The 72089-nt window shown below is 37.1% G+C and overlaps 1 protein-coding gene across 1 annotated transcript; it reads right to left on the minus strand.

Annotated features, from left to right (window-relative positions):
• Positions 1-3215: 3215 nt before the first annotated feature.
• Positions 3216-48084, minus strand: LOC138314506 (oxysterols receptor LXR-alpha-like). The gene is given in 9 exon segments (XM_069254866.1): positions 3216-10335; positions 11053-11278; positions 11709-11864; positions 17743-18071; positions 22310-22450; positions 29985-30037; positions 30130-30218; positions 30220-30368; positions 47934-48084. Coding segments are annotated over 9 exon segments (1524 nt in total). The 5' UTR covers positions 48064-48084; the 3' UTR covers positions 3216-10084.
• Positions 48085-72089: the final 24005 nt, after the last annotated feature.

The following is a 72089-nucleotide window of genomic DNA, read 5'->3' on the forward strand; positions in this document are numbered from 1 at the left end:
ACTAAAATTACCATTACTATAATTCGATTTGTAAATCTTTCTAAACACATGTGACTTAATAAAATGTGGAATAACTACGACTAAATATTTTTTATAACTATGATAACATTAGAACGTGCGAAATTTAGAAGGTATGTTTTTGTTGCTAGTATAATGTCAAAAACCTTAATCTACCTGTAATCACTCACTGCCTTTTTTAATAGTCAAAAAGGACGACGTTTTTTGAACAAAAAGCAACATACTTTCAGACTACCTACTTATTTTTCTGGGGTTTACTTACATTTCGCTGATGTCCAATATGCTTCTATTAATTCATTAATATTACGAAATGCACATATGTTTTTTTGTTTTATATTGTTGAATTTATTATTTTATGTTTTTTCATGCTTATGCTTTAGGTTTTAGTCGTTTACCTGATGTGGCCTCTAGCAGAGCTGAAAGTATGACATGGATGAGATACTTGTTAGTATTGTCATTTACTTCCATATATCTTAAAGATGCTCCACCGCCGACAGAGCATAAATGGTATTCTTCATTTGAACAATAATTGTGTTTAATCGTGTTATATGTCTAATTAACACAAAAAAAAAATAAAATAAAATAATTTCTTTGGCTTTGGTGCATGCGCAATCAATACTTCATTCCATATAGGATATAGAGGCACGGAATTTTTTCGGGATGCAAATCATTATTTTTGATATTTTTAACTTGAAGTATAATTAGAACTTTAAACTTTTCAATGGTGGTATTGGTGTAAAGTAAGTAACTTTTGTAACCGAAGAAAAATATCAAATCGTCTGATCCTGTTTTGATAGTGAAAAAACAACATTTGTCAGCGGTGGAGCATCTTTAAATGGACAAGACAGTTGTACTGAGCAATTCTGCTTTTATTTGCAATTTTGTGAATATTTCAAAACAATATTATCTATTCCAATTTTTGTGATGGGTCAAACTTTTATTGATTTATTTCCATTTCAATGAATTACTTCTCATTCATCATTAAATACGAGTGAGTGATTGAGTAAGAATGGTATAACTATGAACCACAGTTAATGTATGATGCAAAGTACATGTATGTGAAGATAGGCTAATTTACATGTACATCAGTGTCTGTAACAATTGTTCTTATTCCCCATTGATTTCACATCCATCGCAATTTATATTTTTGTATATATATTGATGGTAATAAAAGAACGATCAGTTTCTTACAAAATTTAATCCCCGACATAGTACCTATCGTCTGATACTGTACTTATCATGTGTCTTTTTATCAATTCTCCTTTATCCGCATTTACAATAGTTTGATCACTTCAATTTCGAATATCAGTATATTTCAATATCATTTTCTGAGAATTTCGTGTGTGCACACTGTATACCAGTATATTTACTCATTAAAGGTAGTAATTACTATATTTAAGACAATCGCTCGATTTCCATCAAAAAAAGAAAATCACGTGATTAATCTGCGGGATATGTATTTTAGTTTAACCCGTATTTAATTATCAATAAAGTACATAAATACCAATATATTCAAATTAGAAGCACGAATCAAACAACATCTAGCTATATCTGTATTTAGTGCTGTATATAATACTACTAAGGAAACATATTAAACAAATTAAAGTATAATTGTGTTTTCTCAGAAACATTTATATATTTCTGGTCGATATCATTTTCGAAAAAAACCTTCTTTCAGTTGGCTTTTTACATAATTTACATATTCTAATACCCTAAGATCTCGGTGACTATATATATTGCGATTGACTAGTTTCAGACATCAGTAGGTGGTGCCAATATATAGAAATTAATCAGCGCTATTCGATACCAATAGCTAGGTTGTACTACACCGCTGTAGGGTAATTAACATTACTCATTGTTCCGAAAGTAAATCATATCTTTTTGTACATATCTGCCTCACAAACTGATATACGATTTCTCTAAAGTATCAGATGACATAATCCATGCATTTTATGAGAAAAATAGATAGACGGCCCGTTCGATGAGGAGTTCCCATCACAACAAACATGGAATATTGTGTTCCTGGATAACCAACGCCTATATCGCCTCGTAGTTCTATGAACACAGCCAGACGATTGTCATATAATGTATTAATTTTTAAAACAGTTATAGCCTTTCTTTTACATGTTTGCCAAAATTGCATAAATCTATTATTCCAACCTATTGTCCTTAGCTTTAAAGTGTCTTCTAAAAACGGGAGAAATCACACTGATGCTTTATTGATTTTTACATTTGTATGTTACATTTTGTAAAGTTACACCAAACGTGTTGAAAATCATATCTGATTATGACGGTCTTGATGTCTTACTTGTACCAACGTGTAACTCAAAAATTAGGCTTACACAATGAAACATATAGCAAAATAAACTGTGGCTTTAGTCCTTATTTGAGGGAGGGAATCGCAAGCGTATGACGACATAAACCAAAATGGAATGGCGGAATAAAAATAATAACACGTGTATATGATACCACTGAAAATATTTATTACATCTCTTGAGAAAGCACTGTTACATTTCACAGTACCCCCAGACAACTGATAAACACGCTTTACGGCAACATGACGCTACGTGCTTTAATGAAGAGCGAGATAATTATGATTAGTTAATGGTCTTACAGTGAAACAGCAATACAGGCCATCTCTTGGCGTTAAACGGGAGGTATTTTGAGCATCATTCGACGTGTCTGTGTACTGATGGCATGGCCGCTCTGACCAAGACATTTTTTTATCTATTAGTCAAAATTGTGCGAGGAAATGATGGCCGTATACATGTTTTACTGTAAAGTTTGCTAAGGTTACTAAATCCATTGCTTGATCATCATTAGAAACTCATTCCCATGATAATCATATTTAACAAGTCAGTGCAAAAAAACAAAAAAAAAAACAAAAAAACATCAGTTCATATTAGCGTTAGGATGCCAATTCTGTGGCAGCATTATCGACCGACAGACAGAATTTATTTCTTAAACCGTAAAATAATTTTTCGAAATTGTCAAACAATCTGTATTCTACGCCCTAGAGTCAATTGGTTGTTTTAGATTTAGATGCATTAATAAGGAACCATCAGCTCTTAAGTGTTAACCAGTTGTATGGTATTATCTTACTTGACGCTACCATCACTAAAGAGGTCTGTGACAACCAGTTGTATGGTATTATCTTACATTTGTATAATTGCGTCGTTTTACACTCAGCATTATACTGTAAAACTATCTACTGACCGAGAAAGTTAAGAATGCCTGTTCCTGTGTCGTGTAAATTGTAGAACAAGCCTCTGAGATATATGTATCTGGAAAGACATGTGTTTTGTTATGTATTGCAACATGCATGCATGTATTATTATGTTCGGCCAAAATCCATGACAACTCTGCTGTTTGAAGTGTCGAAGTTTACATGTCTACCAGTGTTAATGTAATCTGACGTATAATGAACTACGGTGTTATAAAAATTCCTCGCTTTGTAGTTAGGATATAGGGATAGCAAATCATCGATATCACTGAAATCCTAATCTGAATTAAGATTATAAAGACCTATAGCCTATAATTTATCCTCTTACTTATCAACTTTTTTAAATTAACCTGTGTTGACATTTTGTAACTTTTATATTTATATAAACATTTTAATGTATATTCACGTAGCAGAATAGACAAATGGATATAACAGAAATAATCATCTTTTGTAATTCGGAAAAAACAATCTAGTAATCAATGCGAAACAATGATGACATTTGGTGGTACAAGTGTAACAATAAAGATTGAACAAAACTCGAAGGACAATCACAGAAAACAGCTAGTACAATTCCGGAGCAAGGATCGCATCTCACTGATAACGTGGGCATTAAAACTATGACATAAAAATGCAGAAATTAAGATAATCAAATTTAAAGAATATTGGACCATGTTTTCAACACATATACACACAAATAAACCCAGAATAAGTTCATTCAGAGGTAACTTGGATTATTAGATAATTGGTAATTATTACACTACATATGTCATTGTAGTAGCGTTATGGCTTATCGTCAAGTCTGAAAATAAACTCGCTGATAGTGTGTTCAATTTTTAACGGATTAAACAATTGTGAACTTACAGTTTAACGGATTAAACAATTGTGAACTTACAGACATTTACTCAATTATTATCTCTATTACCCAATTACAAAACAATTAAACTGTGTTCATTCTGTATGTCAAAAGTCATAAAACCGTCAAATAAAACAAACTTTTTACATCATTAATCAGACTTAACATACATGTTATCTGGTTAAAACATATTTTATATTTGTGTATACATAGTGTCTAAAAACCATCAATTCCTTGAATAATGAAACACAGTTTTTTCATCTTTATTTTCAAATAATTAATCAATATCATACGATAATAAAAAGCCTAATGCCCTATTGATAAATCTAAAGATTTTCGTAAATCCTTAGAAAAATATTGATCACATATTATAAAATCGTTGTTGGTAGATTTGTCTCGGTTAAGCACATAACCCGACAACATGTTGGTCAATATCGTCGGTCCCTGAGGTAGATAAGCAAGCAGTACCCTCTCACACAACATTGTGAAAGGCTACGATTGTCTGTGTTCAGAACGCATACCAATACTTATGTATTTGATGATCTTTTGAAATATTTTTTATAGCAGAAAGTAAACTCCTTATTCAAATATACCATGTAAATATTGGATGCAAATGTTGACTCTGTTCTAGTTACTTGTGTTTGCTGTACATATGAAATGTATTATGTGACAAAATTATTGCTGATCTGAAAAACAATGCTTCAATGAGTAGATCAAGGTATGTTTAACGCAGTTCACTATGAACAACATTAACGAAAGCGGTTGGTTCTTTGCAGTCCTATGACACATGACATATATAAGAGAATGCACATCAGTTCTGCTCTTTTCTGGATTAAACTTCATTCCACAGTTATGAAGCCAAACACAGCCAATATTACCACGCTGACAAATCTCACAAAACAATGTTGACAAATAGTTTTCCTAACAGCAAGCATCAACACATTATTTCTTCCTTAGTTACTATAACTTTCTTTTCAGTTTTTTTTTATTATTAAATATTGGCCTTAAATAATACTGGATGTCGATGGATTTGAAAAATCGCATAATAAATTATATCATTTTAGTAAGGCTTTGGCCTCATTGCGAAATCTACGATTCCCTGTGAAACTTGTATATTTTTGGCAGTATGCATTTCTTTATTCAAATGGTCTAAAGATAATTTGATCAATTGCACAACCATTTCTCATTAACATGATTTCCTTTCATTGCCATAAGAAAATGACACAATGCATGTGCCATTTATTCAGTAAATTGTCTAAATACAAGATATAATCTTTCAAACACTAAAATTAAAGATTATATATGATCATCTCTGTATGCTAATCTGTAAATATGATAAAATCGTTTAGTAAACAAAACTGGCTATAAGGATGTTGATTACAAGTAACCGAATTATTTACTTTGTATGTAAATTGTTAGAGGGAATCTGAGATCATAGCAGAAAAGTAACAATTTGCCATCTAAACCTACAGCCAACATTATCCGCGATTACATTCTGAGAAATGAGACCATATACTAGCAAAGTTGTTGATATCCTACATTAATCATGCATCTTACAAAGTTAGCATCACTTTACCAAACGAAATGTTCTTATATCACGACGAAGGTGAAAAATGGAGGAAATGTTAATTTAGTTGTTTAAAAGACAAAGTATAACTTATAGAAAAATAAAATTATGCAAGGAGGAGTAAACAAGACTTACCCGGTATAGTCTGGCCCACACATTTTGAATTAAATAACATGGGGAAAATATTACTTAACACAAAAAATTACTTTTTGGGGTTCTTAAAAATCAAATTCATATTATATTTTCACTAATCTGAAACACAAAGAATACTGAATATCAAATTTATTTATTCAATTAAATTATATTTCATATATTCTGTTTTTGATAATATAAATATATATTTAGAACTTTAAAAATCTTAAATGTTTTAAATGCTTTATTCTCATAGTCTGACTAAATACCAAATGGGATTTAAAAATCACATTTGTCTGATTTATAGACCACAAGCCATCATGTTATCATCAATATACGATCATCATCAATATCCACTTTTATAACAAGCACTTGTTTCAATATCTTACTGTTTCTAGTGAATCATGTTAATGAATTGTCATGGGCTGGACAGACATTTAAATAGCTTTGATGTACTACACTGAATATGGAACACAGTAGATAGTACTGTTAACTATATAAAATATATATATATATATACCCTCTACACAAGAAATGTACAATTTTATATACAAATTTATACACATATATACTCCTTTCCAAGAACTTTTTTGACAATTTTACTTCTTTGTCGAGAATTCTCGCACCATTTTCATGATCATGCAAGCATATTTAAAATCTCCTACCTCTGAAACTCACAAACACATTTATTAATAATACCTTAAAATACCACACACACATACACACCTTATTTCAATGCTACAACACTCTCTTTCATCACGTATATGAGCAATTTTCATGTTGGAAAATTATAATGGAATTAAATTCTAGAAATAACAAAAAAAAAAAAAAGAAGGAAAAAAAAGAGGTATTAAAACATTGAAAATGAGTTAATATTTGAAAATTATTAATATCTTAAAATCATGCTCTTATTTATTGAACAGCATATACATACACACATATATATATATATATTAAAATATGAATTGAGAGTTATGAAATGATTCAATGTCAATAAATCAAACAAATTTTTAATGTATTGAAACAATTTATTTATTGTAACTTGTAAAATATATCATGAATTGATCGTTATACCAGGATAAAAACAAGCAATTCTGTTTACCTAATGTTCATTAAATTACAAACATATCAGCTTAATATTTATTTTGAAGTTTAACTCAATGTGTTAGGCTTAACAATGATTTACTATTTAGTGATATTAGTAAGATTCAAGCAACATTAATAGAAATTCCAAATTTTGGATACGGTACATTAATTTTTATAGCTGATTTCCCATCAGTTATTTTAAAAGATAAATTTGGTTGAATGATGTAAATTTGGTTTTGATTTTTTTTACATCATAATTTAATGGTTTTACTAACACAGTGTACCTGCCTGAATTGTGTAACTGATTTTCTTGTTTATAAATATTTCAATTTGTTTGTAAGATATCAATTTGATAAATTTTAAACCAAATATTTTGCCTTTGAATATAAATCAGTAATAAAGCAAATAAGCATTTAATACAAATGATATTTCCAATACTAAGACAATAGTAATGACAAGCTTTACCTTCTTTCAAATAATATCCTATCAAAACCATTCAAAAACCAAAACATTCAATTTAACATTTTCTTCAAAATTATTCAATATTGTTTTTCAGACAATGAACAGTATCACATTCCCATCATTTAGAGGAATTCTTTCTATGTTACTATCGAACCTTAACTAGGTAGACAATTAGCACTGAATTAAAATCATTGTTATAGCAGCACATACATATATCATATGTGCTGATTTCTTGCCAATAAAATCTAGCATAACATTACATCAATGAATATATCTAACAATTAAAACATAACATTTCCTAAAATAAAGAAAAATATAATAAAAGCCATAGCACTTTACGTTGTAGCCTGAAATCAGACTAACTGGCACTGTTAAATTAAAGGGGTAAAAAACTTCCAAAAAGAGCACATCTGATATTTGTGTTGCATCCAATGTTGATTAATTTCTAGACAGTTGGTTCTACCAACAAAGCGTACAATAAAAGACTTTGTTAAAACTGTACTTAGTACGTCATGAAAGTTTAAAAATACCGTATTAGCGTTTATAAATAACTGTATCAACAGTGATGAAATGTATTCAGTGAAATAAACATATTGATTAAATCACACCCTATGGGTGAATAAATTTAACATAAAATAGCACTATAACAGAATGGGCACAAATTGACAGAGTATGGACAATACGATAAACGCGTGATTAATTCCACATTACAATTTTCATTAATGATCCTAAACAACTGAAGAACATTTCCTTATTTTGTCCTACAAAAAACAATGAAGATTTTAAGAAAACATCATCTATCTTTCTGATAGCCTCATGATTATACTTCTCCACTGTTTTTTGTTTTTTAAAGAATTTCAAAATTTTATTTACCCCATAAAAATTAACTCATGGTCCATTATCAAAATATCTAATTAGCTAATTATTCTTCTGGGATTAATAAGAGAGAAACTTGGATAGAATTGGAATACGAAAACTTTAGCGGCTAAGGTTGATGTTTCTAGGTATGGATTTGAGAAAGTAAAGGAGACTTAGGAGAAGTTGAACATATAATTAAGGGAAGATATACAAATAAAAGTGAATTTTCTAATCCCTTACTGTCAGCAAAAATATTTAGCACATTAGTTTTAGAGAAAAACATGAAGTTCTATGTCAGAGTACTGATACACTTAGTCTAGAATAGATCTAGGTTATCAAATCTCTCTTAACTTTTAGACCCATCATCAGACATTTTTATATTCGCTGTATGTTTTTCTGATGTATGTAACTGATTCTGTTTTAGGACCAAATGTTAATCTTAGTTAGAGCATACATGTAAAATCATGAAAATAACAATTTACGAAAGATCTGATGATTTATATTCTTGTTCTCATATAAGCAGTGAACTAGAAATGTCTTAATTACATTTTGTAAGGACTGTTACCTAATTACCATGTGTCAGATATGATTACTACACGTGTTAATTGGTACCTACATACTTAACAATGTAAACTTTTTTTCTGCTATTTTAATTTCCTTTTACATTGAAACACCAAATAACCCATCTAATAATATCTCTAGTTTTCATCAACTTTCAAAATAACAGAATTACCGCCGGGGCAAAACAAAACCATGTGATCCCATGTATTCCCTGAAAATCATTTACATAAAACAGTTGAAACCATTTACTAACAATTTTGAGAATCTTTCACAATTACTTCCTCAATATGAATGCAAACCAATGGTAGATGTCAGCATCAAAGTCAATTTTCTCTCACAGAAACACTCCTTAAAACCTGTTTATCCAAAACAAAAACAAATAATCTACAGAAATTTAACCAAATTTCATAAAATCTACAGCTGCCAACTTCAAAAATCAAAATGTTTACTATATGATCAAATAATGTCCGAAATGACATTCATGATTTTAATTTTTGTTCCTCTGTTTGTTAATGAACCGAAATCATGTATGATAAAATAAATTTAATTGCAGAAGAGCAAATTTTAAGGGGTGTTTCTATCAATGGCACACAACCTGTTATTAGTGTCTGAGCAAGTACAACAGTCACAAAAAATAATTAAAAAATACACAAGAATAATGTCACCAACAAAATTCTACAAAAACACAGATCAAAGTTACAATGCACCAATACGACTATATCCAATCTATATGAATCTCTGAGTATTCAATTTGTCCTTGCCTTGAAACCGTTTGAGCATGAGAGAATTTAAATCTCTCTTGAAAGGAGTATTCTCCCTTTGAATCACTTCTTTTTATGATGACACTTGCACCATATTTATATGTCCATAGAAGATCCTACAATTAACAAGGTAGACAACTCTACCATATACAAGGTAGACAACTCTACCATATACAAGGTAGATAACTCCAGTAGAATATATTCTCTATAACAACAACCCTGAATTTCCTACCATATAACAATATCACCACCTCATTCACACAGACCACATTGTCAGTTCGGTATATAAGTGGTGTGTTTTCCCAACAGCCTCTCCTAACACTTGTTTTAGTCTGGTCTCGATAACATACTTTATCTCTTTCTGATTTGATTCTTAATTACCTCCCTTGAATGACCAACATCCATGGACGGCCTTAAGTGGGTTATATCCACGGACGGCCCAATGAAGGCGTCAACACCCACACCTGACCCTGAACCAAGGTCAACAAATAACAAGGAGACGTTGTGAAGGAGTCCTTAGTTCCCTTATGGTAACTTTCCATAATCACTATGGTAACCACGTGTCAGCAGGTTTCATTCTGCATATAAATGTCTTTGACAACTGGAGGCATGAGATTCTCCTCTATAGGTAGTACGTTGAGCATTTTGGAATGCTCAAGGCTGATGTTGCGCAGATCGGACAGAAGCATAAGGTACTTGGCTAAGGCACAGCCCCCGCGACATCGCTTCCTGGCTTCATACTCATTTAAGGCATCCACGTAGACCTTCTGAATCTGTTCTACCAAGTCTTTGTTACTTAGGCCCTGTCGGTCCGCTGCACAGTGTTAAACAAAGGAAATTAAACAATGTGAAATTGACAGCAATATCTAAAGCATTGATATAACTAGTTAGTTCTTCCCTCAACTGGGGTCATAAGATTGAGATACTGCCTTAATTTCAAATACAAATGTGACAACTTAATCATAATAACAAACAGTATGATGTTATATGAATTTGGAATCAACTCCATTAAGGTAATTTTACTCAAACAGTAACACTGGGCAATGTAATCCAATTAAAGTTCAAACAAAAGAAACACAGATGATTTGATTAAAAACACAAATAGCTGCATCAGCTCTATAAGTTGGATTTCCTTTGAAGCACCAATAAATAATGATATAAAACTAGCTATTATCATTAGCTTAATACATGTAGCTCCAACAAAAGATTGAATAGGATTCAAATATACAGTTATGGTAGAAAATCTAATTAATAATTGAGATTTGTGAAATTAATTAAAAAAGAAATGTTTTTAATCATCAGATATGATTATTAAAAACACCAATTAATGCAGCCCTTCATAGAATACTAACTTTGCATTTGCTTTTTGAGTCAGGTTTCACAATTGAAAGTTATAGCAAATTAGAAATTAATTCTTACAGCCATAACTGAATTGAAAATATGATAACTGTTTTAATTTCAAATATTGATTAATATCAAAAGACTTTGACCAAGTACAAATTGCTTGAGATGAATGTGTGCAGAAACTTACTTGAGAATATACATATAGCTGTAAAGAGGGCGAACTCAGCATTGTCTGTCTGTATGTCCGTCATATCTCTACACAGTTTGAACACTAAATCTACATATGGCTCCGGCTGACCAACAGCCAAACTGTTCTCTCGTGTCAGTGGCGTCCCGTTGGCCAGCACAATGGACCTTGATACAGGGTCATAACATCGACTGGCGCGGATGGCCATCACCTCACTTGAGGCTGCCTGTAATTCCATCAAGTAGGGAAAATTAGTGTACATCATAGATTTCTATTTGTGAAAAAATGACCTTCAGATATGAAACAATTAAACCATTTTAAGGAAGGTATAAGTTCTTATATAGTCAATGTTTTATATAACCATACAGGACTTTCTAAGAACATGTAGAAGCATGTTAACAGAGAATTTATAGCTCAAACCTGTATTGATCTATTTTCCTTACTTCAATTTTCAAATTAGTAGAGAAATTCAGCAGCAGAAAAAGCAAATTTAATACCAAACCTTTTTTTTAGAAATTCTACATAATACTTCTGATGACTTGTAATACATTTGAGATAATGAGTAATAATGGCCTCGCAACATTTGACGAGGATGACAATGATGTCATAAGTTTTGTCTTAATCCCATTAAGGTGATGTCATAAAACGATAATTACCTTCAGTAGAACAATTTGATCCTCCTTATCAAGTCGTGTGAATCCCGGTAAATTTTTTGCAAATTCCACTATAAGATGAGTAATGAGGACGGTCATTTTTGCGAGACTACCAAGCACGTGTTCCCCAGACTCTTCCCTGACTGTAGGGTCAATATCCTGTAACATATAGCAAGGAAAGATGTGAAAAATATTAATGGAAAACATATAAAATGCATCAGTAATCAAATATCTTTTAAAGTCTGCTAAGACTTCAATTGTGACCAAGATATTTTTGGAATCTAGTAAATGAGAAATGATTAGCAAATAATCGTTGTTTGAACATTTTTCTTTTCTTTTTGTAATTCAATCTGAAAATCAACTGAAATATGCACAACTTGTAGAGAATCTCATTTCAAGTTTTTGTAAGAGTTCTTTCATCACAATATGCAAGTAGTTACAATTAATTCATCTATAACATACATTTTATGATTTTACTGGTGAGTTTTCCTTCTAGGTGTCATAATGAGTTTTTGTTTATGTTTAGGGACTGGCTGAGGATGTAGGTGGGGGAGGGGCAGGGGTGGAGGTAGGGGATGAGTAGGAGGTAGAGAGATATGGCAGGGGAGGAGATTGGTAGGGAAAAGAGTGTGGGAAGGGGAGTATACAGGGAGAGAGAGTAGGGAAGATAAGAGAGGGAGTGGGGGAGATGGGTTGGATAGGGAAGATGTGAGAGGGTAGGGGAGATGGGAGGGGTAGGGGGTAGAGAGATTAGGGAGGGGAGATTAGTAGGGAAAGGGCGTGGGAAGGGGAGTACAGGGAGTGAGAGTAGGGAAGATAAGAGAGGGAGTGGGGAGATGGGTTGGATAGGGAAGATGTGAGAGGGTAGGGAAGATGGGGAGGGGAAGGGAGTAAAGAGATTGGAGAGGGGAGATTGGCAGGAAAGGCCTGTGGGAAGGGGAGTACAGGGAGTGAGAGTAGGGAAGATGTGAGAGAGTGGGGAAGATGGGTTGGATAGGGAAGATGTGAAGAGTTGGGGAGATGGGAGGGGTAGGGGGTAGAGAGATTAGGGAGGGGAGATTAGTAGGGAAAGGGCGTGGGAAGGGGAGTACAGGGAGTGAGAGTAGGGAAGATAAGAGAGGGAGTGGGGGAGATGGGTTGGATAGGGAAGATGTGAGAGGGTAGGGGAGATGTGAGAGGGTGGGGGAGATGTGAGAGGGTAGGGGAGATGTGAGAGGGTAGGGGAGATGTGAGAGGGTAGGGGAGATGTGGAGGGTAGGGGGTAGAGAGATTAGGGAGGGGAGATTGGTAGGGAAAGGGCTGTGGGAAGGGGAGTACAGGGAAGATAAGAGAGAGGGAGTGGGGGAGATGGGTTGGATAGGGAAGATGTGAAGAGTTGGGGAGATGGGAGGGGTAGGGGGGGTAGAGAGAGATTGGGGAGGGGAGATTGGTAGGGAAAGGGTGTGGGAAGGGGAGTACAGGGAAGATAAGAGAGGGAGTGGGGGAGATGGGTTGGATAGGGAAGATGTGAAGAGTGGGAGAGGAAGGGGGAGGGAGGGAGTGGTGGGAGAGTAGGGAAGATAAGAGAGGGAGTAAGAGAGGGAGTGGGGGAGATGGGTTGGATAGGGAAGATGTGAAGAGTTGGGGAGATGGGAGGGGTAGGGGGTAGAGAGATTGGGGAGGGGAGATTAGTAGGGAAAGGGTGTGGGAAGGGGAGTACAGGGAAGATAAGAGAGGGAGTGGGGGAGATGGGTTGGATAGGGAAGATGGGAGGGGAAGGGGGTAGAGAGATTGGAGAGGGGAGATTGGCAGGGGAAGGCATGTGGGAAAGGGAGTACAGGGAGTGAGAGTAGGGAAGATGTGAGAAGTGTAGGGGAGATGTGAGAGGGTAGGGAGATGTAGGGGAGAGGGTAGGGAGATGTGAGAGAGTAGGGGAAGAAAATGTGACAGGGTAGGGGAGATGGGTTATTCTTGACAAGATAAGGATTCTACACACATTGTGTGCCTATTTCTATGCAGATTATGTAGCATGGTACAATATGATCTAACAACCTTACTGCATAACTTTGTAGGTGTGAAAATCAATTGAAATTGAATACGACCACAGAGGGCATGGCATGTATAACACCATAAATGCCAAGATCTGAGATAAGCTGTACAAAAAAGAAGAATATAACTTATTGATTTCACAAGTAAACTCATACATCAACCTGTTATCCCTATTCATTCTGACCTGGAACATCTTTTATTTGTACCCGTTGGAAGAACAATATATCATAGAGGAATTACCTGAACTACTTCAGGAAAAATATATCATTGTGACGCTATATGTTCGGCAAACATGACATTCACATATCCCCTGGTATATTAAACAAATGGGCTAAAAGCTTAAGATTTCAAAGAAACCTGAGATTAGCAATTCAATAAAAAAAAATGTGTCTGAATGTGTTATAAATGAAAAGTATTCTGCTTATAGGCACAATCGACACATGAGAAACAGATTGTCAGCAGAGAACTTATCTAAACTCATCATCTTAGGATAAAGGTAGGGAATGAAATAATAGTAACCTTGGGAATTGGACCAGCTGGTTATAGAAAGTGATTAAAGGGAGTAGTGGCTGTATCAATTAAACAACGGTTGCATACAATAGAAATAGAAGCAATGAAGTGAAAGGAAAATTTCCGAAATCGGACTCGTCATATATAGGCACTACAACTTGTCATATATAGGCAAAATATCTACCAACTCGTCATATATAGGCACTACAACTCGTCATATATAGGCAAAATATCTACCAACTCGTCATATATAGGCACTACAACTCGTCATATATAGGCAAAAATATCTACCAACTCGTCATATATAGGCAAAATAACTACCAACTCGTCATATATAGGCAAACTAACTACCAACATGTCATATATAGGCAAAATATCTACCAACACGTCATATATAGGCAAAATATCTACCGACTCGTCATATATAGGCAAAATATCTACCGACTCTTCATATCTACCAACACGTCATATATAGACAAAATATCTACCAACACGGTCATATATAGGCAAAAATAACTACCAACACGTCATATATAGACAAAATATCTACCAACACATCATATATAGGCAAAATATCTACCAACACGTCATATATAGGCAAAATATCTACCAACACCTCATACATAGGCAAAATATCTACCAACACGTCATATATAGGCAAAATATCTACCAACTCGTCATATATAGGCAAAATAACTACCAACTCGTCATATATAGGCAAACTAACTACCAACATGTCATATATAGGCAAAATATCTACCAACACGTCATATATAGGCAAAATATCTACCGACTCGTCATATATAGGCAAAATATCTACCGACTCTTCATATCTACCAACACGTCATATATAGACAAAATATCTACCAACACGTCATATATAGGCAAAAATAACTACCAACACGTCATATATAGACAAAATATCTACCAACACATCATATATAGGCAAAATATCTACCAACACGTCATATATAGGCAAAATATCTACCAACACCTCATACATAGGCAAAATATCTACCAACTCGTCATATATAGGCAAAATATCTACCAACTCGTCATATATAGGCAAAATAACTACCAACTCGTCATATATAGGCAAACTAACTACCAACATGTCATATATAGGCAAAATATCTACCAACACGTCATATATAGGCAAAATATCTACCGACTCGTCATATATAGGCAAAATATCTACCGACTCTTCATATCTACCAACACGTCATATATAGACAAAATATCTACCAACACGTCATATATAGGCAAAATAACTACCAACACGTCATATATAGACAAAATATCTACCAACATATCATATATAGGCAAAATATCTACCAACACGTCATATATAGGCAAAATATCTACCAACACCTCATACATAGGCAAAATATCTACCAACACGTCATATATAGGCAAAATATCTACCAACTCGTCATATATAGGCTGACTCATTATAGGCAAAATATCTACTGACTCATAAATCATAGGCAAAATATCTACCAAATCGTAGTATATAGGCAAAATAATTCTACTGACTCACAATATATAGGCAAAGTATTTACCGACTCATAAAATATAGGCAAAATATCTATCAACTCATAATATATAGGCAAAATATCTACTGGTGTATGTCTGTTTAGGCATTAAATGTTGACACTTAATGATGATTTGCTAGCTCACTCAAGCCATGCCACTTCAAAATATCTACCAAATCGTAGTATATAGGCAAAATAATTCTACTGACTCACAATATATAGGCAAAGTATTTACCGACTCACAAATTATAGGCAAAATATCTATCAACTCATAATATATAGGCAAAATATTTACTGGTGTATGTCTGTTTAGGCAATAAATGTCGACACTTAATGATGATTTGCTAGCTCACTCAAGCCATACCAATTCAGTAAACCATTGATTACGCCATTATTGTATAGATAAGTAATGTTCTGTATCTATGCCAGTCAAAAAAAAAAAAAAAAAAAAAAAAAAAAAAGACGAGTAGAATAGGTCAAGGAAGCCTTTCTGGTACCGTGTCTTATATGACAGGAAACTCATATACAACGACTTACAATGGTCTGAAAGTATTAAATCATTCACATCTTCATGAAACCTTACTATATGTGATCTAATTATACATTTTCTGTCACTGGTAATACTCAGTAGTCTAACTACGACACTATCTATCTCCATCACAAGGACGATATCAGGTCGTTAGGAATTCAAAGGATTTACCCCTTCAGGAAATATTCCAACTGTTCAATTTCTAAGAACAGATCAGTTCATTATGAAATAACAGGGGTGATCAACTCTTAAGCCTACATATTGTGATATCAGCAGTAATAAACATGAGAGTATATACAAAGGCCATGTATTATACACACAAAGAACTCATAGCTAACAAAATAAATAATTCACACGTTGACACAGAACTCAGAGCCCCATGTGGAGATGTGAGATGTATTTTTTAGATCTATTATCAATTATCATAATTCAACAGAAGCCATTTTGGTGACACATTTGCATTTGTGTTAACAAATATTCTGCTACACTGAATGATTATTTATTACCGACCCAATTAAAACTTAGAACTGTCGTACAAGAGACCAACATATACCCCTCCTCCTGTTTTGTAACAAAGGGGCATAACTCTGTAAAATGTGGCGATACAATTAATAATGTCATTTAGATATATAGATGGATGATAACTTTACTGAGGGACAAACTGGACAGTTCATTCTGACATTATGCCCAGGTCACATGACATACATTCAGGGATCAATGACTTCACTGGATTTAAGTACGTGTACAAACCGCCATCTTTGGTGGTATTCTGCAGTAGAAAGCAGCTTTCCATAAAGTAGCACTTAATTGTCACACTCCGGTAGTATTTTTGCATCTATGACAATTTTTTTTAACAAGATTCAAAATTTGACAATTTGCACACAATTCAAAGATCTGTAGAATATCCTTACAGAACTGTATTATAACAATGGAATGCAGAACTAATCATTTGCTAAATCTAATTGTATTTCTTATTGTAATGCATGGCTCAGTTGAACATATCAAAAGTAGAACTTTTATCCTTTTTATCAATATGATGTTGCCAGGTACTGACCACTGGTTGGTGGTTTTTCTCCGGGTACTTCGGCTTTCCTCCACAAACAAACCTGACACGTCCTTAAATGACCCTGGCTGTTAATAGGACGTTAATTAAAAAAGCTAATCAAACCAAACCAAATCAATATGATGGTATGAACAACTCATATTTAGTATGTGTATGTACAGCATTAAAATTTTTTTTGTCACACATTTTCAGTTTTTTACACTTTGAATTTTGATAATTATTTCCTCTATCTGAAGCAATGATGAAAAAAAATGAACTTCCTGATTCTGGGGTTTATTCTTCATTACACCTTGCTATTTTTTGTGTGTTTATCAATGGACTACATCCAAAAGAATTGTTAATATACTCTTCATTCTTTATACAGTTACTTACAATGGCTGTGTCAATCTTCTCCTCCTCCGGAAACTCGTATTTGTCCTGTAATTTGACAAGTTTCTCAATGAGTTTGGCGGTATCCTCACATACATTCATGATTGGCTGATTGTCCATGATTGTATACGGTGAGGTCCCTGGGGGAGGGCCGACTCGCGGCGTGCTGGGCGGGGACATGTGCTTGTCTAGATCAGTAGCTTTAAAGTTCGGTGACGGACATTCCGCCGGTGGCTTTTCTATGATTGCAGTTTCTTGTTTTTTCTGATATCTTGTCTGTTTTGATTTTCTTCTCGCATCTCTGGCTTTACATTGTTCGTCAGAGAGTAAACCTGAATGGAAAACAATGCATGGTCATTGTCATTGTCTTTGTTAGCATTTATATGAGCTTATATATATTTATTATTTAAAGATGCTCCACCCCTGACAGACTAGAGGATAAAATATACTCATCATTTAAACAATAATTGGTGTTTAATCATGTATATATATGTGTAAATAACACAAGAAATAACTTGAAATATTCATTTTGCTCTGGGTGCATGCGCAATTAGTACTTCATTCCATATAGGACATAGTGTCGCAGAATTTTTTCGGGATGCAATTAATTAATTTTAATTTTTTTATCTTGAAGTTAAATTAGAAGCTCAAACTTTTCAATGGTGGTAATGGTGTAAAGCAAGTAACTTTTGTAACTGAAGAAAAATACTAATTTGTCTTTTCCTGTTTTTGATAGAGAAAAAATACCATTTGTCAGCAATGGAGCATCTTTAAGTAATGTATACTGTAGTCATTTTCCCTATTATTACATATGGACTGTTCCCGAATCACAAGAGTCCAAATGTACATTGATGAGGAAACAAGTATTTATTTCATATTTCCATATACGTTTCATACTATTTCTGTTACTTTTCAGGTCAAAGTTCAATTACAGATTAGACATTGTTTTTCTGGCAAAAGATTATCTGTAAGTCAAGCTTTTCATATAGTTATGGTGATAATTACAGTTTTCTGTACTTTATTTCCAGACAGATGTTTTCAAGAAACATATATTTACCACATAACTGGCCCTTGTAGCTATGTCATACATATTGTAAGGCACATGTGTAATAGCACTATTATGTCACATATAGATTTGACGTCATAATACATATATGACGTCCCGTGATTGTTTCAGTAGACAGAATCATCTTATCCGAGCAGGAGATCTACTGTTTTATATATACAGTCAAACCTGTCTTAACGACCCCCTGTATTAAGCGACTTCTTGTCTTATGCAACCTTAATTATTACTACCAATGATATTTACTATATAAATGACATGTATTCAAAGACCACCTGCCTAACGCGACTAATAACGACCATAAAAATTCATACCATGACGTGTTCATAACATATATCAAGTGACTATTTTGAAACTGGAACCGGAAGTTTTGGAATGAAATCTCGCACAATTTTGAGTAATTTTGTTGTAACACAGTGTTAAAGTCAATCAGACGTTGGATACAATGCATGTCTCTGCAGAGATCGATTAGGCGATGTTTTTACGCCAAAATGATGATTATAAGATCACTATTGTATCCTATATTATATGAAATATACGCCTATAAACTCGTTTTATTGCTGTCTACAGTCATTTATTAAACATACATGATATTTTAATAATAAAAATAACTTGTGTATTGAAATTTCTTCTTTTTTGATGGTTATTTAACTTTTTTTCTTGGTAATGATCCCACAGAAATCTGAAGCCAAATCGAGTCTGGCATTTGTTGTCATTGTAAACAGCTACAGTCTACGCTTCAGTCGGCCGATTTTCCGTGAATTAAAGCATTTTGCGATTGATCATGCTTCTGGTACGTAAATATATTCATCTTTATCATATTTTAAGTTGATATTATTTCTTTTAGATGCTTTTACCAAGATTATTCTGATTTAAAACGTTGATACATTGGCGAGTAAAACATTCAATTTTCACATGTGAATCATGACGTAACTATGCGTCCCAATGGAGCATTTTACGATTAACCATGCATCTGGTGCGTAATTATTTTCATAATTGACCCTGTCTTAAGCCACCACCTGTCTTATGTGACCTTATTTTGAACTTCCATTGGAAGTTCACTTAAAACAGGTTTGACTGTAGACAAAATTTGAAGTTTTGCTTAAATTTCTATTAATAAAAGTTATGTGATAAATAGAATCTTACACTTGTAACTATGTGATATGAAATTTATCAAACTTGTTAAAAAATTTGACATGCCACTTGCCTAAAGGCACGTGGCATATCAAATTATTGAACTCGTTTGATAAATTTCATATCATATAGCTACTAGCTCATATACATCTTGATTTCAAGCAATAAAAAAAGTTAATGATATTTTCTTTTCTGTTCTTTATCTTATCATAATGAAATGATTAAAATCTACGCCCATGTAACGAACGGTATTGGTAAACGCTGCTGTCCTCTAATGACCTTAATAGGACCTTGAGAAAAATTCATCAAACAATCAAATGTATTTGTAATGGTATTTTACATAAATTGATGTTGTGTACGCTTTATCATGGTCTAATGACCTTAATTTGCTATTTAAAAAATGACATTGAAAATAACCAAGTGTTCATCAAAAAGATATTTTACACAAATAAATGTATAGGGCTTGGTTTTATTATGCAAGCCAGCATTGTCAAAATAACTGAAACGTCCATCTATCATATTCAAAACATTTCCATGTTCTGTAAATATTTTTTGTTAAACTCTCAGTTTTATTAATTTATATGGCATTGAAATGCAACGTTTTATTCAGCTAGTAGACAACATCGATGCATTTCTACTAACATTTTTATAATTAATACATTTTTTTATTGATTAACTTATTCAAAAGTGAAAAAATCTTGACAACTTCATATGACGTATATACAGCATCATTTTTTTCCCTTTAATTTTATTTGACAATTTTTATTCATGTTCTGCAAACATTTTCATTTTTTTATGTTTTTCTTTGTTTGTATTATTTGAGTTCTGGCATAAGCGTTAATACTACATTTATAAAGTATATATTTATGTATAGAATCATTTCAAACCCACTAATAATAGGAATAGTTGATTTATTGTTAATTACTCAAATTACAAGTTACTTTACAAAGTTGGTATTTGACACAAAGTTTACATCTTATAAAGCTGAGGATATTTTGAAACCAAAACCAAGAGCAAATATGAAGGAGCCCATCTTTTAAAATAATAGAAAATTATTGGGTGCCTATATAAAATATACCATGGAGCTATGATATTCAGTCACTTCACTTTTTTATATCAAACGTAATTAATAAAATATACACGATTTGACCTTGAAAAGGGTAACATGACCTTGAACGTTTGATGTGTACTGATAAATCCAAATTTCACGACTACATTATGTTGGCCATAATACTTAAAGTACAACCCAACATCAAAGGAAAGAGGAAAAGAGTATGGTAGTAAACTGGTTTCCTTAACTCACGACTCTAGGATATAAGGAGAATTTAAAAGTTCACAACTCTGGAAACAAAGTCCTAAATTAATATCTGAAATATTGAAGTGATATACATTTTCTTAAATGGCATTAAGCACTTAGTCACGTAAGGCGAGTGGGATATGTTTAGCTCAAAAGACTTGTAGACAGATACTGGTGTCGTCTTTAGAGCTACAATTGGTGCCTATTACTGCTAATGGAGCAAAGTAATGGTTATGCAAACCAAAATTAAATCATTTGCATGTATATTATCTTACTTGTTTTATATCTCTTACCTACTAAGCAATAAAACTGAACTGTATAAAATATCAAATTCTCAGCAAAACATTACTTTTATGCACATACACATGAAGGTCTTACATTTCTGAAGAGAATGTATACGGTAAGTCTACAAATTATGAATTTGACGTCTTGTGAGCATTAGGGTAGATATTAAGAATTGTAGTTATGTTTTTTTTGGAAAAAAATATTACACAAATGCTTGAATACACATAAAATAATTGGAAACCAACAAAAAGTATCGAAAATGGGGTCCAAGTAATTTTCGAGGCAGTGTTCTACTACGACACATCTGCACAAATTTGTGCCCAGCCGAAAGGTATAGTAGGCCGGATATGTATATATTCATTCGAGGATATTTAAGAGAAATTAAATTTTAGAACAAATAAATTGTTGGAATATTAACAACCTTTTTCACTCTCTGTAACAGAGATAGAAGACCGATTTCTGAAGGATAGAAATGTACTTAATATAATTAAAACTTAAAATAAAACCTGATCAAGTGAGTTATCTCCCTTTAGACAACTTGAAGGGTATCATATGTCTCAAATGATATATATACCCTTCACAAGTAGTGAAAAGTGGTAATTAAAGTAACATTTGGCTTCATTTCAATGTTTCATTTCATTGATAGTTCTATAAGATTTTATTTTTGCTAAAACTTTATATACATTATTATATACATGTATTCTCTATGTATCAGTCGTCCAGTGACTTAGTACAGCTGTATCATGCTGATCATTAGACAAATTATATGTGTTCTCTTAAGTATGACTTACATTCTTCCTTCATTCCGACTTCGCGACATCTGATGAGTCGGCATGCTTGACACTTTCTCCTCATCCACATGTCCATCTCACAGTTACCACCATATTTACAGTAGTAGTTAGCGGCCCGTGTTATACTTCTACGGAAAAATCCTACAAAATACAAACAATTCTAGTTTGTAAAGTAGTTAGCCGCCCATGTTATACTTCTACGGAAAATCCTACAAAATACAAAAAATTCTAGTTTGTAAAGTAGTTCGCCGCCCGTGTTATACTTCTACGGAAAAATCCTACAAAATACAAACAGTTCTAGTTTGTAGCGTAGTTAGCTGAGCGTGTTATACTTCTACGGAAAAATCCTACAAAATACAAACAATTTTAGTTTGTAAAGTTGTTTGCAGAGTGTGTTATACTTCTACGGAAAAATCCTACAAAACACAATCAAGTATAGTTTGTAACGTAGTTAGCCGAGCGTGTTATACTTCTACGGAAAAATCCTACAAAATACAAACAATTCTAATTTGTAAAGTAGTTAGCCGCCCATGTTATACTTCTACGGAAAAATCCTACAAAATACAAACAGTTCTAGTTTGTAAAGTAGTTAGCCGAGTGTGTTATACTTCTATGGAAAAATCCTACAAAATACAAACAGTTCTAGTTTGTAAAGTAGTTAGCCATGTGTGTTATACTTCTACGGAAAAATCCTACAAAATACAAACAATTCTAGTTTGTAAAGTAGTTCTCCGCCAGTGTTATACTTCTACGGAAAAATCCTACAAAATACAAACAGTTCTAGTTTGTAAAGTAGTTAGCCGAGTGTGTTATACTTCTATGGAAAAATCCTACAAAATACAAACAGTTCTAGTTTGTAAAGTAGTTAGCCGTGTGTGTTATACTTCTACGGAAAAATCCTACAAAATACAAACAATTCTAGTTTGTAACGTAGTTAGCCGAGCGTGTTATACTTCTACGGAAAAATCCTACAAAATACAAACAATTCTAGTTTGTAAAGTTGTTTGCAGAGTGCGTTATACTTCTACGGAAAAATCCTACAAAATACAATCAATTCTAGTTTGTAAAGTTGTTAACCGCCCATGTTATACTTCTACGGAAAAATCCTACAAAATACTAACAATTCTAGTTTGTAAAGTAGTATAGCCGCCGATGTTATACTTCTACGGAAAAATCCTACAAAATACATACAATTCTAGTTTGTAAAGTAGTTAGCCGAGCGTGTTATACGAGGGATGTTCCGAAATTAATGTTACTTGCCGCCCACAGACAGGTTTGAAGTACCTCAGGCTCTTACATGATAATGCGCCAGCACACAAGGCACGCATTGTAACAGAGTTTTTGAAGGCAGAAAAGGTCACTGTCCTCCCCCACCCTGCATATTCACCAGACTTGGCGCCCTGTGACTTTTTCTTGTTCCCCAAACTAAAATTTCACCTGTCTGGAACAAAATATAAATCAAGAAATGCCCTTGGCTCTGCCATTTACCAGTATCTTATGAGTATACCAATTCAAGAGTACGAAAACTGTTTCCAAAAGTGGATCAATCGGTTGAAACGATGCATAAATGCAGAGGGGGAGTACTTCGACGGACTGGGCAAAGTAAAATGATCAGAATTACTTCTATCAAAGAGAAATCACCAAAGTTACAATAATTTTGGAACACCCCTCGTACTTCTACGGAAAAATCCTACAAAATAGAAAAAATTTTAGTTTGTAAAGTAGTTAGCCGTGTGTGTTATACTTCTACAGAAAAATCCTAAAAAATACAAACAATTCTACAACATCATCGGATGAAGTTAAGCATCTGAAAATTCGCGAACAATATGATTAAGATTCATTAATTAGGAGCACTTTATGCCCTAAAATTAAGAGTTACTAAAATGAACAAATTGTATCTAACACAAATTTTGCAGAATACACTTCGGCTGCACACGCTCATTCTATTAAGTTATATTGTATTTACAGAAATGTGAACAACTTGGAAACTTTAAATCTGATAGAAAGCCATCCAGGGAATATACTTTGATAAAAGTCTATAAAAATAATTCTGTATCCTTAATACTCTTTAGATGTAAATGTTCCTATCAGCACCTCATTTTGTTCCACTTTAACTTTTAGCTAGAAGCCATTATTATAGCACAGGGTGCTGTAAGGGATCAAGGTTTCAATAATTTATCTTTACAGTCTTGTTACACCAATAGTACTGAGAGCATTAGTATCATAGTGGTACCCCGTGTGATATTACCTTTAGAGCCCCAACAGCTGAGAGTATTATAGTGGTACCCTGTGTGATATTACCTCTAGAGCCCCCACAGCTGAGAGTATTATAGTGGTACCCTGTGTGATATTACCTTTAGAGCCCCCACAGCTGAGAGTATTATAGTGGTACCCTGTGTGATATTACCTCTAGAGCCCCCACAGCTGAGAGTATTAAAGTGGTACCCTGTGTGTGATATTACCTTTAGAGCCCCCACAGCTGAGAGTATTATAGTGGTACCCTGTGTGATATTACCTTTAGAGCCCCCACAGCTGAGAGTATTATAGTGGTACCCTGTGTGATATTACCTTTAGAGCCCCCACAGCTGAGAGTATTATAGTGGTACCCTGTGTGATATTACCTTTAGAGCCCCCACAGCTGAGAGTATTATAGTGGTACCCTGTGTGATATTACCTCTAGAGCCCCCACAGCTGAGAGTATTATAGTGGTACCCTGTGTGATATTACCTTTAGAGCCCCCACAGCTGAGAGTATTATAGCGGTACCCTGTGTGATATTACCTCTAGAGCCCCCACATGCTGAGAGTATTAAAGTGGTACCCTGTGTGTGATATTACCTTTAGAGCCCCCACAACTGAGAGTATTATAGTGGTACCCTGTGTGATATTACCTTTAGAGCCCCCACAGCTGAGAGTATTATAGTGGTACCCTGTGTGATATTACCTTTAGAGCCCCCACAGCTGAGAGTATTATAGTGGTACCCTGTGTGATATTACCTTTAGAGCCCCCACAGCTGAGAGTATTATAGTGGTACCCTGTGTGATATTACCTTTAGAGCCCCCACAGCTGAGAGTATTATGTCCTGTGTGTATTACCTTAGACCCCCACAGCTGAGAGTATTATATTACCTGTTAGACCTCCCCACAGCTGAGAGTATTATAGTGGTACCCTGTGTGATATTACCTTTAGAGCCCCCACAGCTGAGAGTATTATAGTGGTACCCTGTGTGATATTACCTTTAGAGCCCCCACAGCTGAGAGTATTATAGCAGTACCCTGTGTGATATTACCTCTAGAGCCCCCACAGCTGAGAGTATTATAGTGGTACCCTGTGTGATATTACCTTTAGAGCCCCCACAGCTGAGAGTATTATAGTGGTACCCTGTGTGTGATATTACCTTTAGAGCCCCCACAACTGAGAGTATTATAGTGGTACCCTGTGTGATATTACCTTTAGAGCCCCCACAGCTGAGAGTATTATAGTGGTACCCTGTGTGATATTACCTTTAGAGCCCCCACAGCTGAGAGTATTATAGTGGTACCCTGTGTGATATTACCTTTAGAGCCCCCACAGCTGAGAGTATTATAGTGGTACCCTGTGTGATATTACCTTTAGAGCCCCCACAGCTGAGAGTATTATAGTGGTACCCTGTGTGATATTACCTTTAGAGCCCTCACAGCTGAGAGTATTATAGTGGTACCCTGTGTGTGATTACCTTTACAGCCCTCACAGCTGAGAGTATTATAGTGGTACCCTGTGTGATATTACCTTTAGAGCCCCCACAGCTGAGAGTATTATAGTGGTACCCTGTGTGATATTACCTTTAGAGCCCCCACAGCTGAGAGTATTATAGTGGTACCCTGTGTGATATTACCTTTAGAGCCCCCACAGCTGAGAGTATTATAGTGGTACCCTGTGTGATATTACCTTTAGAGCCCCCACAGCTGAGAGAGAGAGTATTATAGTGGTACCCTGTGTGATATTACCTTTAGAGCCCCCACAGCTGAGAGTATTATAGTGGTACCCTGTGTGATATTACCTTTAGAGCCCCCACAGCTGAGAGTATTATAGTGGTACCCTGTGTGATATTACCTTTAGAGCCCCCACAGCTGAGAGTATTATAGTGGTACCCTGTGTGATATTACCTTTAGAGCCCCCACAGCTGAGAGTATTATAGTGGTACCCTGTGTGATATTACCTTTAGAGCCCCCACAGCTGAGAGTATTATAGTGGTACCCTGTGTGATATTACCTTTAGAGCCCCCACAGCTGAGAGTATTATAGTGGTACCCTGTGTGATATTACCTCTAGAGCCCCCCACAGCTGAGAGTATTATAGTGGTACCCTGTGTGATATTACCTTTAGAGCCCCCACAGCTGAGAGTATTATAGTGGTACCCTGTGTGATATTACCTTTAGAGCCCCCACAGCTGAGAGTATTATAGTGGTACCCTGTGTGATATTACCTTTAGAGCCCCCACAGCTGAGAGTATTATAGTGGTACCCTGTGTGATATTACCTTTAGAGCCCCCACAGCTGAGAGTATTATAGTGGTACCCTGTGTGATATTACCTTTAGAGCCCCCACAGCTGAGAGTATTATAGTGGTACCCTGTGTGATATTACCTTTAGAGCCCCCACAGCTGAGAGTATTATAGTGGTACCCTGTGTGATATTACCTTTAGAGCCCCCACAGCTGAGAGTATTATAGTGGTACCCTGTGTGTGATTACCTTTAGAGCCCTCACAGCTGAGAGTATTATAGTGGTACCCTGTGTGATATTACCTTTAGAGCCCCCCACAGCTGAGAGTATTATAGTGGTACCCTGTGTGATATTACCTTTAGAGCCCCCACAGCTGAGAGTATTATAGTGGTACCCTGTGTGTGATTACCTTTACAACCCTCACAGCTGAGAGTATTATAGTGTGTACCCTGTGATATTACCTTTAGAGCCCCACAGATGGAGAGTAAGATAGTTCTGGTACCCTGTGTGATATTACCTTCTAGAGCCCCCACAGCAGCTTGAGAGTATTATAGTGGTACCCTGTGTGATATTACCTTTAGAGCCCTCACAGCTGAGAGCATTATAGTGGTACCCTGTGTGTGATATTACCTCTAGAGCCCCACAGCTGAGAGTATTTATAGTGGTACCCTGTGTGATATTACCTTTAGAGCCCCCACAGCTGAGAGTATTATAGTGGTACCCTGTGTGATATTACCTTTAGAGCCCCCACAGCTGAGAGTATTATAGTGGTACCCTGTGTGATATTACCTTTAGAGCCCCCACAGCTGAGAGTATTATAGTGGTACCCTGTGTGATATTACCTTTAGAGCCCCCCACAGCTGAGAGTATTATAGTGGTACCCTGTGTGATATTACCTTTAGAGCCCCCACAGCTGAGAGTATTATAGTGGTACCCTGTGTGATATTACCTTTAGAGCCCTCACAGCTGAGAGTATTATAGCAGTACCCTGTGTGATATTACCTTTAGAGCCCCCACAGCTGAGAGTATTATAGTGGTACCCTGTGTGATATTACCTTTAGAGCCCCCACAGCTGAGAGTATTATATCAGTACCCTGTGTGATATTACTTTAGAGCCCCCAAAGCTGAGAGTATTATAGTGGTTACCCTGTGTGATATTACCTTTAGAGCCCCACAGCTGAGAGTATTATAGTGGTACCCCTGTGTGATATTACCTTTAGAGCCCCCACAGCTGAGAGTATTATAGTGGTACCCTGTGTGATATTACCTTTAGAGCCTCCACAGCTGAGAGTATTATAGTGGTCACTGTGTGATATTACCTTTAGAGCTCCTCACAGCTGAGAGCATTATAGTGGTACCCTGTGTGTGATTACCTTTACACTCCTCACAGCTGGGAGCATTATAGTGGTACCCTGTGTGATATTACCTTTAGCGCCCTCACAGCTGAAAGTATTAAAGTGGTACCCTGTGTGTGATTACCTCTAGAGCCCTCACAGCTGAGAGTATTATAGTGGTACCCTGTGTGTGATTACCTCTTAGAGCCCTCAAAGCTGAGAGTATTTATAGTGGTACCCTGTGTGTGATTACCTTTACGACCCTCAACAGCTGAGAGCATTATAGTGGTACCCTGTGTGCAATTACCTTTACAGCCCTCACAGCTGAGAGCATTATAGTGGTACCCTGTTGTGTGATTACCTTTACACTCCTCACAGCTGGGAGCATTATAGTGGTAACCCTGTGTGATTATTACCTTTAGAGCCCCCACAGCTGGGAGCATTATAGTGGTACCTGTGTGTGATTACCTTTAGCGCCTTAACAGCTGAGAGTATTAAAGTGGTACCCTGTGTATGATTACCTCTAGAGCCCTCACAGCTTACCCTGTGTATGATTACCTCTAGAGCCCTCACAGTTGAAAGTATTATAGTGGTACCCTGTGTGATATTACCTTTAGAGCCCCCACAGCTGAGAGTATTATAGCGGGTACCCTGTGTGATATTACCTCTAGAGCCCCCACAGCTGAGAGTATTATAGTGGTACCCTGTGTGATATTACCTTTAGAGCCCCCACAGCTGAGAGTATTATAGTGGTACCCCGTGTGATATTACCTTTAGAGCCCCCACAGCTGAGAGTTTTTATAGCAGTACCCTGTGTGATATTACCTATAGAGCCCCCACAGCTGAGAGTATTATAGTGGTACCCTGTGTGATATTACCTTTAGAGCCCCCACAGCTGAGAGTATTATAGTGGTACCCTGTGAGTGATTACCTTTACACAGCCCTCACAGCTGAGAGTATTATAGTGGTACCTGTGTGATATTACCTTTAGAGCCCCCACAGCTGAGAGTATTATAGTGGTACCCTGTGTGATATTACCTTTAGAGCCCCCACAGCTGAGAGTATTATAGTGGAACCCTGTGTGATATTACCTTTAGAGCCCCCACAGCTGAGAGTATTATAGTGGTACCCCGTGTGATATTACCTTTAGAGCCCCCACAGCTGAGAGTATTATAGCAGTACCCTGTGTGATATTACCTTTAGAGCCCCACAGCTGAGAGTATTATAGTGGTACCCTGTGTGATATTACCTCTAGAGCCCCCACAGCTGAGAGTATTATAGTGGTACCCTGTGTGATATTACCTTTAGAGCCCCCACAGCTGAGAGTATTATAGTGGTACCCTGTGTGATATTACCTTTAGAGCCCCCAACAGCTGAGAGTATTATAGTGGTACCCTGTGTGTGATATTAGCCCCCTCTAGTATTATAGCGGTACCCCCTCACAGCTGAGAGTATTATAGTGGTACCCTGTGTGATATTACCTCTAGAGCCCCCACAGCTGAGAGCATTATAGTGGTACCCTGTGTGATTATATTACCTTTAGAGCCCCTCCACAGCTGAGAGTATTATAGTGGTACCCTGTGTGATATTACCTTTAGAGCCCTCACAGCTGAGAGCATTATCAGTGGTACCCTGTGTGTGATTACCTTTACAGCCCTCACAGCTGAGAGCATTATAGTGGTACCCTGTGTGTGATTACCTTTACAACCCTCACAGCTGAGAGCATTATAGTGGTACCCTGTGTGTGATTACCTTTACAACCCTCACAGCTGAGAGCATTATAGTGGTGACCCTGTGTGTGATTACCTTTTCAATCACCCTCACAGCTGAGAGCATTATAGTGGTACCCTGTGTGTGATTACCTTTACAACCCTCACAGCTGAGAGCATTATAGTGGTACCCTGTGTGTGATTACCTTTACACCCTCACAGCTGAGAGCATTATAGTGGTACTATGTGTGTGATTACCTTTACAACCCTCCACAGCTGAGAGGCATTATAGTGGTACCCTGAGGCTCGATCACCACATATTCGACAAAGCTCCTCCTCGATACTTTTGCCTGGAATCCCAACACCCTTCTTCTTCTTGGCATCGTTGAATTGTACTAGATGAAACAGCACGGTCAGATGTGGCCCCGAAGTGGAAGTCGGAGTCCATCCCCCCCATCATGGAGCCCGGAGAGCTAAGTACCATGTTGTCTAAGGGGGTCTGTGGCCCGCGCTGATCCACACTGTCATTGTGTAGGACTGAAAGAAAACAGTAGAGATTTTCAAAATGTGGTCAAGGATATATATGGTATTAGTGAATATTAGTATCAGAAATAATCTAAATACAAAGCAGAGCTAATATATTACTGAGCTTCAACAAGATAATCTTAATTGTCTTTCATATTAACGAAAAGATTTCATAAACATGGATTTGATTAATAAGTACTATGTACTATATAATGTATCAATTTCAGGAGAATCAAAAACATCACCTGTGTAAAAGATGTAGCTATATACATGTATAGCTACGAATTTACAGATAGGTTTGATTGTCGGTAAATGTAGAAGAGACTGTGAAAGGTATCTTTATCAAGGTTACACAATGGTCAATGATGGAGTTCAAGTGGTACTTATTTTTGCTTATTGTTTGTTCATATATAGGGTCATAAAACACTGGTTTTGGAAAAGGAGGAAAGTTAGAATCTCCGGAGAAACATAAATTAAACTAGCAATGTATCTCTCCCACTCTAGATCACATATAGCTGGAACAATTTGACTACAACATTAGACCACTATACAAATCATTTCTTGTAATAGTATTTTCCGGTGCACTTTACCAATACACATTGATTTGACACATATCTAGCGCTGGTATCTACCTAAGGTAGGCCTCATGACAGCCTGGTTATCAACATGTCTTTGATAGATAATATGGACGTTTCCTTGTTTATTTATGTAATCTTCAATAGAAATATTCCCTGAAAATGGAACGAATCAGTTTTAAGGGCCACTACCTTTCCAAAACGGCTTTTAATTTTTAAAATGGGAATGTAAAACTAGATCGATAATTTTGTAGATTCGCAAAAGTTATTAACTTACCGTCAATACTACACTTATCATCATCTTCTGAACAATTAAATTAAAGTAAATATAATGTTAATTTTTTTTAACGCGGGTCGTCTTATGATTCCCGCCGTTGACCTAAAAACCGCGCGGTAGTTGACTGCCACTGCGCCAGACGACAAATCAGCGACATGAATCTCCACAGTTATCATATATTACGCAGGAAATCTTGCATATGGTTGGTGTTGTTACCTCATCTAAGGCCATCGATATGTATTTTCTTATGGTTTTATTGTTTTTAAGAAACCTTTAATTTTTTTCTCCGGAAAGGTAGTGGGCCTTTAAATATAATTGTTCTCAGCATTGATATTTATGTTTTCAGGTTGATAAAGATAAAATCCATTGTCAATGCTGTAAAGAGTATCATCTTCTATAATGCAAGGTCTTAGGTATATCTTACTCTAGCTGTAGCAAGATTTAATTAGGACACTTCACTCAGATCATCTGACAAAAAAAAACGTAATTGTCTACACATTTAGACATGTTACAGATCCTCACAGAGTTGGAGACATGTAAATGGTGGTATAGCCAACAAATCAATATTTAAAAACATCTGTACTACATAGACAAATACAGGTGCATAGACTTTGTGACCCATATACTGGATATGTAGGGGACAAAGGGGGAGATAATTCAGCCTTTGGGTCCTAGAAGTTGGACAGAGAGGGTGATAATTCAGCCGTTGGGTCCTAGAGGTTTGATAGGTAGGGGACATATGGAGTGATAATTTAGCTGTTGGGTCCTAGAAATTGGACAGAGAAGGTGATACTTCAGCTGTTGGGTCCTAGAAGTTGGACAGAGAGGGTGACAATTCAGCCGTTGGGTCCTAGAAGTTGGACAGAGAGTGTGATAATTCAGCCATTGGGTCCTAGAAGTTGGACAGAGAGGGTGATACAATTCAGCCTTTGGGTCCTAGAAGTTGGACAGAGAGGGTGATTAATTCAGCCGTTGGGTCCTAGAAGTTGGGACATATGGAGTGATAATTTAGCTGTTGGGTCCTAGAAAATTGAGAGAAGTGATAATTCAGCCATTGGGTCCTAGAAGTTGGACAGGAGAGGGTGATAATTCAGCCATTGGGTCCTAAGAAGTTGGACAGAGAGGGTGTGATAATTCAAGCCATTGGGTCCTAGAAGTTGGTTAGAATAATTCAGCCGTTGGGTCCTAGAAGTTGGACAGAGAGGGGTGATAATTCAGTTCCGTTGGGTCCTAGAGGTTGGATAGATATCGGACAGATGGATGATTAATTTCAAGCCGTTGGGTTCTAGAAGTTGGACAGAGAGGGTGATAATTCAGCCGTTGGGTCCTAGAGGTTGGATAGGTATGGGGATAAACAGATGGGTCATAGTTGTTGGATGATAATAATTCAGCCGTTTGGGTTCTAGAAGTTGGACAGAGAGTGGTGATAATTCAGGCCGAGATGGGTCCTAGAAATTGGATAGGTATGGGACAGATGGGATGATACTTCATGCCGTTGCGGTCACTAGAGGTGGACAAGATTGATAGATAGCCCTGGGTCCTAGCGGTTTGGGACAGATGGGATGATAATTCAGCCGTTGGGTCCTAGAAGTTGGACAGAGAGGGTGATAATTCAGCCATTGGGTCATAGAAGTTATATAGGTTGGGAGATGGATGATAATTTAAGCCCGATGAGGACAGTGATTAATTCAGCCGTTGGGTCTAGAGGTTAGGCATAGGTATGGCAGTCAGTATGGAGTGATAATTTAGCCGTTGGGTCCTAGAAATTGACAGAGAAGGTGATAATTCAGCCGTTGGGTCCTAGAAGTTGGACAGAGAGGGTGATAATTCAGCCGTTGGGTCCTAGAAGTTGGACAGACGAGGGTGATAATTAGACCGTTGGGTATAGCCGGACAGATGGGATGATAATTTGGAGCCGTCAGCCGTTGGGTTGGACTAGAAGTTGGACAGAGAGGGTGATAATTCAGCCGTTGGGTCCTAGAGGTTGGTTAATACAGGTATGGGACAGATGGGAGTGTGATAATCTGCAGCCGTTGGGTCCTAGAAAGGTTGGACAGAGAGGTGTATTAATTGGTCTGCATGGTCCTAGATAGTCCAGTTGGACAGAGAGGGTGAAAATTCAGCCGTTGGGTCCTAGAACGTTGGACAGAGAGGGTGATAATTCAGCCTGATTGGGTCCTAGAATGTTGGACAGAGAGAGCCGTTGGGGTCTTGAGTTGGGTGATGATAATTCAGCCGTTGGGTGCCTAGAGGTTTGGGACAGATAGGGTGATAAAATTACAGTCGTTGGAACAGAAGTTTGGGTGATGTTAATTCAGCCGTTGGGGTTCTAGAAGTTGGACAGAGAGGGTGATAATTCAGCCGTTGGGTCCTAGAAGTTGGACAGAGAGGGTGATAATTCAGCCGTTGGGTCCTAGAAGTTGGACAGAGAGGGTGATAATTCAGCCGTTGGGTCCTAGAAGGTATTGACAGAAGAGTGTGATAATTCAGCCGCTTTGGGTCCTAGAAGGTTGGACAGAGAGGTGTATAATTCAGCCGTTTGGTGCCTAGAAATTGGACAGAGAGGTGATAATTCAGCCGTTGGGTCCTAGAAGTTGGACAGAGAGGGTGATAATTCAGCCGTTGGGTCCTAGAAATTGGACAGAGAGGGTGATAATTCAGCCGTTGGGTCCTAGAAGTTGGACAGAGAGGGTGATAATTCAGCCATTGGGTCCTAGAAGTTGGACAGAGAGGGTGATAATTCAGCCGTTGGGTCCTAGAAGTTGGACAGAGAGGGTGATAATTCAGCCGTTGGGTCCTAGAAGTTGGACAGAGAGGGTGATAATTCAGCCGTTGGGTCCTAGAAGTTGGACAGAGAGGGTGATAATTCAGCCGTTGGGTCCTAGAAATTGGACAGAGAGGTGATAATTCAGCCATTGGGTCCTAGAGCTGGGGACTAGTCAGTAATGGAGAGACATCAACCATTACTATAACACGTACTATACAAAACTTATCATAATGGCAGATTAAAAATCTTAAACGCTCTTAAGTTTCCATAGTCCTTCTGTGTTCAGCTTTTGGTGAGAAATCCGGAAGGAAACTTGATCCCTTGACCAACGTCCACTCGGTCTCTGTCCGCTAAATGACCTCTGTATTTTTAATCACCAACTTTAATCCCGTGGCAGAATTTCAACACTTAATATCAACAGTCCAATCAGCATTTAATATCAACTTCCTTCCCTCCGGCTCAAAACAAATTGAAGTAATTGTCCTGTTTCAGACAATTAAAATTTCTATACAAAATTCTGACGCATGTTTAAAAGGTATATAGACATAAATGTCGGAGGACCCAACAAAAGAGCCATGAAAAATCTTTGTTGATTGATCTGATGTTCAATCTGAAGACTGAAATTTTCTTTTTATTGGGAATGTCTCCCCTCGTTAATATCAAAAAACATGTAACAAATATAAGTATTAATGAAACATCAGAAGAAATAGTCAGATATTTAAAGATGCTCCACCACTGACAAATAGTATTTTTTCCTCAATCAAAAACAGGAACATGATGTCTTTTTTCTTCAGTTATACAGTAGTTACTTACTTAAAACCATTACCATCAATGAAAAAAACCCATCTTATTTTACTTTAAGATAATAATATTAAAAAATAATTAATTGCCATTCCCCAAAAATTTTGTGGCACGATGTCCTATATGGAATGAAAACTGATAGCGCATGCACCAAAAGCAAAATAATTTATCTTATATTATTTTTTGTGTTAATTAGACATATATTGCACGATTAAACACCAATTATTATCCAAATGATTGTTATTGTTTATGCTCTGTATGCGGTGGAGCATCTTTTATAATGTAAGATAGTATTTCAAAAATCACTTTAAAGATGCTCCTGGATTGCCAACATTTACAATAATTGGTGTTTAATAGTGTATATGTATGTCTAATTTACACACAAAACAAGAGGCCCAGAGGGCCTGTATCGCTCACCTGGTTTGTAATGCCAAGTAATGTTCTGAATATAAGTTCATTGTTTCTTTTCTGAAGAAATTTGGATATTTACCTCTAATTCCCCTATTGGGCCCCGCCCCTTCCTCCCCCAGGGGGGTCAAGCCAAAATTTATACAAGTTCTGTTCCCCTTCCCCCAAGGATGTTTCTGGCCAAATTTGGTTACAATCCATGCAGAACTCTAGGACAAGTAGCGATTTATAGGATTTACCTCTATTACCCCTAATTGGGCCCCGCCCCTCCTGCCCCCGGGGGGTCAGAGCCAAAATTTATACAAGTTCTGTTCCCCTTCCCCCAAGGATGTTTCTGGCCAAATTTGGTTACAATCCATGCAGAACTCTAGGACAAGTAGCAATTTATAGGAATTACCTCTATTTCCCCTATTGGGCCCCGCCCCTCCTGCCCCCAGGGGGTCAGAGCCAAAATTTATACAAGTTCTGTTCCCCTTCCCCCAAGGATGTTTCTGGCCAAATTTGGTTACAATCCATGCAGAACTCTAGGACAAGTAGCGATTTATAGGATTTACCTCTATTTCCCCTATTGGGCCCCGCCCCTCCTGCCCCCAAGGGGTCAGAGCCAAAATTTATACAAGTTCTGTTCCCCTTCCCCCAAGGATGTTTCTGGCCAAATTTGGTTACAATCCATGCAGAACTCTAGGACAAGTAGCAATTTATAGGATTTACCTCTATTACCCCTATTGGGCCCCGCCCCTCCTGCCCCCTGGGGGTCAGAGCCAAAATTTATACAAGTTCTGTTCCCCTTCCCCCAAGGATGTTTCTGGCCAAATTTGGTTACAATCCATGCAGAACTCTAGGACAAGTAGCGATTTATAGGATTTACCTCTATTACCCCTATTGGGCCCCGCCCCTCCTGCCCCCTGGGGGTCAGAGCCAAAATTTATACAAGTTCTGTTCCCCTTCCCCCAAGGATGTTTCTGGCCAAATTTGGTTACAATCCATGCAGAACTCTAGGACAAGTAGCGATTTATAGGATTTACCTCTATTACCCCTATTGGGCCCCGCTCCTCCTGCCCCCAGGGGGTCAGAGCCAAAATTTATACAAGTTCTGTTCCCCTTCCCCCAAGGATGTTTCTGGCCAAATTTGGTTACAATCCATGCAGAACTCTAGGACAAGTAGCGATTTATAGGATTTACCTCTATTACCCCTATTGGGCCCCGCCCCTCCTGCCCCCTGGGGGTCAGAGCCAAAATTTATACAAGTTCTGTTCCCCTTCCCCCAAGGATGTTTCTGGCCAAATTTGGTTACAATCCATGCAGAACTCTAGGACAAGTAGCGATTTATAGGATTTACCTCTATTTCCCCTATTGGGCCCCGCCCCTCCTGCCCCTGGGGGTTCAGAGCCAAAATTTATACAAGTTCTGTTCCCCTTCCCCCAAGGATGTTTGTGGCCAAATTTGGTTACAATCCATGCAGAACTCTAGGACAAGTAGCGATTTATAGGATTTACCTCTATTTCCCCTATTGGGCCCCGCCCCTCCTGCCCCCAGGGGGTCAGAGCCAAAATTTATACAAGTTCTGTTCCCCTTCCCCCAAGGATGTTTCTGGCCAAATTTGGTTACAATCCATGCAGAACTCTAGGACAAGTAGCGATTTATAGATTTACCTCTATTACCCCTATTGGGCCCCGCCCCTCCTGCCCCCTGGGGGTCAGAGCCAAAATTTATACAAGTTCTGTTCCCCTTCCCCCAAGGATGTTTCTGGCCAAATTTGGTTACAATCCATGCAGAACTCTCTAGGACAAGTAGCGATTTATAGGATTTACCTCTATTACCCCTATTGGGCCCCGCCCCTCCTGCCCCCTGGGGGTCAGAGCCAAAATTTACACAAGTTCTGTTCCCCTTCCCCCAAGGATGTTTCTGGCCAAATTTGGTTACAATCCATGCAGAACTCTAGGACAAGTAGCGATTTATAGGATTTACCTCTATTTCCCCTATTGGGCCCCGCCCCTCCTGCCCCCGGGGGGTCAGAGCCAAAATTTATACAAGTTCTGTTCCCCTTCCCCCAAGGATGTTTGTGGCCAAATTTGGTTACAATCCATGCATAACTCTAGGACAAGTAGCGATTTATAGGATTTACCTCTATTTCCCCTATTGGGCCCCGCCCCTCCTGCCCCTGGGGGATCAGAGCCAAAATTTATACAAGTTCTGTTCCCCTTCCCCCAAGGATGTTTCTGGCCAAATTTGGTTACAATCCATGCAGAACTCTAGGACAAGTAGCGATTTATAGGATTTACCTCTATTTCCCCTATTGGGCCCCGCCTCTCCTGCCCCCGAGGGGGGTCAGAGCCAAAATTTATACAAGTTCTGTTCCCCTTCCCCCAAGGATGTTTCTGGCCAAATTTGGTTACAATCCATGCAGAACTCTAGGACAAGTAGCGATTTATAGGATTTACCTCTATTTCCCCTATTGGGCCCCGCCCCTCCTGCCCCCTGGGGGTCAGAGCCAAAATTTATACAAGTTCTGTTCCCCTTCCCCCAAGGATGTTTCTGGCCAAATTTGGTTACAATCCATGCAGAACTCTAGGACAAGTAGCAATTTATAGGATTTACCTCTATTTCCCCTATTGGGCCCCGCCTCTCCTGCCCCCGAGGGGGGTCAGAGCCAAAATTTATACAAGTTCTGTTTCCCTTCCCCCAAGGATGTTTCTGGCCAAATTTGGTTACAATCCATGCAGAACTCTAGGACAAGTAGCGATTTATAGGATTTACCTCTATTTCCCCTATTGGGCCCCGCCCCTCCTGCCCCCAGGGGATCAGAGCCAAAATTTATACAAGTTCTGTTCCCCTTCCCCCAAGGATGTTTCTGGCCAAATTTGGTTACAATCCATGCAGAACTCTAGGACAAGTAGCGAATTTATAGGATTTACCTCTATTTCCCCTATTGGGCCCCGCCCCTCCTGCCCCCGGGGGGTCAGAGCCAAAATTTATACAAGTTCTGTTCCCCTTCCCCCAAGGATGTTTGTGGCCAAATTTGGTTACAATCCATGCAGAACTCTAGGACAAGTAGCAATTTATACGATTTACCTCTATTACCCCTATTGGGCCCCGCCCCTCCTGCCCCCAGGGGGTCAGAGCCAAAATTTATACAAGTTCTGTTCCTCTTCCCCCAAGGATGTTTCTGGCCAAATTTGGTTACAATCCATGCAGAACTCTAGGACAAGTAGCGATTTATAGGATTTACCTCTATTTCCCCTATTGGGCCCCGATCCCTCCTGCCCCCTGGGGGTCAGAGCCAAAATTTATACAAGTTCTGTTCCCCTTCCCCCAAGGATGTTTCTGGCCAAATTTGGTTACAATCCATGCAGAACTCTAGGACAAGTAGCGATTTATAGGATTTACCTCTATTACCCCTATTGGGCCCCGCCCCTCCTGCCCCCTGGGGGTCAGAGCCAAAATTTATACAAGTTCTGTTCCCCTTCCCCCAAGGATGTTTCTGGCCAAATTTGGTTACAATCCATGCAGAACTCTAGGACAAGTAGCGATTTATAGGATTTACCTCTATTTCCCCTATTGGGCCCCATCCCTCCTGCCCCCAGGGGGTCAGAGCCAAAATTTATACAAGTTCTGTTCCCCTTCCCCCAAGGATGTTTCTGGCCAAATTTGGTTACAATCCATGCAGAACTCTAGGACAAGTAGCAATTTATAGGATTTACCTCTATTTCCCCTATTGGGCCCCGCCCCTCCTGCCCCCTGGGGGTCAGAGCCAAAATTTATACAAGTTCTGTTCCCCTTCCCCCAAGGATGTTTCTGGCCAAATTTGGTTACAATCCATGCAGAACTCTAGGACAAGTAGCAATTTATAGGATTTACCTCTATTTCCCCTATTGGGCCCCGCCCCTCCTGCCCACGGGGGATCAGAGCCAAAATTTATACAAGTTCTGTTCCCCTTCCCCCAAGGATGTTTGTGGCCAAATTTGGTTACAATCCATGCAGAACTCTAGGACAAGTAGCGATTTATAGGATTTACCTCTATTTCCCCTATTGGGCCCCGCCCCTCCTGCCCCCAGGGGGTCAGAGCCAAAATTTATACAAGTTCTGTTCCCCTTCCCCCAAGGATGTTTGTGGCCAAATTTGGTTACAATCCATGCAGAACTCTAGGACAAGTAGCGATTTATAGGATTTACCTCTATTTCCCCTATTGGGCCCCGCCCCTCCTGCCCCCGGGGGGTCAGAGCCAAAATTTATACAAGTTCTGTTCCCCTTCCCCCAAGGATGTTTCTGGCCAAATTTGGTTACAATCCATGCAGAACTCTAGGACAAGTAGCGATTTATAGGATTTACCTCTATTTCCCCTATTGGGCCCCGCCCCTCCTGCCCCCAGGGGGTCAGAGCCAAAATTTATACAAGTTCTGTTCCCCTTCCCCCAAGGATGTTTCTGGCCAAATTTGGTTACAATCCATGCATAACTCTAGGACAAGTAGCAATTTATAGGATTTACCTCTTTTTCCCCAATTGGGCCCCATCCCTCCTGCCCACGGGGGATCAGAGCCAAAATTTATACAAGTTCTGTTCCCCTTCCCCCAAGGATGTTTGTGGCCAAATTTGGTTACAATCCATGCAGAACTCTAGGACAAGTAGCAATTTATACGATTTACCTCTATTACCCCTATTGGGCCCCGCCCCTCCTGCCCCCAGGGGGTCAGAGCCAAAATTTATACAAGTTCTGTTCCCCTTCCCCCAAGGATGTTTCTGGCCAAATTTGGTTACAATCCATGCAGAACTCTAGGACAAGTAGCGATTTATAGGATTTACCTCTATTACCCCTATTGGGCCCCGCCCCTCCTGCCCCCTGGGGGTCAGAGCCAAAATTTATACAAGTTCTGTTCCCCTTCCCCCAAGGATGTTTTCTGGCCAAATTTGCTTACAATCCATGCAGAACTCTAGGACAAGTAGCGATTTATAGGATTTACCTCTATTTCCCCTATTGGGCCCCGCCCCTCCTGCCCCTGGGGGGTCAGAGCCAAAATTTATACAAGTTCTGTTCCCCTTCCCCCAAGGATGTTTCTGGCCAAATTTGGTTACAATCCATGCAGAACTCTAGGACAAGTAGCGATTTATAGGATTTACCTCTATTACCCCTATTGGGCCCCGCCCCTCCTGCCCCCTAAGGGTCAGAGCCAAAATTTATACAAGTTCTGTTCCCCTTCCCCCAAGGATGTTTCTGGCCAAATTTGGTTACAATCCATGCAGAACTCTAGGACAAGTAGCGATTTATAGGATTTACCTCTATTACCCCTATTGGGCCCCGCCCCTCCTGCCCCCGGGGGGTCAGAGCCAAAATTTATACAAGTTCTGTTCCCCTTCCCCCAAGGATGTTTCTGGCCAAATTTGGTTACAATCCATGCAGAACTCTAGGACAAGTAGCGATTTATAGGATTTACCTCTATTACCCCTATTGGGCCCCGCCCCTCCTGCCCCCTGGGGGTCAGAGCCAAAATTTATACAAGTTCTGTTCCCCTTCCCCCAAGGATGTTTCTGGCCAAATTTGGTTACAATCCATGCAGAACTCTAGGACAAGTAGCGATTTATAGGATTTACCTCTATTACCCCTATTGGGCCCCGCCCCCTCCTGCCCCCTGGGGGTCAGAGCCAAAATTTATACAAGTTCTGTTCCCCTTCCCCCAAGGATGTTTCTGGCCAAATTTGGTTACAATCCATGCAGAACTCTAGGACAAGTAGCGATTTATAGGATTTACCTCTATTACCCCTATTGGGCCCCGCCCCTCCTGCCCCCTGGGGGTCAGAGCCAAAATTTATACAAGTTCTGTTCCCCTTCCCCCAAGGATGTTTGTGGCCAAATTTGGTTACAATCCATGCAGAACTCTAGGACAAGTAGCGATTTATAGGATTTACCTCTATTACCCCCTATTGGGCCCCGCCCCTCCTGCCCCCTGGGGGTCAGAGCCAAAATTTATACAAGTTCTGTTCCCCTTCCCCCAAGGATGTTTCTAGCCAAATTTGGTTACAATCCATGCAGAACTCTAGGACAAGTAGCGATTTATAGGATTTACCTCTATTTCCCCTATTGGGCCCCGCCCCTCCTGCCCACGGGGGGGTCAGAGCCAAAATTTATACAAGTTCTGTTCCCCTTCCCCCAAGGATGTTTCTGGCCAAATTTGGTTACAATCCATGCAGAACTCTAGGACAAGTAGCGATTTATAGGATTTACCTCTATTTCCCCTATTGGGCCCCGCCCCTCCTGCCCCTGGGGGTCAGAGCCAAAATTTATACAAGTTCTGTTCCCCTTCCCCCAAGGATGTTTCTGGCCAAATTTGGTTACAATCCATGCAGAACTCTAGGACAAGTAGCGATTTATAGGATTTACCTCTATTACCCCTATTGGGCCCCGCCCCTCCTGCCCCCTGGGGGTCAGAGCCAAAATTTATACAAGTTCTGTTCCCCTTCCCCCAAGTATGTTTCTGGCCAAATTTGGTTACAATCCATGCAGAACTCTAGGACAAGTAGCGATTTATAGGATTTACCTCTATTACCCCTATTGGGCCCCGCCCCTCCTGCCCCCAGGGGGTCAGAGCCAAAATTTATACAAGTTCTGTTCCCCTTCCCCCAAGGATGTTTCTGGCCAAATTTGGTTACAATCCATGCAGAACTCTAGGACAAGTAGCGATTTATAGGATTTACCTCTATTTCCCCTATTGGGCCCCGCCCCTCCTGCCCCCGGGGGGTCAGAGCCAAAATTTATACAAGTTCTGTTCCCCTTCCCCCAAGGATGTTTCTGGCCAAATTTGGTTACAATCCATCCAGAACTCTATGACTAGTAGCGATTTAAAGGAAATGTTGACGGACGGACGACGGACGGACGGACGGACGGACGGACGGACGGACGGACGGACGGACGACGGACGCCGCGCCATGACATAAGCTCACCGGCCCTTCGGGCCATTTACACACAAAAAAATAATATAGAATTATTCATTTTGCTTATGGTGCATGCGCAATCAGTTCTTCATTCCATATATAGGATATAGTACCATGGAGTCTTTTCGGGATGCAATTAATTATTTTTAATATTTTTAACTTGAAGTAAACTTAGAAGCTCAAACTTTTCAATGGTGGTAATGGTGTAAAATAAATAACTTTTGAAAATTAAGAAAAATACTAAATTGTCTGCTTCTGTTTTTGATAGAGAAAAAATACCATTTGTCGGCGGTGGAGCATCTTTAACTGTGTTGTTAACACTTGTCAAAAGAATGAAATTATTGGGAACGTGAAAATGTTCATTCAAGCAATGAAATACGACCTTAGAGACCAAAGTTGAAGATGGAATTGCTTCACATCACTGTTATAATTTGTAACTACTTGTCATTGTCAATAACTAATATTGCGTTACGCATATTAAAATTGCAGGAGCTGAGGAGATGTTCTTGTATTGTTGCAATATTGAACCTTTTCAGATATCGTTGAACCCAATTATGTTGAATTCAAATACATGTAATTGCTTTTCAGTATGAAAGGGAGACAATTAATTAAAAAGAAATACAGCATGTCAACATAGAAAAAATTTCATTTCAAATTAAGTAGTGTATGTATTTTTCAATATTGAAACAGAATTTAAGTTGCACATATGTTAACAACACTATATCTTGTTCACATTTCTACACTGTGATGCAATAATGTTTTGTTATATTTTCAATATCCTGTTGCACATATCCTAAGAGTGCATTATGCATTCTATACAGTGAACACCATCAAAATTATGTTTAAGCTATATATGGTAATCATACATGATTTATTGCAATACGTGAATAAAAACACGCTATTAACCTGCTGAAATTTGCACTAAAATTTAATATCATTCATTTAGAAAAAAAATTGAATATAAAAGCCTTTGAATTGGCTATGAATTAAATAAGCTCCTACATCATACAGGCTACGTAAATATGATACATAAAAGCCTCTTATATATATATATATATATATATGTCACGGGAACTTAAAGCACTGCAATGCAGAAATTACATGAGCGTGACTTAAATTATGTAACAAGTTTTATTCATTTTAAATCATGCTTCCGAAAAGTGCAGTTTCTCACATCCATTTCAATCCAAGACTCACATGTGCCGTAACTGACAAACATTTTGACATGCTATTTTTTCTTCAGTTACTTAGCTATTGAAAACCATCTGGTTTGATGAATTGAGGTGTGAAAATAATTCCAATGGACAGACAAATATGTATGATGCCTCATAAATATAAGTTACAACACATAATAATATATACATTAAGCTTGTAAAATTCTTATTTCTTATGCCTTATGTATATTTAGATTGAAACAACCCACTATAAAATTACTAATAACACTGTAAAAATGTTACATGAAATAGCAGACCACAACCTCTGTACTCATTTCACTTCATTGTAGATGTAAATATAACAATTTTTGGCAGTAAATAAAATACTGCAAGCTGTTTTTGATTCATGAATCGGCAAATTAGGGCATATTTAACTTCAATCTTCAACAAGCACCTATTTGAATATTTAACACATATGCATTTAAGTGTCAGAATATTTTTTAACATCAGCACAGACTGTTTTATCATGTCTGATGATATATAATTTACATATATTCAAATGACAAGACAAGTCACTTGTGTTATGTATAACAATGGTCCATATTTAAACAGATCAAAGCACTCTGAACAAAGTCTAGAAATTATAATATGCATGTTCCTGCTGAACTTAATTAGGACTATAATTGTTATTACAATATCCCATTAATCATGCATTCACCGACAATTCTTTAGATAATTGCCTCCAGTTCCAGTTGACTTATTCAAATATAACCTTTCCCACTTAAAACTCGTACATCCACTTATATCCTATTCAAAACCTGAGCATCTGCATATTCCACACCTGAGCATATGAATATTCCACACCTGAACATCTGTATATTACACCTGAGCATCTATATATTCCACACCTTAGCAACCTCTGTATAGTCCACACCTGAGCAACTGTATATTCCACACCAGAGCATCTATGTATTTCACACCTGAGCATCTGTATATTCCACACCTGAGCATTTGTATATCACACCTGAGCATCTGTATATTTCACACCTATCTGTATCTGTATATTCAAAACCTGAACACCTGCATTATTTATACCTGAATATCTGTATATTCTACACCTGAGCATTTGTATTATATTCCACACATGGGCATCTGTATCTTCCACACCTGAGCATCTGCATATTCTTCATCTGATCATCTATATATCACACCTGAGAATATGTATATTTTACAACTGAGCATCTCTTTATTTCACAACTGAGTATTATCTATATATATTCCACAAATGAGCATCTGTATTATATTCCACAATTGAGAATCTATATTTTCACCAGTTGAGCATCTGTATTAATATATTTCACACCTGAGCATCTGTTTATTTCACAACAAAGCATCTATATATATATATTCCACAAATGAGCATCTGTATTATATTCCACAACTGAGCATCTGTATTTTCCACAGTTGAGCATCTGTATTATATTCGAAACCTGAGCATTTATATATTCCACAACTGAGCATCTGTATATTCCACAACTGAGCATCTGTATATTCCACAAATGAGCATCTGTATTATATTCCAAATTTGGGCATCTGTATATTCCACAGCTGGGCATCTGTATATTCCACACTTACCATCTGTATATTCATCATTTGTACACACAGGTTTATATCCCTACAGTTTACAGGTATATATCCCACCCCTAGAGGTTACAGGTATCCATCCCCACTCCTAGAGGTTACAGGTATATATCCCCACCCCTACTTTTTACAGGTATATATCCCCACCCCTACAGTTTACAGGTATATATCCCCACCCCTACTTTTTACAGGTATATATCCCCACCCCTACAGTTTACAGGTATATATCCCCAGCCCTACAGTTTACAGGTATATATCCCCACCCCTACATATTACAGGTATATATCCCCACCCCTACAGTTTACAGGTATATATTCCCACCCCTACAGTTTACAGGTATACATCCTCACCCCTACACTTTACAGGTATATATCCCCACCCCTACAGTTTACAGGTATATATCCCCACCCCTACAGTTTACAGGTATATATCCCCACCCCTACAGTTTACAGGTATATATCCCCACCCCTACAGTTTACAGGTATATATCCTCACCCCTACAGTTTACAGGTATATATCCCCACCCCTACAGTTTACAGGTATATATCCCCACCCCTACATTTTACAGGTATATTTTCCCACCCCTACAGTTTAGAGGTATACATCCTCACCCCTCCACTTTACAGGTATATATCCCCACCCCTACACTTTACAGGTATATATCCCCAACCCTACAGTTTACAGGTATATATCCCGACCCCTACGGTTTACAGGTATATATACCCACCCTTACAGTTTACAGGTATATATCCCCACCCCTACACTTTACAGGTATATTTTCCCACCCCTACAGTTTAGAGGTATACATCCTCACCCCTCCACTTTACAGGTATATATCCCCACCCCTACACTTTACAGGTATATATCCCCAACCCTACAGTTTACAGGTATATATCCCCAACCCTACAGTTTACAGGTATATATACCCACCCTTACAGTTTACAGGTATACATCCTCACCTCTACACTTTAAAGGTATATATCCCCACCCCTACAGTTTATAGGTATATATCCCCACCCCTACAGTTTACAGGTATATATCCCCACCCCTACTTTTTACAGGTATTTATCCCCACCCCTACAGTTTACAGGTATATATCCTCACCCCTACAGTTTATAGGTATCCATCCCCACCCCTAGAGGTTACAGGTATATATCCCCACCCCTACTTTTTACAGGTATTTATCCCCACCCCTACAGTTTACAGGTATATATCCCCACCCCTACAGTTTATAGGTATCCATCCCCACCCCTAGAGGTTACAGGTATATATCCCCACCCCTACTTTTTACAGGTATATATCCCCACCCCTACAGTTTACAGGTATATATCCCCACCCCTACTTTTTACAGGTATATATCCCCACCCCTACAGTTTACAGGTATATATCCCGACCCCTACGGTTTACAGGTATATATACCCACCCTTACAGTTTACAGGTATATATCCCCACCCCTACACTTTACAGGTATATTTTCCCACCCCTACAGTTTAGAGGTATACATCCTCACCCCTCCACTTTACAGGTATATATCCCCACCCCTACACTTTACAGTTATATATCCCCACCCCTACAGTTTACTGGTATATTTCCCCACCTCTACAGTTTACAGGTATATATCCCCACCCCTACAGTTTACAGGTATATATCCCCACCTCTACAGTTTACAGGTATATATCCCCACCCCTACAATTTACAGGTATACATCCCCACCCCTACAGTTTACAGGTATATATCCTCACCCCTACAGTTTACAGGTATATATCCCCACCCCTACAGTTTACAGGTATATATCCTCACCCCTACACTTTACAGGTATATATCCTCACCCCTACACTTTACAGGTATATATCCCCACCTCTACAGTTTACAGGTATATATCCCCACCCCTACAGTTTACAGGTATATATCCCCACCCCTACAGTTTACAGGTATATATCCCCACCCCTACAGTTTACAGGTATACATCCTCACTCCTACAGTTTACAGGTATATATCCCCACCCCTACAGTTTACAGGTATACATCCTCACTCCTACAATTTACAGGTATATATCCCCACCCCTACAGTTTACAGGTATATATCCTCACCCCTACAGTTTACAGGTATATATCCCCACCCCTACAGTTTACAGGTATATATCCTCACCCCTACACTTTACAGGTATATATCCCCACCCCTACAGTTTACAGGTATATATCCCCACCCCTACAGTTTACAGGTATATATCCCCACCCCTACAGTTTACAGGTATATATCCCCACCCCTACAGTTTACAGGTATATATCCCCACCCCTACACTTTACAGGTATATATCCCCACCCCTACAGTTTACAGGTATATATCCCCACCCCTACAGTTTACAGGTATATATCCCCTGCACTACAGTTTACAGGTATATATCCCCACTGCTACAGTTTACAGGTATATATCCCCACCCCTACAGTTTACAGGTATATATCCCCACCCCTACAGTTTACAGGTATATATCCCCACCCCTACAGTTTACAGGTATATATCCCCACCCCTACAGTTTACAGGTATATATCCCCACCCCTACAGTTTACAGGTATATATCCCCACCCCTACACTTTACAGGTATATATCCCCACCCCTACAGTTTACAGGTATATATCCCCACCCCTACACTTTACAGGTATATATCCCCACCTCTACACTTTACAGGTATATATCCCCACCCCTACAGTTCACAGGTATATATCCCCTGCCCTACAGTTTACAGGTATATATCCCCACCGCTACAGTTTACAGGTATACATCCCCACCGCTACAGTTTACAGGTTTATTTCCCCACCCCTACAGTTTACAGGTATATATCTCCAACCCTACAATTTACAGGTATATATTCCCACCCCTACAGTTTAAGTTTTTGTACAACACCTCCATTTTTAGTTAACAGATTAATTGGTACCCAATGTCTATATCCGTAATATAGCAACTTCTGTAAGTGGTATATTTGTCCTGAAAGTTACAGGTAAATACATCCCGAGTGTGTACAAGTGTCCTTACCATCAGTGAATTCGTAGGGAGGTTCCAGCTCCCATGAGTTTGGGTAATCCCCTCTGTACCACTGGGTTGTCCCATCTGGGTTATACAAATTATTGTTACAGCACATCCCCGTTACAACATTGTACACCATCCTCCTCCTTACTTCAACATTCTCTTCTACTAAGTGACTGACCGCTAGTGGTCAAATGGTCAGACCTCGTTAACACAATGCGGCCAGGTAAATGACCTATTGCTATAGGTAAACATGTTATACACAGTGTCTGATGACCACAGTCGATCCAGGTAAAATCTACGTATGTGTATACAGGTGTACACATATATAGACGCAGTACTTTAGTTAAGGTGAGACGTTGGTCAATCGGCAGTCTGGCCAGCTCATGATTACAGCAAGTGACCTTCCACAGCCGGTAATGCCAATGACCTAAGAGTATTATCTAGAGTCCATAGTGGTCACATGATCATTCAGCTGAGTGACCCCTACTTGACCAAGTAGAATATGGCCAGTGTCCAACTCTCTTGTTCATGACTGTCATTTAATTGTTATATACATGCAATAATAACAACAGCATCCATATAAGTGACCATTTCTTGTCTAATTCACATTCCACATGTGGGCAGTACCTTTTGTATCATCAAACATTTGGTGATTTTCATTAGACACAACACATTCCTGAATTAAGTGAAATTGAACTTCCATATAAACGCTGTAAGCACATCATCAATCTAAATGTCATTAACAACATTTTCATAACTACCTAAAGGTCGAATGGAATCAAGAAAAATATCCCAGAATCATCATAATTAAGAATCAATTATTTCTCCTGTCTTTACAGTACTGTACTGGAGTCAAGAAAAATGAAACATTTCAATGATATACTAAATCACAAGGGAATGACAAAATATTAAGCTACATTTGTAATTTGGGATTTCCATTCCATATCAGTCTGTCTCTAATTCAAAGCTGTTTAAGATAATTCAATTTTACAGTTACTCTAACAAACTGATTTTCTGTTGAAAGAGTTAGATAAATAACTTAATTAGCAATCGAGATTAAAACGTCTTTGTTCGCTGTATTTAGTGAAACTAATCCTTAGATAAACTGTATGCAACACATGCCAATTAACACTTCCAATATACAGCTTATAATTAATAGCATGGAGATGGTGGATTTTAGATTTTTCTATATCAACTTCAGGACAAGAAACGGAATTCTTTATTTGTGTTTTTAATTAATTAGCCAATCAAAAATGCTATAACTGTTTGTAATGATACATGTGATTGGTTCAGTCTGTTTTCAACTGTTGTGATCTTAGGGCCAGATCATATGATTTGTGATGGAATTATAATCATTGATACCATGGAGGATGTCCTGAAGGGAGTCTAAATCATCTATATCATGGAGGACGTCCTGAAGGGAGTCTAAATCATCTATATCATGGAGGAAGTCCTAAAGGGAGTCTATTTAAGGATGTGGGTTAATTCAGACACATCCTAAGTCACCATACCAATCAACTATCAGGCTTAATATAATAATATATAATATATAATATAATATCTTATGCTAAGAACCCCAATTAATTGTGGCTTTATAACTGCCAGGTTTAAAATTGGACAGAGTCAATAGTTGGTGGTAACATAACACTACAGATGGTATAGCAGGAGCTGCAATGGTCCTTTGTTCCATTGACATGACAAAAAAATGGTCACTTGTCTTGTATATTATTTTATAATCCTATCTAAGTTCAATCAAAAAGATCCTTGTCTAATAAACTTTTGTCACAGACCCTGTCTAAACTGAACCATGTGTTATCAGACATACCCTGTCTAAATTGGACCCTGTGTTATCAGACAAACCCTGTCTAGTAAACTGGACCCTGTGTTATCAGACATTCCCTGTCTAAACTGGACACTGTGTTATCAGACATATCCTGTCTAAATAGGACCCTGTGTTATCAGACATTCCCTGTCTAAACTGGACCCTGTGTTATCAGACAGACCCTGTCTAAACTGGACCCTGTGTTATCAGACAGACCCTATCTAAACTGGACCCTTTGTTATCAGACAGACCCTATCTAAACAGGACTCTGTGTTATCAGACATTCCCTGTCTAAACTGGACCCTTTGTTATCATACAGACCCTATCTAAACTGGACCCTGTGTTATCAGACAGACCCTGTCTAAACTGGTCCCTGTGTTATCAGACAGACCTTGTCTAGTAAACTGGACCATGAATAATCCGAATTTAGTTCTGTATGCTGAATAAGTGATATCACCCCCTGTGTTTACATTAACAGACTGATGAGTGACACCCAAGGTTTTTAAAGCCCCTGGACTACATACACACCTCCTAACTTAGACAATGTAATGTCCAGGTTGTTTATTGTGGTATATCATCAATCATAAAAACTACTGCTGCCATTTACTCCAATAAACAATGCGCCCAGGTATGCTTGTTTGTCCTGACGCTCCCAACCCCACTCGGCCACTTCAAGGATAAATACATATTTACGACTTTAATCCACTCAAGGTGAGAACTACTGTAGGTCAGTCACAAATCAACAGTATACATGTATCAAAACCTCTCAACTACATCTATGTGTAAATTAAATCTACGTATCTATAAAGAAGATTGAGAGCATTGTTCATCTGTTGAGGTGAACTGCATAATCAGAAGTTCAAAATTTAGACTTGGTTTTTAAACTGCACTCCTTTGTAAATCTCTCAAACCATGACATGATAATATAGTATAACAGGAAGGCTTTATGTGACCTGTATATTACTGTACATGTGGATGTCATGACTTGGTTTTTTCAAAGATCCCTTGACCTACGTACACCACCATCTGTCTCAATATCAATGGAGCAGGTTAATTCCCCCTTTATATATTACTATTTAAATACTGATCACCTTGAGGTGTCATATTTCCTTAAAAGTGGAACTTATCTGGTCACGTCATTTCAGTCTACATCTCTATACTTTACGTTTATCCAGGGGCAGATTAACAAACCCGTGGGCTACCGTCTACATGTGCTGATAAAATTGTATATACATATGTGTTCATGAATTACCTTCCAATTTAATGCTGCATAATTAAACAAAACAACTTAACACAGCTGTCTGCTTCCTACAGGCATGACCAGAGTGGGTTATCTCCTCTTGCTCAGATAGATTTACACCATAGAGTGTCAAGATAGGGATATGAAATCTTCAAATGTAACAATAAATCCATTGAAAAAACCATATACTGGTGAATGTAACCCCCCCCCCTTCAATGACATAAAAATGAAAAACACAAAGACATGCCTGCACATAGAATCGCTCAGGACTCTGGATTAAACATCAGCCTGCCGACCAGCTATCTCGATCTTTCATGTAAAGTTTCGCTATAAGTAATTAAACCACAGGATATATCATTCAAGAGTGTGTGCTACAATTGTATACATTTAGATGCATCTCTAAATTTTGTCTTTAATTCTCTGCCACCTAAATCAGTCGACTATCACTATCAGTACAACGATAAAGTTTGTTTCATACTTTGATGTATAAATGTATAAATACCTCTAAATTTTACGGAATGAGGTAAAATGAATAGCAAATCCAAACAAGCTCAATTATAAAACAAAATTGATGGCAATTCCTGATTCATATACCATGCAGCATAAAATGCAGTTGTTGGGAAAAATTCTGTGATGTATGTGTGACACACATTTAAATCTTGCAATGTAAGGCACATGATGTGTATTGGAGGCCACTTTCCTCGTTAAAGACAAAAAGACAGGTGATGAATCTTGTAGACAAACAGTATCATATTACTCACATATGGAAGTTACTGTATAATTAATTACACAAATCAAATGATACCTGTGAAATTTATCACCAACAAAGCAATATAAACCTTCATAGGAAGAGGAGAGGGTTATTATTTAATAAGCTCCTGTATACAATAATCAATACCAGAGGGGCACAATTAGGTTATCAATTGACAACTTTATCTTTGGGGCAACTTTTCTTAAGATTAGATTTATTACTTTTCATCATATAAGTGATTGCCTCATTAAGCCCTAATGACGACATATGACACAAATTGGTCAAGTCGTCCTAGAGTATTCATATATTTAAGCAAAAATTACAAATTTGAATCCCTCACAAAAGGTCATTAACAGGTAATAGGGAATTAATGGTCATTTATTGTACCCCAGGATAGTGGTCAATATAAAGGTAGCCATTATAGAGAGTTGGTCATTTTACAGAGGTGGTAATGATAGAGTTGGACATTATAGAGAGGTGGTCATTAAAGAGGTGGTATTATAGGGAGGTGGTCTTTATATAGAGGTGGTCATTAAAGAGTTGGTCATTGTAGAGAGTTTGTCAGTATAGGGAATTGGTCATAAAAGAGAGGTGAAGTTTATTGAGAAGTGGTCATAATAGAGGTGGTCTTTATAAAGTTTGTAGTTATAGAGAGTTGGCCATTATAATGAGGTGGTCATTAACTATGCTATGTTTTACGGTGTCTATGATCCAAAATTCTCCCATCCATGTAGGTATGAACTCTGAATAAATTAGGAGTCAGGAGTGAAAGTGTCTGCTATTAATAATTTAGAACTTGTGTTTGATCTGCCACCACACTACACCAGACAGTTCAGAACAGAACACATCCAGACAAACTTAAACTACATTGTTGGTACACTGGCCCACTCAACCTTTATAAAAAATATCAATGTTCTATGCACTCATTTACCTTTAAAAGTCAGTTATCCATACATCACGCCTGCACCAAATGACAACTGAATATATCCAGAAGACGTATGTAGCCTACTTATAGTAGATAAAATCAAATTTCACTCAAAGAGAAAATAATTAAAAGGCACCTTAAATTATTACATTTTAAACACACCTGTTAAAAGTCATGATTTTTTTTTTATCGTGGCTTGAAGTCTTAAAAACGTAAATTTTCAAGAATACACAATTAAATATACATGTCTGAAAGTGCTATCAGTGAAGGTAAAAATATTGATATAGAAAAAAGTTATTCTAAAAAACGAGAAGGCCTTAAGGGTCAGCATCAGAGTCTCAAGTCAAGGTCACACAATTATTCAGAGGCTGTGACTATGCCTCGTTAATATAAAAATTATCATATCGCTTTAGGTTGTATTTCAAGATTTTTGTTGTTTGTTTATTAATTAAATTTTACTAAAATCTTTCTCATCCTAACATTTCTCATAATGAAACTGTTTCACTTTTTGATTGTGAAGAGTTCAAACTAGCATTTAGGGACAAACAATTTGAATTAAAACTATTTGTATGACTCACACCAGAGTGAATTTCAGCCCGATGAACTTCAAAACAACTTACCTATAGTTTTTATACCTTTTTGTTACAAAAAAAGGAAGTGAAATAAGCAATCTATGACTTGAAAGGCCCACTACCTTTCCGAAATGGCTTTTATTATTTTAAAATAGACATGATTGATAAGTTTATAAAGTCGCGAAATTTATTAACTGACCCTTAATACTAGATTTACCATCACCTTCTGAACAATTTAATTAAAATAAATCAAATGTTAATTTTTGACGCGGGTTGTCATATGTTTCCAGCCAAAACATCATGCGGTATGGCAAATGGCAAAACAGGGAAATGACTTTCCACTGTTTTAATACATATTATGCAGGAAATCTTTGCATATGTTTGGTGTTGTAACCTCATCTTAGGCCATCGGTATATATTTTCTGATGTTATTAATGTTTTTTAAGAAACCTTTATGTTTTTCTTCGGATAGATATAGTGGGCTTTTAACTAGCACAGCTAGAAGCTTGGATGAAACCATGTCTGATAAAATACCAATGACATGGTAGATGTCTGTCATCTTATACATATCAGACCTTGAATAATTATAATAACAATGATATTGTAGACGAACAGCTGTCAGTATTAAGCAAAAACTCACATCCCACTTTTACTATTGTAGCTGGATTGGACTGGGTCGATCATAGGTGAGCAGGTAGCTCAGTTTGGTAGAGCACTCGGCTGGTGTTCGGGGGGTCCCGGGTTTGAATCCCGGTCTGGCCGCTACATTTTCTCCTCTCCTGTTACAAAATTGGCGCCCAACTAAATAACCCACGGTGGTGGTGTTTGGAAGGGTCTCGTATGTCTTCGAGAGCGAAGACTTGGAGAAAGGAGGGAGGAATGTAGTGGGATTGGACTGGGTCGATCAATGGTGACCATGTAGCTCAGTCAGTAGAGCACTCGGCTAGTGTTCGGAGGGTCCCGGTTCGAATCCCGGTCTGGCTGCTTCATGTTCTCCTCTCCTGTTACACTATGGACTCGCTTAGGTTTGTGGGTGAATTATGTTGTATATAGTTCTTTCCTTCCATGTCACACAGATATAGAAGGTAACAGTTTCATTACTGCATATTAAAGACTGTCAATATATTGTCAGTTTTATTACACTGGCTATACCCAAATGAGCAGATCAAGGAGTAGGTTGTACTAAAGTAGATTTGATTTGTACCGTAATGATTTAGACCAAAGTCAAGCTATAGTGAAATTAAAATCATTTCCCAGATATGAGAGGAGCACCTGTCACCAACTATATTACTGAGCTAATTACATCACTGTCTCCATCAACTGTCTTACAGAACAGTTAACCTTTACATTTGCGAGAACAATTCTCCAACATTAGTGGTATTTTGGGAAAGTAAAAAAAAAAAAGTTTAATCTGCTGAGTTATCTCCCTTTGTATTTAAGATTTTGCAAATCTTCCATTTTAGTGTCCAAACACACTTACTTGGAATTTCATTTAAGGAAAATCATTCACAAATACATATTTGTAGCTTAAGGTTTACATATAAAGAAACCTACACAGTTTTCATATTATCAAAAAGGAGGGGCGCAAAATAAAAGGACGAGGGTGTTTGTTCAGGTGAATATGGTATGTGGAATTGTATTAAGGGCTAGGTTACATTGTACACTTACATTACATAAATACAGCCAGGTGTCCTCATTTTTAACTTTACCTGAATATTTATGTTTATACAGTAGTTCATCAATTTACCTTGTTTACCTGTAGATTAGATAAATTACGCTTTTTTAAAATAGGTTTTGCGGTTTATTGGTAAAAGGGTCATGAATCCAAAATAATTTTTTCTGTATGTATTGATGATCTCATAATGATTATTTACCTAAAACTTATAAGGAAAATATGAGGAAAACTTAACGCCAAATTTAATCATATTCTATTTTGGAACATAAAACGAAAGGTGGATGAGACTGAGCAAGGCTGTAACGAATAAAAAAGTTTTCGGACAAATAGTGCCATGATAATGAACAATGATAATTTACATATCCTTTCAAGTTTTTTCAAATTTACGATCATCGACATTCTTTTAAAATAAGACAAAAGATTTTATTGGACGGAGTCCTGCAAAGGGAAATGCATGTCATAATTGTAAACATACCATATTCAACCCAATAAGTACCCAAGGTGTTTAAAAATTTTTAAAAAATTAAAAAAAAAAATCGGTGCTTAATTAGACAAAATTACTGCAAACCTATACAGTTTTAGTAGTTTTGTTCTTATGCCCGGACAATTGAAATGGGGCCTCGAAAAGGGATCAAGGGGCACTTAATGGAACATGGGCCCTTATTGGGATGAATACGGTACATCACATAAGCATATAAGTGGGTATTAACCCCATCTTCCTTTGCAGCCATTCGTCTATATTTGCCTTCTTTCCCGATAGCACACATTACTCTTGTCATATACTCCGTTTTCTGACATTTTCTATCGGAAACGATAGTGTTTCCTTCATCCATGTTTTCGACCTGCCATTTTTCATTAAAATTTTTGCAGTAAATTGTGGGAGGTCCAGAAGTCTAATGCTATTTTTGTCACAATACAAATTCCCCTGAACTGGTGTAAAATACAGAAAGATGGATTTTCCTTTTTAAAGTGAATAGTCGGGCAAAGAAAACCAGTCTAAATGTGGTCATTGGCCATCCAAAAGTTCTCACATATTAATACGACGGTCAAGTTCTGCTTAGTTTCCCAGTTGTGACCATTAAAGTAAAGAAAAGTTGAAAGCATTGAAGGCGAGGCTGCGTGGAAATGTAACCACGGACATAGTGAGCCGGGAGGACGTTTTAGAATTTCCATACTTTAAATTCATTTCTTCGTACTCGGACAGATTTTGACGAGAGATTTTATTTTTCCATTTCATAAGAAATTATACTGAGTACATTCACACCATTTTTACCGACGTTAGCCATCCTTGCCAGACTGTTCACTTTAATTACTATATTCATCACATTTGCATAATGATCGATATAAATTACTTCAGGCCGGTATCTAATATACCATAAACTGTATTTAAGTCAAATTTCAAGGTATATACTTTATGTTCAAGTCCCGTTAATAAAAATGTGACAGCTTGACTTATATGTTATATTATAGTAAGTGCTATTAGTAAGTGCTATTCCAACTGACCACAACCTTGTAGTATGCAGAGTTACCTATACTGTCACAACAGGCCAATATATAGATCAGTCGTGTCAGGAGACAATTAACACATGTATATCTTACTCTAATTCTAATAATAAATAATATACCCTTCAGCTTAGAATATTATTATATATGATTAGGTTTCCTGTACGGTAATCTGTTAAATAGGTCTGAATGTAGAATGTTACACTGGGGTACGTTGGTTAATAATTTTGCTAAGCATGCCAAGTAGGCCGTCTGACACCCCATGTGCAATGGTAGGTGTAAGATATACACAGGTATATGATAGTGTGACCTAGTTATTAGCTGTTCACATGTGTACTTACACACATGTCGACTAACACCACATTTGCACTGATACTGTCATCACCAATGTTAAAATGTTAATCATGCAGACTGCAAAAAGCCGGTAGCCTACATTTCAGGCAGAGGTCAAGACGATGCATGAAAATCTATACGTTTATACATTGTATCTGTGTAGTAATTAATAAAATTTTAAAATATATTCCGTATACGCAGCGAAGCTCAGTTCCCCCTGCTTCCTTAATGCTATACATGTTCTTATGGAGAAAATCAACCACAGAGCCAGCACCACCATCACTATCATTAACAAATAGAATTAATATCCTAGAAAATCACCGTCTATTAAACAGAATCTACAAATGATCATTACAACGACATGTAATTCACAGCAATGGCATGTTAACAGCATCCGCAGCAATGCTGAAAATGGTCAGGTACCATATCTGATGCGCTTTTTGCTTAAGAACTGACAAGATGTTGAGAAAAAACATCATTATTTATACATGTCTTACATGGAGCGGTGACTGTGACATTTGACAGGGTTGTCTTTTTATAATATCACTGACTGTCACTAACATGTCAGGCTGTGATTCGAGTGAGATCTTACCTTGTGTACTATCGGCAGGTGTATCCAGTTCGATTATATCTATATCTGTACCCCAAACCATGCTACACTCTCAGCAGGCTGGTCACTCATAATGCTTCCAAAGCAACGCTACAAACTACCGAGTGTGTGGTACAAGTTACCTCCCTTCAGTTTCTCACCATTAAAATCACAATTTTGCAGCTATCTTACAATTTATCCATGATTTCCAGGGCTATTTAGACAGGTAGCCATTTCTCCAGGTTCAACAACCTAGCACACTGGTTAAGGGGTCAATGTATTGTCCAGATCCTTACATAATACTAGCATGGCCAGCTAGCTAGCAGTGTATACATATTAGATTAGTACCAACATAGAGCTGCTATAAATAGCTCTAGTTCTCCTTTGCATGGTTCAAGGTCAGGCCACTGGTACTAGATGCCTTAGCTTGTAAACAGTACTATGAACAGGTAACTGGACCCCTAGTTCGGACCTCAACTTTAGGTTCTACTTCATCCAAAAAACCAAATTAATTATATTTTAAGAAATTAATGTGTAATTATATTTTATTTTTATGTATTTTATGGGACTAAGCTAAACACCTATCGCTTAGTCAACTTGCAACTGATCCCTTTATGCGTCTATTGATTGATGAACTGACCGATATGATAGCAAGGCAAATAATAATGGACTTGACCATAGCTTGACCGCAGTGACTCGGACATCTTTCTCGGACACTTAAGTTATCAATAACTCTACACAAACCCTGTCTTTGTTCTTGACCTTTGAATAGAAAAATGTTTAAAATAAATATCATGCTTATGTTTAAATGAGAAATCTTAAATTCATATCAGAAAAATAAAAAATTTACAGAAAAATTTTATGTCTCAGAGGTGTATATTTTTATTTGTAACAGTATACTAAATGCAGCCAAAAGATAAGTGCTTGTATTTTTCATTAAATAGCACTAAAGCTTTTGTTTATTTTGCTTTGCTTCCTATTAACAGTCAGGGTCAGTTATAAGGAAATATTTAGAAGGTAGTAGAAAGCTGGAGCAAAACCACCAATCTATGAACAGAATGTGGCAACTTGCGATCGAACTTTGAGGTGAACAATAGTGATTTGCATATTTGCATATCACTTATGTAAATTTAAATTTGCATTACTGGTAATCACATGATCATGTTTAAGGCAACTTCTTTGAAGTCCTAGGTTAAAAGCTTGATCTCATGATCATTATCAGCAAATAGAATATTATTCAAGAAATTAAAATTTAAGTTCAGCACAGGCCCAAACTAGTACCATATAACCTATTTACATTTTTATATTCTTAATCAGCAATCAAACGGAATTAAGGATTAATGAAAGAAACGGAGAAAGGTAAATAAAGATTTCAGGTTGACCTGGTCATACAAACAACACAGTTTAACCTTGACAACCATACAGATTAATCAATATATTGATTTGGCGTCCTCGACTTAATACAAGGACATTCAGTCCAATATACTCAATCAATCAAAACAGTCAAATGTAAGTGGCTCTGTCATATAGTAAAAAAATATATCTATACAACTTTAAGAATTTCCAAGTAAACTGGAAATGCCTGTCTAAATTTACCTTCTACCTATATAACATTGAACTAAGCAGGACAGGACAGATCGGAGAAAGAAATGGGTAGGGTAGGAGAAAAAGCATGATGGGGTGTGGTGGCTGAGGCTGCTGTTGAGAGATTCAGGTTAATGTTGAGAGATACAGGTTGATATAGATAGATACAGGTTGATGTTGAGAGATTTAGGTTTGATATTGAGAGATACAAGATTGATGTTGAGAAATGCAGGTTAATGTTGAGAGATACAGGTTGATGGTGAGAGTTGCAGGTTGATGGTGAAAGTTGCAGGTTGATGTTAGGAGAGGCAAATTAATGTTGAATAGTAAGAGATGGTTAATCGGTTAATGTATTGTCAATCTTTATGATGAGAAAGACCAGAACCACAAATTACCTTTTTTATAAAATATAAATCATGGTTTAATTCTTCCAAGCTTGCAAGAGAACTGATATATGTCACAGTTCCCAGTGAGTAGAGTTATTCCCCTTGGAACAATCAAAGATTTATTTATCAGCTTTATATAAAAGCTTTTTTGATGTAAAGTTTTTTTTCTCTTGGTCTCAGTGTCTGACCATCAATGAATATTAAGTAAATCAAAAAAGTCATTATAAATAACAACAACATCTTCTATAAAAGTTTTTTGTGATAACATCAACTCAATACATATTAACAGACAGCTAGAAATATGATTAAAAAAACAAAACAAAAAAACACATATTATATAGAAGCAAAAATATTTTGACAGGTATGATATTTTATCTGATTCTTATGCTACATGAAAAAATTTAAAATCTGTATGTAAAAAATATTTTCTTGTCCATATGTCTGAACTTCGTTCTATTATATACTTTACTGAAAATTCTGATACAGGCATTTAAAAAAATGAATTTCGAGTGATGATTTTCTGTGGCCTTTATTTCTGCGCAAATTCCTTCCCTTCATTGAAATTCTGAAATCTATTTAGGTAATGACTTCATTAAATTGTATCTCTAAACTTAAAAAAATGCCTCAAATTGAATGAAATGCCATGCAGTGTAGAATTCATTATTGAGTAACGAATCTCCACACAAATAGTATTCTCATTAATAATATTTTTGACAGCTATCTTTTTATACTAATTCATGTTTGGTTTCTCAAATCACAAATTATCTCCCTTTAATCAAAAATCTTGTACAAAATCAATAACAATTCCATGCATTGAGTTTATTTTTTCTGGAAAAACAATAAAAAATTTTTTTTAATAGATCATCTGATAAGAACACTTCCCAGCTTTGTATTTCTGATTATTTCCTTAAACCAATAGTTATCTCCCCTGCCTGATACAGCCCTTTTTAAAGAGTAATCAGGTCACGTACTGTATAAAAATTCAGCATTCATCTCACATTGATATACATATGCAATATAAAAATAATTCATTTGTACCAAGTTGATAAAAGATTGATAAAGGATTCTCCACATCAAGTGCTAATTGTTTCTTTTTTCCTGCATTAATTGTAAACATGTTTCGCCCTCGCAGAGGGCTAATTTGTACTTAAGATTATACTTACGTTTGCCCATGTGTGTAAAATGGCCTGGGTCTAAAAAAGCATCATAATGCTGGCCATGCATTGTTGATTTGTCCTGTTGTTATGGTAACGGGCCACAGCTCTTTGGTGACCTTCATTTTATCCCAGCCTGACATCAGCTGACCTTGATGTCTGGATTAGGAAGAGATCTGCTGCCATCCAAAGGCCACATGTTGCCATGGTAACCATGGCTGGGCCTGAAACTAAAGAAAAAATATTTATTAGGCATCTACATTATTAACATCTTAATAAGAGGTACATGGGGCTTGCAGCTGTCAGTATATTTCAGTTGTTTTTTTACTATACTAGATATAGTGGTAGATTATTTCTATCATGCATCAATTCAACAGCAGGTTCATCAGACCTATACATTGTCTTCATGTAAATAATTCACTCAATGTGAGAAATCTAACTTCACATACAAAAACTGATTCAACCCTGAAGAGACGTGTATCTGTAATATTACAGATCTGCCATCACATAACCTTTTGATAAAAATTGGAAAATTTTGTCTGGTTTTTCTTTCTATCCCCTAAGGCACTGAAAGATTTGTATATGCATGGTTCTGAATGTATGTCAAAGAATATAACATGTAGGTCACTGCAGTAACCTAGTTTTTGTAGGCGACACACAGCCCTGTCTGGTCAGACTTAATATGCATGCCAAATATGGAGTTCCAGTATTTGAGATAGAGCTTGGAAAAACTTTTTCCATTAAATTCATAATATTTCAAAAGTCAAAGTATAGGTCACAGTGACTTAGTTTTGAAATTGGTGCACTCAACTGGATTCAGATATAAAGCATGATGGGCTAAACCTTGTTCTTGCAGGGCTAACCAAAGATTACATACAAAGATGAATACAAATAACACTGACATACCAGGAGTGCATGTGAACTGCCAAGGAAAACTTACTTATTGATTTTCAAAAACATCACCTTTATATCTGATAATAGACCACTGACCTAGATTTATGGACCAGATAAACCTTTGGATAGCTAATTAATAGCTTGATTTGTCAACTGACAGTCCATAAAGTAAAATACCTATTCCTACAAAATCATGTAATTCTAATGTCATTTTTTCCCAATTTAAAATCTTAGAGGTTTTAGAATAAAGAATCAACAGGCTATATTTGATTTCCTTGAAGAAATAATAAGCTTTCATTCCCCAGTGAAAAGAGAGTTTGGAGCCAGTAGCTGATTCTTATCCACTGTCTACATATATACACAATGGTACAAGGCCTTGTAAGTGCGAGCAACATTAACTGTCACCTGTTTGTACTGAACAATGATTTACACAGTAAAATTTAATTAACTCACCTAAAATTAGCACACTCTAAAACAATGAGAGAGTACAATTTATAGGCATTCATAATCAACTGTGTCACTATTGTATCAAAATCTTAAATAAAATATTCTGGAATAAAATCAACACACAGCACAATCCTAAAGGCAAATTAATTTAAGATCAGAGAGGCCTCAGGTTGTATGTATCCAGCAATCGCTAATTAATCCATGCGCAACAAATTAAATTCCTTCCATTATTTTAAAGAATTCCATTCCAAAAGAGCCACATGCAAATACACTTTAATGTTTCATCCAGCATGTGTTAATGTATATAGGACAATTATGGCTTATGTCAAAATATTTTTACGTTTTACTCTCCTGATTCCTATCGTACTACGGAGAACTTCTGAAAACCAAAATTTTGGAGGAAATCACACAGGTATATACACAAATATGTGAAGCAATATCATGTTTCTAACGTGTCCAGATCCATACTAAAGATTACTGAATATGTCTGCATTTTGTGTCTAATAACGCTTTCATTATACCATTAGAATCTCTTAACTTGAGAATTCCCTAAAGCCTTTAAAGCCATTTTGCTTATGCATAATTTTAAAAAGGAACAAGATATCTCAGAGGGGTCTTGGTGCCCACCAAAGAATGACATATGTTTGACAATGAAAAAAAATATCTTTTCTCTGCTTTCCAATCTTTTCTCTGCTTTCCAAATTTCAAATTTCATTATTCAAGATGGCTATCTGTCGGCCATCTTGTTGACAGATCAAGTCTTTAATTACTAACTGGTTGAATCAATTTGGCAAATATATATACATTTATGTTTTGCTTTAGTTGATAATAACATACAAAAGAGATTCAGCAGAAAACTGACTCTAAATTCATACAGGAAAAAATATTTGTGGCGTCCAATATTACCCAGGAGACCAGATGATTCTGTTACGATAGCCTTGTGGAATTACACCCAGAGTTTGTGTGTTATACACTGTAATTACACCAAGACCCCAATAAACACCTGAGCCCTGTACCAGCACACTTATGTAATGTTGCTATCTTTTCCAAATATATCTCAAAACAATTTCCTGTTTCTTACCAGTTTATGAGAAGCACTTGGAAACTTTAAGGCATTACAGTTCTATTTCCATTCAACAAAACTCTGAACATGCAATTACCATACAGTTTCTTATACATTAAATATTTATGACTATACTAAGCGGAAATCATCAAAACAGGTCATTCAATCTTTTGGGCACATACAAACCAACAATGTAAATCATCAAGCAACATAATTTTTGGTTTTAAAGACTATCTTACAGAGACAGTTTTAGTTTTTTCAGTTGAATTAGCGTTAGAATACAGGTTAAATTGTAATTTTAATGTAAATGTTTTTAGTAACTATCACACTTCCTTAGAATATTCCTTAGAATATTCCAAGACTGATTGATTCCAACCCTATACTAGGAGGCATTAAAACTCTGCAACAGTCAAAATAGAGATGTACAGTCCATAAAGTGTTGATGGTTCTCTCTCAGCCTCAGAAAAATGGTTATCAGGATAGCTATATATATAAGAGGACTATTTTGTAATACAATCTGCACAATAAACATTTTCTTGAACATTCAGACCCATTTCAAATGTCTTCTCAAGTTCTGCCATTGAGATGGGTTTTTTTTTATTGTATTGATACTTATATGTCCTGAGACTCCAAGATTACCACCGTGACAGACCACATTTTCACTTATACTTTTCATTATTTCCTATAAGGTTTTCATGATTCAATGTTATTTTCAATACCAATACGCTTCTTATGAATGAATTTGTGCTGCAAGATCACAGTTAAATGATGATTAAGGCCCTGGGGGGGGGGGGGGGGGGGGGTCTTTTGTTATAACACGTATAAAATGTATATTGATTAGTTAAAAGAGAGCTTTAAATTCTACTGGTAGTTAAAAATTTTCTATAAAAACCAGGGCTTGTTAATGATGTTGGCCAGTTTTTACAGCCCAGCATGTGGTCAGAGTCCCAATCATGTCTGTAAATAGTTTGGCTACCAATGGCCATGATGTCTGTAAATAGTTCGGGTCAGTGAACTTTATCTACAACTCCTCAATTAACACCACCAAATTCTCACAGAAACCAAACCCTCAACAAATAGTCACGCAGCAGTAGTACACTCCAAACCCACCCTACCACATTATTGTTTGTTTTTAAACAATTCCGACTATTACTGTAGAGATATTTGTCCAGCTCACCCTAGCCTGTGGACCATCAGCACTAGAGTGTTTATTTACAGGCTGAAGCCTGACCGAGCCTGTACTGCCTGTTCTGGCCAGACCTGACCCAAGCCTGGCCTTCAGTAGTTTGATCCCCCTTCCTGACTCCACATCAGCTCATTTGCTTGGTTATGAGACTTCATGCCCTATCCACAGCTAAGGTTAACCTCTTAAACAGTGTACATTTTGTACCTGCTTAATTTTATTGATCAACGATTTAAAATTTCAATATTATCAATCAAAAATACTTAACAATGAAATTTGTCAATATTTCTTGTTATATGTTTCATAAGGAATGTAGAACAATACATTTCATATTTTGCTTTGTAGTTATGTACATAACAAAATAAGCCTCACTGAATTGTCCCTTTAAGTCACATGAATAAAATGAATTGAAATCTTCAAACAGCATTTTACTTATATTCTAGAAACCAATCAAAGATCAAATTAGATGACATGTATAAGATACATTAGTAACAGAGTATATTTGTGATTGATTCTAAATGTGAAACCTTTAGACAAATAGTTTGAACGCTTTAAAATGTTTTATGAAAATAAGAGATATAGAAAATGTCCATCAATAGTAGCTAAAGTGATAGGTCTGTAATGTGAGGTCACCTTGATCTCTGCATGACTGACCATAGAAAAACTGGTAAAAAACTAAGTTATGGATCTATACTGACAAACATACAGTAAACAGATTAATGACAAAGATGTTTTCTGACATTCGATCTGCTCGAGTCAAACTCAGAGGCCTAAGTTACCATAGAAACTTGAAAGCTGGTAACAGGAAGTGTTGTTATCCATCTGTAACCCTTTGGTTTGTTGTTCTTGTTTCATTATTTTTCTATACACTTTTTTTTATTACATTTCTGATAACCTATAAAATTTGTGGATCAAAGTGTTAGAGTTAAACGAACTTTTTATGATGTCAAAATGAACAAGAGGCCCAAGAGGCCTTGATGGTCACCTGAGTGCTGATACAGAAAGAGCATTGCAAAGATGGTTCAAAGCTGTGAAAAGTATTTACGAATTAGAATAAACTTAAAAGTTGAACCTTCATATTAGAATTTTTATTTTCTTTGTTTTAATTTTGATAGTTAGTGTATTATGTTACCGAACCTTATGCTTAAAATTCCAATTTGCTTTGCTTATGTTTAACATCACGTTAAACATCAAAACCAAACTAGAAGTCAGTCAGTATCAGTGATTTTATAAATTTCACTTTTTATCTATGAAAATTATTCGGTTCCATAAAACCTGTGAATTCAGAAGAAGATTTTTGAAATTATAGCCATTTTGACACATTTTGGCCTTGCCCCTCTGGTCCCTGGGGGTCAGCCAGGACCAATATGGATATGGTGTTAAAATGCTATTTCAGGCTAATAATTCTAACCCAGTTTGACTCATTTCCAATTAAAACTAAGACTTTAATGTTCATAAATGTGTTTTTGTTATATAAACTATAGTAAATTTGACCCCTCCCAAGGGGAATCTCTGAGATCCTAGGGCCATGAAATTCACACGTTTTGTAAAGAGCCTTAAGACCTTTCAATCTATGAAGAGTATTTGGTTCCATCGATTCTGTGAATTCAGAAGAAATTTTTGAAAAGTTAGCCAATTTGACCCCTTTTGGCCCCGCCCCTATGGCCCCTGGGGGTCGGCCAGGACCAATATGGATATGATGTTAAAATACTATCTCAGGCTAATAATTCTAACCCAGTTAATGACTAATTTCCTATGAAAACAAAGCAAACAATGTTCATCAATGTGTATTTGTTATATAAACTATAGTAAATTTGAACCCTTCCCCAGGGGAAAATCTGAGATCCCAGGGCCATGAAATTCACAATTTTTGTAAAGGGCCTTAAGACCTTCCAATCTGTGAAGAGTATCTGGTTCCAGCAAATCTGTGAATTCAGAAGAATGTTTTTGAAGTTTTAGCCTATTTGACCTCTTTTGGCCCCGCCCCTAAGGCCCCTGAGGGTCAGTCATGGAAAATTTGTTAATGGATTCAACGGCCATTGCATAGGGATAATTCTGAGAACATTTGACTAATTTCCTATTATAAATGACCAAATAATGCTCTAAAATGTATTTTCAATATATAAACTATACTAAACTTAACCCCCTCTCCAAGGGGAAACCAGAGACCCCAGGGTCATATAATTCACAACTTTTGTAGAGGGCCTTGAGACCTTTCTATCTATATGAAGAGTATTTGATTCTACCACATCAGTGAGTGGAAAAGAAGACTTTTGAAGTTTTAGCCAATTTTACCCCTTTTGGCCCCTCCCACAGCCCCTTTGGGATGGGGTCACATAATTCACAATTTTGATTGGCCTTATGCCTTAGAAAGTTTCATTGAAATTGCTCCAGCAGTTTTTGAGAAGAAGTCGAAACTGTAAATTGTTTACAAACACACGACGGACGAACGGAAAAAAGGCGATTAGTCTCAGGTGACCTAATAAAACCCTATTTTTCTTAATCTTAAATCCACATTTAACATTTTCATTTTCATCAATGCATGGGCATGAAATTGACATTAGTATAACACAAAAACATTGATTGCTTGGTTCATATGACCGTGATCACCTGAGCACAAGCAACATTTCATTTTGATAGCCCAGACATTTTTTTCCAAGAGGCCCATGGGCCTTAACAGTCATCTGACTATTGGCACAATACAATGTAGTTGTTTAAAAGATTTTAGCCTATTTGACCCTGTGACCTTGAATGAAGGTCAAGGTTATTCATTTGAACAAACTTGGTAGCCCTTCATTCCAGCAAGTCACTAGCGCAATATCAGGTCTCTAAGTCTCTTAGTTATTCACAAGAAGTTGTTTAAAGATTTTAGCCTATTAGACCCCTGTGACCTTGAATGAAGGTAAAGGTCATTTATTTTAACACACTTGGTAGCCCTTCATCCCAGCATACCGCAGGCCCAATATAATTACAATGTGCCTTTTGGTTCTTGAGAAGAAGTCGTTTAAAAATTTAAGCCTTTTTGACCCTTGTGACCTTGAATGAAGGTTAAGGTAATGCATTTGAACAAACTTGGTAGCCCTTCATTCTAGCATGCCACAGGCCCAATATGAGTACCCTGGGCTTTTTGGTTCTTGAAAAGAAGTCGCATAATGATTTAAGCCTTTTTGACCCCTGTGACCTTGAATGAAGATCAAGGTAATTCATTTGAACAAACTTGTTAGCCCTTCATCTCAGCATGCCACAGGACCAATATCAGGTCTCTAGGCCTCTTAGTTATTCACAAGAAGTCGTTAAAAGATTTTAGTCTATTTGACCCCCGTGACCTTGAATGAAGGTTAAGGTCATTTATTTGAACAAACTTGGTAGCCCTTCATCCCAGCATGCTACAGACCAAATATGAGTACCCTGGGAGTTTTGGTTCTTGAGAAGAAGTCGTTTGAATGAAAAGTTTATGCACAGCGCTCAGTGGACAACGGATGGCGCATGACGATGGACGGTGAATGATGACAATAGGTCATCCAAACTGAGATCCCTGATCAGGACAGCTCAACACTAAATGGCTTCAGATACAAATTCCAACGGCACAGCCTCGTCATTAGTAATCTCCTCCCTCCCTTCTCCTAACAACTCATTACAAGCAGGTTCAGATGTTATTTGTGGTACAATGTGTGGATAAGGTGTTCTGACATACTACCACTGGCCCTCTACCTCTGGTTATAAGTTTGAATCTCATGTGAGCCACTTAAATGTGTTGGGCTGCGTGATCATAGGTCAAAGGTTTTCTCTAGGTTCTCCAATTTTCCTATTCATCTCCTAGATATGGCACAAATGACTCACAAACAAATCAACAGGAGAGAAATAACTGTACGACTGATAAAAAAATCCAACTTTACATGATATTATAATCTCTATAGGCAGATAATGCTGTATGAAATAAAACAGTTACTGGAGACAAAGAATCCAAACCCTATTATTCTGTCTACTACCGCAGGACAAAAGGCCCCTTGGGGCTGCATGTACCTATACCGATTACATCTTGTTGATACTATATACGTATGAGTTTTAGTGCTGAATGAAGGATGTACAGGGTCATAATTCAGCATTATAACAGGAGATCGATAGCCTGAGATATAGCAGCTCCATAAACAACTGTCAAGCACTCACAGTCCTTGATGTAAACATTCCTAATCATTGGAAAAACTTTTTCAATCACTTTGACCTTTAAAGTCAAGGTCAAATTGATTTATGATAGAGCAATAAAACAGTTTAACCATCTTTTTTTATGAAATCTATTGTCTATTGAAATGCCATAGATTGGCAAACATATATTTATATTACATTACTGCAAAATATGATAATTGTCTGAAAAGCTCTGGCAATAACTACATTTAATTGTAACCATGGAAAATATTTATTAACAATTAATGATTTTAAAATCCACGAGATGAAACAGACATTTTGAAACATCAGTCAAATATTAACTGTCACACTTTTGATGTCAAGTATTGCTTGATCACTATCACATTAGCTAGGTTAATTTATAACATGTCAATTTAAATATTGAAATACATTTTTTTATGCAAAAATTATTAGTAGAGGTTTCTATCAGCTAGAAACCAAATGAGATTCAATATATATATATTGACCTTTGACCTACATAGTAAAGGTCAAAGTGGCCTGAACATTTTTTATGTGTACGAGTTTTAGCTTTCTACATAATTAATATATTGGTTAAGTAATGAACTGTATTTGTTGTGGTCAGTAACAAGTAAAACAACTTTCTTTTCAGTCCTTATGGCATATATAGCTACAGCCCTACAAATCATGTTTATACAGAACCTGCATGTGTCACTGTAATTCATACATCAAGTTATAGATTTTAGAAAGGCATATGAAATTTGTGTGTGCAGTCTGACTCCATGCAGGCACACGCTGTCATACTGACCCTATATATGCACTAGAAAGGTGAGGCTGACCCAAACTCTGGCCCTCCAGTCAGTTCGTAATCCCAAAATAACAAGTACTTATTGATTTTTCTTTACTATTTTCTTGGATCAAACCTTGAAGCCAGAAATGAGTGCGACAAGGTAACCAGATTATCTCTGTCAAAGCAGCCATATATACCATACACAATGTCGCAAAAAAATCAAACTTATATTCAAATGAGCCGTCGTAATGTTTGGTCTGCAGGCTGATATTGTTTCAATATTTATACATTTATTCTAGTTACGGTATGAAGATCTCTTTTCCCTCAATTTCGATTTTTTTAAGCATAATCTTAATTTTATATTAACAACTCTGACATGGTTGTTTCGGATCAAAATGTAAACATAGAACAGAGAACAATATTGTAGAGATAAGAAATGACAACTGTATATCAGCATGGCTATCATGGCATGTCATCATCATCTTCATTGTCATCATCGATCATCACATCATTATCATCATCATCATCATTTTCATTGTCATCATCATCATCATCATCATCATCATCATCATCATCTTCATTGTCATCATCATCATCATTATCATCATCATCATCATCTTCATTGTCATCATCATCATCATATCATTATCATCATCATCATCATTTTCATTGTCATCATCATCATCATCATAATATCATCATATCATCATAATCATTATCATCATCATCAACCAACATTATCATCATCATCATGTCATCATCATCGTCATCATAATCACCATCATCATCATCAATCAACATTATCATCATAAATCACCATCATCAACATTATCATCATCATCATCATCATTATTGTCACCATTATTATTATCAACATCATCAATCGTCATTTTTTTCATCATCATCATCATCATCATCATCATCATCATATCATTATCATCACCATCATCACCTTCATTTTCATCATCATATCATTATCATCACCATTATCTTCATCATCATTATGATAACAACCATTACCGTACCACTTAACACCATTGTGTTGCTACAATTGTATGGTAGGTATCTATAAATCTTCAGAATTACACAACACCAAATAATGGTTAAGGTTTTAAACTGAAAAGCCCTTGGATATTACCATACTTCAGAGTAAGAGGGATCATACCCTTTATACTATTTAAGTAATTATTCCATGTTCTAATTAAGTAATTATTCCATGTTCTAATTAAGTAATTATTCTATGTTCTAATTAAGTAATTATCCCATGTGCATACCAATTATAACAGAAAATCATGCAATATATCTCCACATGCCCAAGGGCAAATATATCAACAGTTAATAAGGATATGAAATATCAATCAAGGAAATCATTGGAGTGGACAGACTTCTGATTAAGGGTATTGAAATAATAAACACATATCTAAACATGATTTCTCTAAGATTCTGTTTGGAACAGGATAAAATTTTACCTTTTACCCGCTGAAAGCTTCTTACTGACCAGGACACGTGGGTCTTTAAAGAAAAATCATGGAGTATTATGATGGGTCGTTAACATCGAGTTGACAGCAATCTACACATGTAATCCTGTGTTTTTATCTCGTAAAAGAGGGAGTTTTACACAATAACTGTGATCACACATTTTAATCCGTCCATTTCATTGGACCAGAGTTGATGTTCACATGGTAACAGTTACAAAGAAATTTTTATCAAGTAGTGGTAAATGTTAAGATGTATGTCTAGATCACTTTGTCAGGATACTAGACAATTAAAACTCACGACCTAAATGGTGCAGGGATACAGGTTGATTTCTGTGCTGCAGTAACTCAATTCTACATTTAATACTCTTTTAGACATATGAACTCACAGCTTACTAAAATTGCAGTAAAACTGTATGACACTTGCAATCAAACAAACCTTGGGGTCATAACAGAAAACAAAGAACAAGACTGTTACTCCTCAGGTTAAATTGTAAGACATTTATTTAAAGTAAATCTGACCGAATTGACATTTCTTATCAAGGTCATTCTAAACAACAAACATATATAGCACCTCACCCCAGCACGCTACTGTCCCAGAATAAAGTCTTTGGATGACCATTTTATAATTGACAAGCAGTAATTTAAAAGTACAAGAAAGATTGGTTACAAAACAAACCTCTGGAGGTCAATTAAAAAACACTTCGTTATAAATGTATTTCATTAGAAATTTTATAGGAAACTTGAGAGGGAATGAAAACTGTACCATGTTCATTATAAAAATGTTTTCATGTAGTATCATACTAGGTAGCTTTTACAAGCAAATCAAATTTTACGCTTTCAATCGTTTTAGAATAAACCATTTGGAGTAAAGTGAAAATTTCTGTACCAAATGATGCAGAAAAAAGTCATTAAAATGTAACAGCTGAGATGATATATACTGGCCAGTTAAAACTTTTAGGACCACAAGACACTAGAAAGAATCTACAGGTATTTATAATGACTGAACACCCGGTCTATGATTATCAACCCCAGTCCTGTTACTCTACATAATAATCATCACTCTTTTCTCAATGTCTAATCTCTCTGAGATATACGTACTCCTTATATCACCACTGTGGATACTTAAGACGGGTGCCGATTCTGTAACAGGAAGGGAAACAACGTAGAGGCTAGCTGTGTGGATAGATTACTGTTTAACAACCAGGTTACCGATGGTTGACACCAGTTCAATTCCGCAACTAAAATACAACTGGTAAATTGGCAAATCCTGTAGTCGAACTTAACAGATAAAAATACATTTCACAAGTTTTAATGCTAACTGTTATAACACTAATCAATGGTAAGGTGTGACATGGATGAGGTACATAAGGATACTGAAGACATTGGCTTCTCAGATCGTTACAACTCAAATATCAAAATCCCGACCTTTTCTAGCCCCATCCCTGATACAACCCAAGAGAATGAACACAATGACTCTCCCAGCATCACTTCTAAACATCCTTTGGAGATTTAAGTTAGGTTTTCCCAGGATTTACCTCTTCAGGTCAGTGACCTGAGGGATTGGTCACTTGATGTCTGAATCATTATAGGTAATAAGTACCTTCACACCTTTTGGTAAGTTCTCACCTGTTTA

The sequence above is a fragment of the Argopecten irradians genome, chromosome 2, assembly GCF_041381155.1.
Source record: "Argopecten irradians isolate NY chromosome 2, Ai_NY, whole genome shotgun sequence".
Classification (NCBI taxonomy): Eukaryota; Metazoa; Mollusca; class Bivalvia; order Pectinida; family Pectinidae; genus Argopecten; species Argopecten irradians.